Genomic DNA, 72,089 nt, shown 5'->3' with positions numbered 1-72,089 from the left:
CCCAGGAAGATGAAGAAAAAAGTCTTTATCCTTTCCTACAACCCCAGGCTGGGTTTTAAATCCTGCCCTGTCACTTACTGGAGAAATGATCTTGGGAGCTATTTAACTTCTTTAGGTCTTAGTTTCTTTAACTATGTAATGCAAATAATACCTCTGTCTTATAGAATGCAGTGAGACTGGCCAGTGCCGTGGTGTGTGCCTGTAATCTCCATGACTCGGGAGGCTGAAGCAGGAGGATCGCAAGCTGGAGGCCAGTCAGCCTCAGCAACTTTGTGAGAGACTCTGTCTCAAAATAAAAAACTGAGGATGTAGCACAGTGGTAGAGTGCCCTTGAGTTCAATTCCCAGTACTGCAAAGAGAGAGAGAGAGAGAGAGAGAGAGAGAGAGAGAGAGAGAGAGAAAGCAGTGAGACTGAAAGGCGCTCATGCTGTGTACCGTGCCTGGCACAGGGTGGTGGTGAGGCTAGAGGTTGGTGAGTGCCATGGAATGAAGGGAAGTCCGTCACAAGCAGGCACGATGATGCACCTTGAACTTCACACCCATAGACAAAGATAATTCCAAGCCCCTGGCTGGCATGTTGAAGCCGCTCATGTTCTTCCTAACTGATAAGGAATTTATCAAAGGGAAGAGAGTGGTGAGTCAAGCCCAAAGTGAGCCCCACAATTGACAGAACTTCCTGGAATCTGGAATCTGAGGAATTGCCCCAGTCATAAACCCCAGAGACTTCCTGTAGCCTCAATCATGTGCTTGTGTATCCTGAATAGTCTCAAGGAATGAAAGTGTTACGGGGGCAGAAGTCAGGCGATCCTGCCCCAGACTCAGACCAGGGTTGAGTGAGAACTGCGTCTCCGTGGTCAACAACGTTCCACTGTGGTCTATTAGGAAAGGAATGTCCATCGGGCTGTGAGCGGATTAAAAAGCTATGATCCATCCACACAATGGAATACTACTCAGAAATGAAAAGGAATGTGCTATTGATCCATGCGACCACACGGATGAGTTTTAATTTATTATATAGCATGAAAGACAAAAAAAAAATAGCCAATAGTATCTGATTATTTAAAATACTTGAAAATGAAAACTAATCTGTAATGACAGAAAGCAGCAGCTGCCTGGGAGTGGCAGTAGGGGAATGAGAGGGTGTGATTACCAAGGGTCAGGACATGGGTATGTTCATTACCTTGATTTTCTTTTTCTTTGATTGTTTCTGTCGGGACATGGAAATCAATACTGCCACGTGTGACCTGCTGAATTGGAAAGGCCAACTTCCCTCTGACCTTCCCCTGGCCCGGCTCCCCATCTCTTGATCTCCTTTCTCTCCCGCGGGCAGCAGACAGGGACTTTCTCTGAAGTTCACTTTATGCGACAGAGAAAGCCTCTTTCAAAAGAAATTCAATTGTCTTAAACCTCCCTCCCTAGCACTCTCGTTAAGCAGTCGGGAAAGATTAACCACTGGAGAAGAGACCCACTAATGTTCAGACAGACTTTTCTTTCTGTTCTTCTGAAGACAGTTCAGAGAGGTTCCCTGGGAGAGCATCTGCATAATAAGACAAGCTTTATTGGCAGTGCATGTGGCCCCCACCTGCTCATAGCTTGTCCACACCTATTGTTCATCTCCTGGGCCCACTCGACTTCCAAAAAGAATCCTTTGCAAACCATTGTCTGGTCCCTGGGCCCACTTACTCCTTCACTTCCCTCTCCCCTGGGAAGAAGAGCACAGAAGCACCCAGACCCACTGGGTCCTTGGGCAACACTGTCCTGTGATTGCCCCGTGCTCATTAAGTAGACTTAGTTGATCTTTGACCAGCGTTTCCACCCTGTATACACTACCCGCCCATGGGTCACTTGGTGGCTGCCTCAGGTATCAGACTGACTATCATGGTGTCTCAGTGCTTGTGTTCAAGGAACCCTTATTTTACTTCATTTCGATTTTTTTTTTCTCCTGTTAATCTGTTCATTGTCAGCTTCATGTTAGCAAAACTCTGGAGGACAAAGGAGAAGGTTTTCCTTCACCCTTACATTTCACAGATATAACCATTTTTTGAATTACCCAATTGTGTATATATATATTAAATATGTGCAGCTTATTGAAGGTCGATTTCACCTCACTAGACTGCTAAAAAATAACAAAAATCTGCTCTTCTTGCAATATTGCCTTTCATTTTCCCATATTCCCAGCAATCTTCTATCTTACATACCAGGGCCTTTTGCTGCTTTCCATCTTTAGAGACAGTTCAGCTTTACCCATAATCAAAGAAACGAAAACGAAAACAAAAATAATACCACCACCTCCACAGGCACGGAGAACTTTACAAACAAGAAATGCAAGTGTAGACGCGGAGAAATTGACTCCTACACTTTCATACATTTTTTACTGGGAGCGGTAATTGGTTTGACATTTCCAAAGGCAATTTGCCAATAAATATTAAAAGCCATCAAAATGTGCCTTACATTTCAGCCCGGTCCATTTTAGGAATTAGCTCTGGAGGATATTTCCTATCTTAAGACCTGAGAAAGGTAAGTTTCAAGGATAATTTTAGTACTATTTATGTTTGGGGGAAAAAAAAGCATATAACCTATACAGCAGTGCCCCCATATTTATAGTTTTGCTTTTCATGATTTCAGATACCTGAGATCAAAAAATATTAAATGAAAAATTCCAGAAATAAATAGTTCATAGATTTTAAACTGCATCCCATTCTGAATAATATGATGAGATCTAGTGCTATCCTGTTCCATACCACCGAGGGCAGGGTTGATCTTTGTCCAGCGTGTCCGGCAGGTATACACTACCTGCCCGTTAGTCACTTGGTGGCTGCCTCAGTTATCAGACTGACTATTATGGTATCACCTTATTTTACTTACTAGTGGCCCCCAAAGCATAGTAGTGCTGTTGGCAATTTGGGATGTGCCAAAGACCTATAGTGTTTCCTTTAAGTGAAAAGGTAGAAGTTCTTGACTTAATAAGGAAAGAAAAAAATCCATTTGCTGAGGTTGTTAAGGTCTATAGTACGTTGTTGTTAGCCTCACCCTGCCTCATTTAGAAGCGGAACTTTATCATAGGTATGTATAGGAGAATACACAGTGTATGTAGGTTCTGCACCATCTGTGGGTTTCAAGCGTTTGCTGGGAGTCTTAGAACATATGCCCCACTGGTAAAGGGGGACTAGTCGATGTTAAACCACTTGAGATTAGCTAAACAGTCAATCACACAGTCACACACACACAAAAGGACATTTTTGGATATCAGGTGTGGCTCCTCCTTCGTCTGTGCGAAGGGGCAGGACGAGCCAGGATTCATGGAGAGAACAGCCATGCTGACCCTGCAGAGCCTCAGTTGACCCAAGCAGGCTCAGGTTGCAGGCCCACATTTTCAGACCCACCCCTCACCCAGGCGCTGGCTGGGTGCAAGATTAGAGGTCACTGTCCCTCACAGCTGAGCCCTCCCTGAAGGAGCGGAGAGGAGGAGGATTTGGTGACCATATGCCCATCCTTTCTCCGGGGCATCTATCTGGACAACAGATACATCCTTGCCCGTAATCATTTTAAAAGTTCCCCTACCCCATTCCTCTTTTCCTTGGGCTTTCTCTCTTGCTTCTGTTGTCTCTACTGACTTTGAGAGTTAGTCTTTTTATGAAGTGTTTATTGTAGAAGTTATTTGTAGAGCTCTCTGGAGTGAAAACGCTATTGAAATTTAATTAATGGGAAAGACACTAAGTAAATAAAATGAGATTCTGGAGAGAATTCAGTGCATGGGAATTGTAACCAAGCTCACTGTAACCTGAATTTGATGGCCTGGAAATTGATGGACAGTAGAAAAGCAAAACCCAAGAAGGCCCTTCTTTCCAGGCACTCACAGGCTGAGCCATTCAAACGAAGAACAGAGTTTTCTCCCTGGGTTAGGAGCCGTCAAATCTGCTCTCCCTGCACTGTCCTCCTCCTGTCTGGATGTGGCTGGATGCCCAGGATATGGAAATATTTGTGTGTCTCTGTGTGGGGAGGAGGGTGTTTATTACCAGGACCAAGAACACAGGCTAGCCCTGGGGGGGGTGGAGCGGGACTCCAGGATCAGCTAGAAGATGGAACATAGATCCCATCTGGGAAGGAAGAACATTAGCATAAACAGCAACATCTGAATTCTGGGTCAGGAAGCAAAAGCTAGAACTATTACAGAAGAGAGTTGCTAATTATGGAAGGAACCATCGGGTAGGCGGCTGATTCTGCCCAGATCTCCATTAGAATTTCATTATCAGGCAAAGGGTCAAATACAGAGCAGAGGTTTGACTGCTACAAAAAGAAAATGTAAACAAACTTTATAAAAACTAGGTACTCTGACCATGCCAAATATTAGCAAGGATGTGGGTCATGGTGTCTTTTATTTGGCTGTCGAGAGTGTAAATTGCTAAAACAGTTTGGGAAGCCATTTGGCATTATCTTAGTAGAGTTGAACATTTGCCTTCCTTTTATTTCAACAGCTCCAAGAATATACCCTAGAGAAACTCTTGCACATGTGCCCAGGAAATAATGTGGTACGATGTTCACAATAACACTGTTAGTAAGAGCAGAAAGCTATAAACAAACAACCCAAGTGTCCATAAACTAATGAATAGATAAATAAAGTGTGGGAGATTATTTGGCAATAAAATGAAGAACTGACACATCCTACAACATGGAGGGACCTTGGAAATATTATGCTAAGTGAAGGGAGCCAGATAGAATTTGATTTCGTTTGTATGAAATGTCCAGCATAAGTGAATCTGTAGAGACAAAGTAGATTAGTGGTTGCCAGGGGCTGGAGGGGTTGGGGAGAAATAGGGACAGACTGCTAATGGGCAGATGAGGTTTCTTCTTGGGGTGATGTAAATGTTTTAAAGTCAACTGATGTGATGGTTACCGAAGTCTGTGAATATACTGAAAACCATTGAATGGTACATTTTAATAGGTGATTTGTCTGATGTAAATAAAACTATTTACAAAGCAGAAAATCTAAATGCCTGCAAATAGGAGAACACACACACACACACACACACACACACACACAGAGAGAGAGAGAGAGAGAGAGAGAGAGAGAGAGAGAGAAACATTATGTAATAATGAGAAATGAAAGAACAGCAGTTATATTCATCCACTTAGATGGATGTTGGTAACATTGGTATCATTAACTGAAAGAAGCAAGCACAAGAAAACTACAGAGACCGATACTCTTAAAAGTTCAAAAATGAAGACTAAGCAATACAGTGTGTGTGTGTGTGTGTGTGTGTGTGTGTGTGTGTGTTGCTAGGAATTGAACCCAGGGCCTTGCATATGCTTATCCTATGTTCTGCCACTGAACCAAACCCCATCCCACTAGGTAATATATTGTTTAGGTGAATAAACATGTAATAAAACAGCAACCATGGAAGTAGGAGAATGGATAAATATGGTAGGTCAAAATGGTAGCCTTGGGGTAGGGGTTCAAGGGGAGGAAAACAGGAAAAGGGCAAGGTGGGAGTGGATGGTAAATGACAAAGCCTGACTAATCAAACTCTCTGCCCCAAATTACTACTATTAACAATAATAATAATCAGGATAAAGATGGCTAATCACCATCTATGCCATACCTAGTTTAATTTTCACAAGAATCCCATGAGATGAGAACCATTGCTAGTCCCCCTTCAGAAATAAGAAACTGAGGTGAGAGGTCACAGCAGCATCAAGCGGAGGACCTCACACCTGATTCCATGCCTGTGAGGCCCCGGGGCGCTGGTGGTTTTTCCAACCTATGCTGATCATCTCCTGCAAGCCCTGTTCCTCCCCACAAGACAGGGGCCAAGACTGGGATTGGATCCTTCAGATTCCTCTACCAGCTGATGGAACTGTTGAAGTAGAAGGCAGGCGGACATTTAACTGTGCATTTATATGTGAGAACATTTATATTCCAGATATCCTCAGAGGGATGTGAGTTGGACAGAGAATTCTAAGGAATTTTCTGATAGGGTATTGCCTGGAATCAAAAAGAATAGCTGCCGTTTTAAACAATGGATCATTGGCTAATTGTCACCTTCTGGAAAACAGGAAATTAGGTGCCATGAGGGTAACACCTCTGCAGGCACTGAGCGTGTGTTGACCGCTGAGTGCTGCACAGCAGGGCACTCAAGGGTGTGTCCAAGTGGCCCCGTCCAAGGGTCACGGTCCTGGGAATCATGAATTGCTTTCTGCCAATAGTCTTGCCTTATGCTGTGAGAATCTGTCTTATTCTGTCCTGAATTCAGGGAAGAATTAATTCAGTGGTGAATTTTTTTGGAGCTGTTCTCTAAATTAAAGCTCACGTGGGCATCCTTTGTTTCTGGTCTTCCTTAAGCAAGATAGTGCTCAACCAGGGTGCAGTTCTTACCCACCGGGGACTGTCACTGGAGTTTCTCTGAGGAATTCCCAAAGAGGGGACTTCCTCCAAGGACAAGTTGGATCCTTGGCTTACATGACATGATAGAAAAGAACTTCAACACCTGCTGGTCTGAGACCCAGACAAAGGTTTATTTAGGAAAATAGAGACACATTCTAGAGAGAATTCAGGCCATCTCCAGAGGGAGAGGGAGCAACCCCTCGGTGTGGGGTGGGTTCTGGGGGCTGAGCTAGAGATGGAGCCGGGGTGCAGCCACACGCTTTCCATCATGTTTTCCCTGTGCGTTACACTGCCCTCAAGTTACTTTTTGCAGGCAGGGTTATGGGTCAAGTGCCTGGGTCAAGGGCGCTGGCCGGGTTACTCAGGAGTTGCAAATACTCATGGCCATTTTCTGTGCTTCCTGGGCACTTCTCTTGCGATTCAGTCTCTCTTTCCTTTTCTGTCTCCCCAAATTCCTATCTCCCCAGCACCTTTGAAGAAGCTTCCTGAGCTTTTGTAGTCTGAGACTTTGCATTACAAAACACTCAGAGCAGATTAGAATATCAATCTGGGTGAGTGGTGGTTGGGGGTAATTGGAGTGATTAGAGTTAAGTTGTCTGGCATTTCTAGTGCCACTCTTTGGATCAATTCAGTGTTTTATGCTGGTTCTCAACCCACACACCTCTTAATCTACTTTAATTTCTGTTTTGGAAGGAAAGCAGAAAAGCTTTTGTACAGCACTTGAAGACGTAGGCATTAACAGGCCCTGGGGGCACAGTCTCTGGGGTGGCCCTTATGCTATGTCCCACTGTGGCCAGAAAGCAGTGTGCACTCTTCTGAGAGAAGGGGAATGCTTTGGGACAGAAAAAAAGAGATGCCAAGTACTCAAAGGCACTGAGAAGCCATGTCATGATCTCAGAGGGGAGGAATTTGACTCAGGGCCCAAATGATATGTCACCAATTGTATCCATCATTTTCTAACATGAAAGAGTCCCTTATGAGAGAAATCAAAGATCCATTCCTTGGGCTGGGGGTACAGTTCAGTAGATGAGGTGCAGTTCAGTAGATGCTTAGCCTGCATGAGGTCTTAGGTTAGAGCCTCAGCACCAAAAATAAATAAATAAATAAATAAATAAAAATTAATTCAATCCTTACTCTGCAGAAACTTATATGACCCCTAATCCCTAGTGAAACGACACATGATAAGGAAAGGGTCATTTCCACGTGGCCAAGCAGGAACTGTGACAACAGCCCCTGTGTTAGCCAGCTTTTCATTGCTTTGACAAACTCCTGAGAAAAACAACTGAAAGGAGGACAGCTTTATTTTGGCTCACAGTTCCAGAGGTTTCCGTCCATTGTCGGCTGGCTCTGTTGTTTCCGGGCCTGTGGTGATGGAGAGCATCATGCGGAACAAAGCTGCTCACCTCACGGCGGCCAGGAAGCAGAGAGTCCGAGAGAGAAAGGAAAGGCGAGGGCAAGCTATACCCTCCCTAGGAATGGCCCCAGTGACTACTTCCTCCAGCTGGTCTCCACCTCCTACAATTCCTACCACTTCCCAACAGTCCCTTCAATTATGAATTCATTAGTGTATCAATCGATTGATGAAATGAGAAACCTCATGACCCAGAGCCCCACCTCTGAGCGCTGGGGCCAAGTCTTCCACGCATGAGCTTTGGGGAAACATTCCAGATCCCATCTACAACAGTCCTCGAACATACCCTGGGCCTTAGAGCTGAGGATATGTATCTAAGGGATACCTTGGTCCTTGATACCATCTCTGCAGTATTTGACTTCTGCTATTGTTTTTGTTTGTAGCATCTGAGTTCCAGAAAATGCAGGTCAGCTTGAGCTTGGGGTAGGTCTTCACAGTTTAGGCAAGGGCTCCACGCAATCAGATATGCAGTTAATTACTAGCATCATGGGTACCCCCTGCCAAGCTGTGGCCCTGCCAATGGTCTTGCTAATTGGGTTGTTTTTATGGGCAGGCACAGGCACTGCACAAAGGCCCTGCTTATCTGGGATCTGGAGGATGAACTGAGATTGTGGATTCTGAAGGCCAAATCCTGCCAACCAAAGCCAGACTGGGACTGGAGTGACTCACATATGCAAAGGCTTTGAAATGAAGAGGATTTGATCTTGGGGAGGTAAATGCTGCTTCTCTTGCCTAATTATCCATTTTGGGAAAGAATGTAGCATCCTCAGTGAAGCAAGAGTTTCTGAGCTGAAGGAACCGAGCCACTCCCCCTCTGTCCCCAGGCACCCACAAGTGCCACTCTGTGCTGCTGCAGCTGCAGCCGCGCAAGCCCAGCAGTCTACCTGGCATAATACAAGGAGGCTGACATGCTCTTAAGCCAGAAATTGATGTCACTCTCATAGGTCTCCATGGCAACCTTTCACACTCAAAGAAGGACATTTGTAAATATGCATTTTGTGAGTTCTCTTTTTTGATTCAAATAAAATCAGCCTTTTGAGAGCAACTAACTTTGTCAGCTAGGTATGGTTGCTAGAAGAGTTAAAAACATGGGGATTGCTCACTGGTCCCTTTCTGTTTCCTTGGGGCCCTTTACTTGTGGGTTCACCCAGCCATCAGCAAATGCACACTCAGCTGCCCTGGTGGCCCCAGCACCGTTGGAGGTGCTACAGGGGATAAAGAATGAACAAGACATGATTATTGCACTCAGACTGCTCCTGGCTCAGTTGATGAAAACAAGCCACCCTCAATACAATCAAGAGAGGCTGGCTGGGTGCTGTGTTCCAGAGGCAAGACCTGGGCTTCCTGGGTCTCTACTCAATTGCACATCTTTGCACAGGGCCGTCTCACCAGGGCAGCCAACTGTCTTGGCTGTTTCTCTTAGTGGGTCCCCACCACAGTGACTCTTAAAATCACCTGGAGGTCTTTAAAATGTCCCATTTCACTCTTGAAGATTTTGACTTGCTAGGTCTCTATTGGGTCCTGGGCATCTGTATTTATTTATTTATTCAGGTACCAGGATTGCCTCACCATTTTTGAGACGGGGTCTCCCTAAGTTACCTAGGGCCTCGTTCAGTTGCTGCAGCTGGCTTTGAACTCTTGATCCTCCTGCCTCAGCCTCCTGAGTTGCTGGGATTAGAAGGGTTCCCCATTGCACTTGGCTTGGGCCTCTGTACTTCTAAAAAGTTCTTCAGGTGACCGTGATGTTCACCCCTCCTTGAAAATAATTCGTTCAACATTCTCTAGAGATAGGCTTAGGTGCTTTGATAAGGAACACTAAAATCACAGAGGCTCAGGCAGGTGGGAATTTATTTTCTCTTTGAACACCCAAAGGTGGGTGGGCAGGCAATCTAGGACAGGCAGGGGACACTACTCCTCAGGGTGGTCCTGGGATGCAGGTTTTACCATCTAGAGGGAAGCTCAGGTCCTTGTGACTGAAACTGGAACCCCTCTCAAGGTCTACATCCTAGTCAGTGGAAAGTGGAGGGTAGACAAGACCTGAAATAAATCTCCTGTCACAACTTGCTGCAGGGGAGGGTAGGAAATCTCATCTCTTAAATCCCAGAGTCAGCTAAGGATGGGTTAAGGGCGGGTAGAAAGGAGAGATCCTTGCACACAATCACAGCTACCAGCAGAAGACTGCTTCCACACACGGTTCTCAAATTTTTCTGCACATTAAAATCATCTGGAGAACTTGAAAGATTGACATGCAGGATGTGTGTCAGGCCAACCAGACCAGAGTCCCTGGAGGTGGGACCCACGTATCAGTACTTTTAAAATCATGTTCACAAATAACATCTTTTGGACCTGGAGGAAATAGAGAAACATCTTTCCCAGGAGAGTAGAAGGAAGTTTCTGGGAAGGTAATACAGATTACTGGGTTCTGGAAGCCTAGGATGCCTTGAGTGGTCTACAGATACAAAAAAAAAAAAAAAAAAATGCTGATTCCCTGTGCTTGGTCAGCCAGACCAGTCATCTCTACTTGGGAAAGGTGAGCAGTGGCATCTGTCTACAGCTGTCAATGCTTGGCCCCACTCGGAAAAATTACTTGCTGGAGGCAGGCGGTGTTAGGCACGCTCTGCACATGCTCCTAGAGGAGATAATATTGATAACCCCACAGGCAACCAAACTCTTCAGGATTAGCCCGCCTAGAGGGATTGCAGCAAAACCTTCAGGCAGAAAACCCTGAGCTCAGAGGCTAGCTCCCCAGTCTCTTGGTTCATGTCTGTATGCCTGTTGTCCCATCAGCGAAACAGTAGACGGCATTTATATGGTACTTACTGTATAGTTGCTTTATGTATAAACTAACTTATGTATATATTAAATATATAAAGTAACTTAATCTTCACAACAATCTTACTCACAGGAATAACTGCTATTCCTGCTCTACAGATGAATACCTGAGAGGTTAAGTAAATCACTCAAGGTCACACAGCTAATAAGTATCCAAGGCAGGATCTGAACCCTGATCTGGCTCCGATGTCTGTGTGCTTATCCAATGTCAGGGCAAGTGAATTCATGGCTTTGTCAGAGGGCGTAAATTGGGAAATTAATGTGCCCAGTTAAGTTCAGTGGCTGGTCCCTACTGCATGTTCACAATAGTGGATTATTATTATTAAAATCAAAAGTTGACTCTTAGTTGTGGAAATGAGAATGCGTCATTGTCCCAGGATCTAGCAGAGTGCCTTGCACATGGTTGGCACACGGCAAAAATGAGTAAAATGCAGAATTAGTTTCAGAACCTCCACCTCTGGGTGCCTCTCTCTTTCCCTCCCTCCCCTCCCCGTTGCCACCTTGGGTGCCCTTGGTGTCTGCTCGCAGCTTGTTTCCTTTGTGCTGCTGGGTGGGGTAGGCTTGCTGACCCGCCGGGCTCCAGCTGGTCTGCACTTGTGAGCTGCTCCTGAGGCTTCCTGTGGAAGATTCTGAGACAAACCTCTTCTCTCTTCTGTCATGCCAACCCTTCTGAGCTGTTTGGATACAGATACAGTCTTTTTTCCCCCCTTCTGTCTGAAACTTCACAAATGACTTCCTTGGAGTCACCCAAAATACTATTTCTTGTCCTGAAATAGCATCTTCCAGTCTCACTAGCATTCTTTCTTTTTTTTTTTTTTTTAATTTTCCTGGGCTGAAAATTCGAAAGAGTCACAGAGCTTGGAGAGCTCTGGGAGACAGGAGAGGCCCCGCCTCTTTTCCTGAAGGCAGAGTGAGCGCCTTTCCCAGCAGCACAAGAAGGGTGCACGTGGGTGGCCCCGGGGAGCCCAGGTCTGAACCAACAGCCCGGCCACATTTCCCACCACTCACATTTAACACCAATCTCAGAGGATCATGAGGTGACCCCAAACTTCACCACCAGGTCACTGCTGCTGCTGCTCTGTGTCCCCCAGATTGGTCGACTCCATTCCATCCAACAAGTCCACTGTGGTCTGTGTCTCAACTCAACTCCAAAGAAAGAGAGGGCCAGGCAAATAGATGGAGCTCTTTTTCCAGTGATGCGGAAAGTCTTTTGCCAATGACGCGGCCCCCCACGTTCAGGGTGCACCCCCCAGCTCTGGGAGGGTCCACTAGGGCCCCTCTTCGATTTGGAGTTTCAGGAGTGTCTTTGAAGGCCCCAGGGAGCAGAGTAGGAAGGCGGTCACCCACACCACGCCGGCAAGAAAGGAGGCTGCCACTTTCCTCAAGCCGGTTTTATCATGAAGCTTTTTGGAGCCTGACATTGATCTTGGGGTCAGTCAGCTGGAGGGTGCAGCTCTGGGTCTTTGCTGGGCTTCGGCACCGCGGCTGCACCGAGCAAAGGCAGAGAGCGGCGGGAAAGCCCAAGTGCTGTCTCCAAGGCTTGTCTCACTGATCTTCACCCCCGGGCAGTTGCTCTGTGAGTTTGTCAGATTGAATCCAGAACACTAGGGATCCCAGAGCTTGTGTCCAAACCAAAGTCAGTTCCAACCCGCCTCCCCTGGCCTTCTATGGAGCCTCCTGGAAGGGACCCCATTGCTCATCCACCTAGTGGATGCAGTCAAGGCTGATTCCAGGGGCTGGGCAAGAGCATTTGTGAGAGTTTTGATGCAATGGGAACCAAGTTTAATTAAAACTCAGAGCTGAAGTTTTACCTAGAGCCTTTTGCTATTTTTCTAAAATGTCCCAAAAAGTACGCAGTGCAAATTAGCTTCTGACAGAAAGGAAATATGCTTGAACTAGAGCAGAGGGTAAAGGAAGAAGTTTTCTGCTACAGGGACGGAGAGGTATGCATGGCATGGGGTGTGTGCTCCTGTGCATCTAGGACTTGGGTGTGTGCTGCCCCAATACAGGCAAGAAACCAGCCTGGCCCAGAAAACTCCGGCCCTTTCCTGCAGGCACCCAAGGAAATCTGACATAGTGTCATTACCCAGAAGTAGCCCTGTCCCAATGGCCCCGCCCCTCTTTCCTCCTGTTTTAATCAGAGGGTTTCATGGCCATCGCTGTTTCAGGAATTGACCTCAGTTTAGTGAAGGAAACAAAACGAAACAAAAAAACAGAAACAAAAAAATCCAACCAGTGATGACAGACAGAGTCCCTTGCTACACAGCTCCTCCACGTTACCGCCCCCCAGCCCCTGGCAACTCACACAAAAGTTAATAAAAAGTTCCCTCCACTTTTTATTTTAACCATTTTTTTTCTGTTGTTGCTTTGCTTCTTGTTAGATTCACCTAGGGAGTTTTTAAAATTCTTCAAACCCTGGTCACTGGGAGTCAGCATTTTTTAAACACACCTGATGATTCCAAAGCACAACCTAGCTAAGAGCCAGTGATTTGTGTTTTGTTTTATTTTGAGGTGGTGGGGATTGAACCCAGAGCCTCGTACATGCTACATTACACTACCACTGAGCTACAGTCCCAATCTCCCGGCAACTTGTGAACTAAACCAGTTGTTTCTAAAACTAAAATGAGCTCCTGAGTGGCCTGGGCATCCTGGTAAAATGGGGATTTTAATTCAGGAGGTCTGGGGTCCCGTCTAGAATCTGCATTTCCAAAGAGCACACTGGTGAGACTGTTGCTGCTGGTCTTAGAGCCACTGACTTTGGACAGAAATGACCCGAGTGTATTGGTCACCAAGTGATTTGAAAGGGAATCCTAAAGAAACCATGTCTTTAGGCAAAAATTGTGCCTGGGAAAGCAAAAATGCTTCTTTGATTGTAGAACTTCCCCCAGGTTGTTGGCAAATGATTTCTAAGCTTCATACATAGTTGGGATTGACATCCACGGTGTAGGAGAGGAGCTGGGCTTCCAGAATCTAGACTACTGCAGACCAATGTAGCCTGGTAGATAGGTGATGGTACAATCCTGAATGATAATCAGAATCACCTAGAGGAAACTTTCAAAAATTCAGATTCCTGGGATCCCCCTGAACAGCCTCTCACTTGGATTTTGAGATGAGGTCTGAGGATCTGTGTTTTTATATCCCTGATTTAAGTTCACATGGGGCTTGGGGACCCACTGATCGGGTCTGCCCCCTGCTCCTCAAACATGCACATGTTATAGAAGGAGAAATGGCCACAGGCAGCTGTACTGTTATTTTCTGCTGAGGACTGAGAGAGTGAGAAAAAAAGAAAGCCAAGTGAGTGGCAGACAGAACTTCGTCCAGGTCATGGCCATTTGGGGAGATTCTGGCTAATAAATTCAGGCTATGTGTCTGTCTTTGCATTCCTTGACTGTCAGGCTAATTTTTATGAGACAGGAAAGACAACAGGCGGGTATACTGATAGCTGATTAAAAAAAAAAAAAAAAAAGGCAGTTTCTCTAAGCAAGAAGAGAAGATTTTATGCCATTGTGGCACATTGTGGGGTGGGGGGTGCTTTGAGGGGTGCCTCATCCCCTGCAGGCACCCTGGCTACTTCTCTTCCAGTGTGACTTGGTTGCACCTGCTCATGGTCCCCCCTTTTAACACCACTCTCTGGTATCCCGATGCCTCCTCAAATACCCAGGGCAGAGATTTTTGAAGCCACATGATGAATTGCAGTCACAATGCCAACCAATGGGTAGAAATATTTATGGCAGCCCCTGGGGGATCTCCCGCATCTCCAGTCCAGAGCCTCAGTGGGATACTGATGCTCCAAGTGCCTGTGCTGCCTCTGGCTCTGCTCACAATGAATGCCCAAGGAGAGAGGAGCCCCATCTATATTTGGTACCCTGTGATTTCTCCCTGCACTTGAATAGTCCCTGCCCACTATCCACTAAAAACACTGCCTAGAGATGTTTTCCACACTTATTCATGTGATTTATTTTAACCAATAGTCTTTCTCATGATTGACGCCTGATTTTGTTGTTGTTATTAAATTAAGCATAAATTTCCAATCTTCAATCTCAACCATATTTAGTCATGCACTCGTGTATGTATTTCCTGAGCAGGTACACTATATCATAAATACTATGCATTTAGATTTTTTTGATGCCTGCACTAAACATGCTCCCCATTTTAAATATGAAGAAGACAGACTATGAGCCACTCAGCTAAGATCATATGGGTAGAAAAGCCAGTTTTCTGAGTCTGAACTCAGATTTCTCACCTTCTCACCTTTTCCTCCCCCCAAGTTATACCATCCCCAATGACAATCTCTTTCATTTTAGAGATTGAAGAGACTGTTAATCATAATTTTTTATTAAATATTATTATGGCAGTGGCATAATAAACCTAAGACACGTCAGCTGAAGGTAGTTTCAACATGTAATCACTTCATATTCAAGCTTTATTAGCATATCCACAAATCAATAAGTTAAAATCCATGCCTTTTATTTTCTGAGCCGTCCTATCTGACCCCCTAATCGAATCTAAACAGAGCTCCCTGGCCTCACTGCCTGGCGCACTGTGTCTTTCCTCCTTTGAGTGCTTCTGCGTGTGTTTAGTAAATGCTTACTCTGGGCACACAGGCACTGAGCTACACCAAGGTAGGTGCCTGAACAATAGCAGGATGAGAGCTCTCTGCACTGCGTGTCTGTTGGAAGTATTTGTACTGCCAGATTGTGGCCTACTTCTTTAAAATAAACTTTTTTGGGAATACTTTTAGGTTTAAAGAGAAGATGTAAATGACACAAAGTTCTCACCAGTTTCCCCCATCGGTGAACATCTATGATACGCTGACTAATTATAATGTCAAGTGACTTTGAAGAGGCGATTATTTTTTCTTCTGCAGAATGTGGGTAACCACCGGGCCCATAGCCACAAGGCCTCAGTCCTGGGAGCTTTAACTTTTTTTTTTTTTTTTTTAACTCCAAGTCTCAGTTTTCTCAGGGCACGAGAAATAATAGGATGGCCCTGGCAGGTCCTTCTAGGAGGATTAGGAGATCCCCCTCCACCCCCAGAAGGGTGCCTGGCACATTTGTTGGATATAAACCTCAGTAATCTGCTTGAAGGAGAGGTTTCCACCAGGTGTTTACAACTTGCTCAGGGGCTCCTGCTTTGACTGTGTCCCCCTGCAGGGCCACACCTCCAGAGCCACACCTCAACTGTGTTACAGAGTATACTCTCTCTGCCTCCCTCCTCCTTCCCTCCCTTGTCCTGTCCCAATAAATCCTGTTTGAGGAATTCAGGCCAAGGGCAGCTGCTCTCCACGGAGATACTGTTTCCTCTTCCAGATTGCATCTCTCAAAGTCCTGGGCAGAGCCAGGGGGTCTCAGCCAAGCCGGAGCCCCCCGATGCCCAGCCCATGCACACGGAATTCATAAGCAGCCCAGAAACACGGAGCCTGCAGGAATGCTAAGAGGGAGGGAATGTTCCTAACTGTCACGTTAATGGTGCTACAGGGAAGGTCGGGTAGGAGAGGTGAGAGGGGACAGAAGCAGAGAAAATAGACATCACTGAGACATTTGGGCTCTGGTTGTTTTCCTCCACCTCCTGATTTATTTTATGTCCCCTGAGCAAGAATCCAAGCTGGCACGTGTGTTCTCAGAAATGAACGGGACACTTCAGGGTTTCAGAATGACACTCTTGAAGGGCACACTTGGTGCCAGAGCCTGCCGTGTTGCTCCCACGCAGATGCCCTCTGAAAGAGTCGCCTCGTGGGGGACATTGCTTGCCGCCTGAGTGCGCCACATCTTGGAAGGCAGCTGACACCGCGGAGGCTCATGGCTTGGGACTGTGCCTGTGGAATGAGCCTCCCCATTAATACATTCTTTCCCCACACCCGTCCCTCCTGGAGATTGCTCTCGAAATGTGTGGTTGCTAAGCCCATTCAAAACAACCATCCAATATTCCCTTATTAGCACAAGAAAACTTAACATATTTATACCCCATTATTTTTTCTTTCTTTTTCTTTTTCTTTTTCTTTTTCTTTCTTTCTTTCTTTTTTAAGCAGCACAACATTGTTCTTTAATGATCGCCCTTCTTGTGTGCCCAGTTTTTTAATTGGACCGCTCCCTGCACTTTGCGAGGCCTCGGGATCAGAAGTCCACGAGTCTGCTCCCCAGCCAGGCAAAGCAGCCAGCCAGGAGTGGCGTAGGAGAGAGATCTTTCTAGAGGGGAACACCTACGAACAGACAGACACTTCAGAGGAAGAAGAGGATACGGTGCAAAAGGTCACACACTGGAATTTGGAGGGAATTACGATTAATCTTAAAAATCATAAAGTATAGAAAGTTCTAGAAATATAGGTGTCTCCCCCCCACCCTCCGCAGCCACATTAAATACAACTTGGAAAAAGCTAACGCTCATCAAGGTCTTTTATGTGACCAAGATGTTTTTTACCTGCTGCTCTCTGTTTGAAAGAAGATTGACCTACATTACAAAATGAGATGCAGAATATATAGATGTTTCTTGGCACTTCTGACTACCAGTATGCAGGAAAGGATTTAGAGTTTTATCTGCAAATTCCAAAACAGAGATTTCAGTGACCATTTCTTGATTTTTGCCTGTTTCCTGATTACTCTGGGAAGATGTGAACTACTGTACATGGGATGTCCTCCTCTCTCTCTCTCTCTCTCTCTCTCTCTCTCTCTCTCCCTCTCTCCCTCTCTCCCTCTCTCCCTCTCTCCCTCTCTCTCTCTCTCTCTCTCTCCTTTCCCTTTTATCTTCCTATTTCTCTCCTGTAAGGTCCAGACTTCTGCCAGGAAAGCCAAAGAGGAACAAATGGTCAAGGGTAAAGGATCAAAGGAAGAATATGAAAGCAAAAAAGAGTTTAGTAAAAACAGCTCTGGCCTTGGAGTCCAGAAAATTGAGCTTTCATCTGGGCTCCAGCACCAAACAACAGTAATAATTTGAAGTAATAATAGCACTTTCCATTTATTGGGCATTTACTCTTGGCAGGCCTGATTTGAAGCACTTTATATTTAACCTGCCCAGTTCAATGAGGTGGGTATAGTTACAGTGCCTAGATTGCCGATGACCTCCTGAAGGTCACTTAGGTCCCAGAGGCCAGGCTGGAATTCAGACCTACCTGGAGGCATATGATCATGACACTGTACCATCTCCCTAGTGCAATAGGTCATGATTTATTTAGATTCCCTAGAATACTGTGAAACAAGAGTGGCTTAGTGGACCTCTTCCAGATCTTTCTTCAATCAAAATGAGTCCTAGCATGATCTTTCACTCACCTTTCTTCCAGACTTAACACAAAAATGTGGTATCTACAGCTACTTGATACTGCTGATGGACATTTCAAACCCCTCAGTCTGCTTTCTGTGTCTGTAACAAGTACCTGAGATAACTGACTTATTTTGGCTCATAGTTTTAGTGGTTACAGTCCATGGCCGGTCAGCTCCATTGATTTTGGAGTTTTGGAGAAAAATTCCCTCAGCTCAGCTGGGATTTGTCCCTGTGATCCCAGCTGTCCTGGCGTCACGAAAGCCTTCCACACACTTCCTGCTTGGAAGGAGCAAGGAGAATGCAACTTTCCTGGGGCTCTTGGTCTGCTGGTAAACTCACGGCTAGGGTAGCCCGCTCAACCTGAACTTGGGCTTTCCCTCCTGTGTCCTGTGCTCCTAAGAAACACGCAGACTCGCCCTCCTAAGGGTCTCATGAACCTCTGAACACCTTGGAGTGATTTTTTGGTTTTAAAAGTCCTCATTATCTTTCATTGTGTCTGCTAAACTTTTCTCAGTATGTTTACCCCATACCTCCCAAGGAACTCTCTCCCTTTCTCCAGATTCCAGCTTAAATGTGATTTCTCCATGGCAGCTCTGAGGACATCTCAAACTACTTTAACACTCCCAGAATGTTTGTTTGTTTGTTTTCCTGAGTGCTTTCTATCCTTTGTAATCCCCCCCGCCCCAGTACTGGAGATTAAACCCAGGAGGAGTGCTCTACCACTGAGCTACATCTCCAGTCCTTTTAATTTTTTAAAATTTTAAACAGGTTTTTCTTAAATTGTAGAGTGGCCTTGAACTTATGACCTCCCCCTGCTACAGCCCTCCTGTCTCAGCCTCCTGATTCTCTGGGACTGTACCACAGCAGCCAGCTATGTTTTGTAATTATACCAACTTCCGTAAATCATTTGATTAATGTATCATGCAATGTTTTCATTCAACAAATATTTTTAAGTGCCTCTGTGTGCCAGGAAGTGTTCTATTTGCTCGGATGCAGTGAGGAGCAAAACAGATTTGGCTCATCTCCTTGTGGAACGTGGAGTCCAGTGGGAAATAAACAAATCTAAATACATTTGAAATTTGCTGTGGGTGAAGTAAAGGAAGTGAAGCAGGTGCAATGACATAGATTGAAGGAAGGACCTCAGCAGAAAGAGTGATGGTTAAGGTCATCCTGAAGGTCAGAAGAGAGAAAGGAGCTGCCCACAGGAAGAGCCCAGAAAAGAGAGAGAGACATGAGGAAGGCAGACACTTGGGCTTCAGGGATCTGATGGCAGCTGCATGGAGGGAGGGCGGCGGAGGAGGGGAGTCAGACGCTAGATGAGGACAGACGGACAGGGCCAGAGCAAGGCCAGAGCATGCAGTGAATGGCGAGGAGCTGGGCCCATGCAGCTGAGGCAGCAGGAGAGGGAGAGTTGAGGGTTGCCGACGGGGATGTCAGAGGTGTCGTGGACACCACGTTCCAGCCGCAGTCAGATTGTCATGGGTGGGAAAGTAAGTGGAGGCTGAGGAATTAAAAGCTTGCATCTAAAAAAGGAAAAATAAAATCCGGCTTCCGTAAAGAGAAGTGTGGGCTGTGCAGAACAGAAACACCGAGTGGATGGAGAGAGAAAAGAAAGGCTAAGGAAGGAATCGAAGTTGGTTTTCCTGAATTAATTAATTGCTTGATCAATTGATTAAAATTCGGATGGAGAATGTAGACCATGTTTACAGGCTGTGGAGCTGACTCAGGGGGCAGAGATTTACAATGTTCAGAGAAGCAGCAAACAGAGAGTCAAATCCTTGAGAAGATAAGATGGATCCAAAACAGAGATGAAGAGAGAAGACTCTTATAGTCTGAAAAGTGCCTTGTTGATTTTTAACTCTTTAGTCTATAAAACTGCAAATATGCAAAAGTAGAGAAAAAAAATATAATGAAATTCCATGTATGCCGCAGTCTGGCTGGGCACAAATCACGAACCACTGAAGCAGGAACAAACTTTATTTCTGAACTCCACCAGCACACTCCACACACGCTCCTCGGGAACTCTCCTGAACGCCACCCACGTGGCTCCTCCAGGAACCACCAACTGGAAATCCCTCCTCTGGCACTTCCCCAACCAATGGGAACTCTCTGGGAATCCCTGCGAGAACGCCAAAGTAGCATGAGAACTCCAAAGTAGCAGGCCGAGGTGGACAGCAGGGATCTAATATACACAGCTTAACATAACCATTATCATCTCAATGGCTTGCTGGCGTCACCTCTCAACCACTCCGTTCTGGCAATGCCATGCATCATTCAGACTCGGCTATGGCTCTCAGCACATGTACTCATCACCCCAGCCAGCTTCAACTCATGATCAATCTCATTTGCTCTATAATCCTGCCCAATCCATCATCCCTAAATGATGATGGTGATGATGATGATGATGATGATGATGATGATGATGATGATTATTTCTGGTGCTGGGTATTGAACCCAGGGTCTTGTGCATGCAAACCACATGCTCTACCACTGAGTTGCACCCCCGGCTGCAGCCCTGAATTATTTGAAAACAATCCAACTTCCTATAAATTTTCTTTCACAAATAATTTAGGTAGTATTTCTTAGATAAGGACTTTAAAAAATATGCCAAAACTTTTATCAACTTAAAAATCACCAATTTATTGACATTGCCAAGCATCTAATTGGTGCACAGATTTCCCTGACTGTACCTTACTTGTGTGTTTGTTTTGTGTTTCAACAGCTGACTCGTTCAAAGTAAAACCAAAACCTGGTCTTCATGTTGAGTTTGGCTCTAAGGTATTTTTAAGGGAAATTCCTCTCTTCTTTTTGACATATGTGGAAGAAACCAGATCTTTTGTCCTATAGAATTTCTCACATTCTGGATTTTGCTGAGTGTACAAGTGAGGTGTCATTTAACACCTTTTTCTCTCACTGAGACTTTCCTAAACTGTTAGTTTATATCTTACAGCTAAGGGCTTGATCAGATTTAGCTCTGTTTTTTCCTTTGGAGCAGAAGGAGGTGAGATTACCTCCCGGGTGGTGCTATGTCTCAGGAGGTATATTATTGTCAGGCTGTCCTGTGTCTCGAGATGTTAATATCCATCATGAGATACAAGTTTTTAGTTTGGTAGAAAGAACAAGTTCAAGAGCTCTGTTGTACGACATGGTACCTATGGCTAACAAGGAGACAGACCTGTTTAATCTGACTGTCCAATGTATAGTATTCTTGAAAATGGCTAGAAGAATAGATTTTAAGTGTTCTCATCAAAATTATGTGTGAAGTAAAGCATATGCTAAATAGTTTGATTTAACCATTTCCCAATGCATACTTATTTTATAATGATGTGTGGCACATGATAAATAAAAACGATTTCATTTGTCAGTTAAAACAACACAAATTGTGGGTGGAATGACAGGGTGGGGAGAGAGAGATGGGCAGAGTTTGATTGATGGGTTCCAGCTGTAGTTAAGAGTAAGCAATTCTAGTGTGCAATTATTACGCAGTAAGGTGACAATAGTGTCACAAAAAGCTAGATGGAAGGATTTGGGAACTTATCACCATAAAGAAATGATAAATGTTTGAGGAGATTGATATGTTTAACCTGATTCCATAATGTACACATGTATTGAAACATCATGTGGTACCCCATTTATATATACAACTTTTGTGTTTTGATGTACCAGCTAAATAATTTAATTAAATAATTAGTAAATAAATTAAATGACGGATCAGGTTTGGTATTGTCATCCTGTTTCTGTCACTACAAAGTTCCTCCTCATCTTTTTACTAAATGGTTTGGTAGTATTGGCCACCTCCCAGATCCATTATTTCATTGGGAATCACAAAATGATACTATTATAATTCTAACATCCTGCAATGGGTTGGATTATGTCTCCTCAAAATTCATAGGTGGAGATTTCAGCCTCCAGTACGTCAGAATAGGACATTATTTGGAAATAGGCTTGCTGCCAGTGGAATTACTTAAGATGAGGTTCTACTTCTCCAGTGTGAATGGTGTCTTTTATGAAACAGGGAGATTTGGGCACAGGGACAGACACATTCCACAGGGAGAAAGCCGTGGGAAGAACTAGGCTGCATAAGCCATGGAAACTTCCAGAAATTAGGAGGGAAGCTTGGAGCAGATCCTTCCTTGCCTTGCACCTTCTGAGAAAGCACAGCAGTGCAGACTCCTCTGTCTCACACTCCCAGCCCAGAACCAAGCAAGAGGCGATTTCTGCCGAAGCCACTCAGTTTGTGGTACCTTGTTACAGCCGCCCTAGGAAACCAGCACACATCTCTGCTTCAGTTTGGGATGAGAATCCGAGACAGGAGAGATTTTCCTCACCAGCTCCTTGTTCTTCTGAGACGCATTTCAAACAGGAAACACAGGGAACAGACTTGGTTCCTCCCTGTATTTTCTAGTGTTGGGAATGTGGGATGGTACTCTGGCATCCTCTAAAGGTGACTGCAGAGGTTTTTGTAAATTTAATATTATTAAAATCATGCAGTAAGGTGACAATAGTGGGTTGGGGTTGTGGCTCAGTGGAAGAGTGCCTGCCTCACACACGTGAGGTACTGGGTTCGATCCTCAGCACCACATAAAAATAAAGAAGCAAAATAAAGATATTGGGTCGAAGTATAACTAAAAAAAAAAAAAATTAAATCATATGGCTTTTAAATGTTTGTTTTATCTCAATCCAGTGTGGTTATTCATCTTTTTGATGATGATGGCTTCATCCTTCCAGAAGCCTGACAGTTCAGTAGTTTGAGGACTGTTTTGCTTTTGGGAACAATAGTGAATCTCTGGTTCTTCTGGTTCCAGATATGTAAACTGCCATTGCTGCAAGACTTCCTGCTCTTCTCAGTGGGAGATGATCTTGGAGGACCACATTCTGGGGGTCAGGGATACTGTGAGATGCCAAGGTAGTTACTGTTTCTAGACCTTTCTAGCGGAGAGAGCTAGGAAAAAATATCTAAGAGAAATTACATTATGACTTTACTGTATGTCTTTTCTTTCATGTTGAAAATTTTTGTTTTTAGACATTAACTTTATCACAAAGTATTTGGTTTATCTTACTGTGTCTGTGCTATAATTGTATTATACATATAGTTAAAAGACAGAAGTTATATTATATATATGTAATATATTATGCATATATAAAAAGCTCCAAAATAAAAGCCCTGTGATAATAACAGTAATAATAATGTTTGTAATAACTAAAATTCTTATTACTAACAATAATATTTTTGTAAACAATTTAAGACTCTTTTAGTCCTTGGGGTACACAGTCTAATTACTAGGTTAGAAGGTCATCTGCCCTAATTCCTCTGAGTTTCCCTTAGTACTTTTTATAATGCAGGATTCTCTATTGTGCGGACCTGACTAATCCATAATTCTGCAACTAATGCCCTAGTGACAGATATCTGGGTTGTTTTTCTAGTTTTTGGCTGTCATAAATGGCACAATAATAAATATCCCTGTACACCTATCTTACTGTTTTTTTGCCTGCTCATCTTAGGGGAACCTTCCCAGGAGTGGGATTGCTAAATCAGAGTTAAATGCATATGGAATTTGGCTCAATATTGCCACATTCTCCTCCACAGGACAACGGGAGCTGGCCCGTTTGCATCCCTGCCCTCAGTGCTTGGAAGTGCCAAATGTCCCACACCCTCCCCAGAAGAGCAGGCTGTCAAACTCCTGGATGTTTGCCCATAGGACAGGTGAAATGGTGTTTTTATTTAATTCTAATTTGCATGTCCTTATTTGTTTCATTTGTTTTCAAGACACAAAGGAGGGAGAAGGCGGGTGGAAATGTGGATATGTTCGTAGATTTGGTGTTTGGGAAGTTACTGCCCCTCTCCACTGAGCTCCAGGAAGGCAGGACGGTCGCTATTTACATGGAGACTCATCAGTGTGCAATGAATGAAGGAATGAAAGACAGGAGAGGAACGCCCCTTCCCCCCATCTCCTAAGTCTGCTGGGCTCTATCCATCCCAGTTCTCTCCGACTCAGACCCTAGAAGCAGGGGAGCCATTTGGAAGCCTCACTTAGATGATGACTTAGAGGAAACACCCTCAGAGGAGCTTGCTTAATGCCGTGTCCCTGAGATGGCTGAGTTGTGCCGTGTGACTGAGGGTGGGGTCGGGCTGGGGTACAGCAAGACCATGTCCCCTCTGATGGACTGATGTGGGAAGGCTAGCTCCGCCAGGCCAGCATTAGAAACGTCACACAGGACCCCTGGGGGCCAGCTCCGTGTGAGTCCCCTCCCCCTCCCCCCGTCTCTTCCCAGACCCCAACTCCCAGGGTTGACAGCAGCTTCAGGCTCATCAAGGCCGAGTTCCCTGGCGTCTCCCCGACACTCTTCTCGCAGCTGAGTAGCCATCTGAGCCCCCCGGCACGCAGGCTGGTCCTGCTACGTGAGTACGACGAAGTCTAAGGCCTCTTGGACTCACAGCCCTTCTCAAATTCCTCTCTGCTCTCTACATTTTATCTTCTCCCCTCAAAAAAAAATTTCCTTTGCCCCTTTCTTCAATGAAATGGCCTCTCGCATGGAAGCTCACTGGGAAGCTTCTGCCCCTTCTTCTACTTCTAGGAAGCCTCCGTCCTTTGTGACCCGAGGCCAAGGTCACATTCCTTGATTACATCACAATTAAGAATTTCTATTTTGTGATGAAATCATGAATTCGTAATCAAAAGGCAAATAACCACTTTAAAAATAGATCGAAAATGTCAAAACCTGACGTGGTTAAAATATTTGGATGATGCAAGGAACTTTTGCAAATTAATTTTTAAAAGCAACACAAGAACCCTACGAGATAAATGGGCAAAGGCTCTGAGTGGGCAGTTCATGAGATGAGAAACTCAAAATAATAAACAGAGGAAGAAAGACTCGGACTCATTTAATTGGAGATCTAAAATAAGAACTATAATGAATCATGGGATAGTTTAGATCTCAAACCTCCCAAACACTCATATGTTAGTGGCTTGATCCCCAGCCTGAGGCACTACCAGGGGGAGGTGGGATCTTCAGGAAGAAGGGTCTCATGGAAGGAAGTGAGGTCATTGAAGACATGCCCTTGAACAGGGCTGTGGCCCCTTCCTCTCTCCCCTTTGCTTCCTGGTTGCCAGGGCAAGCAGTCATCCTGTACCATGTGCTCCTGCCGTGGTGTACTGTGACACCACAGGCCCAAAGCAATGGAACCAAGTGACCAGAATGACACTTGGAAACCACAAACCAAAACAAACCTTTCCTCTTTTTAAGCTGATTATTTCAGGTATTTTGTCACAGCAGTGGAAAGCTAACTAACACAAATGGTGAGTTACTACCTGTTGTGGTTTAGCTATTAGGTGTCCCCCCAAAGCTCATATGTGAGATGATACAAGAAGCTTAAGAGGAGAAATGACTGGGTTAAGAGAGCCTTAACCCAATCCATGAATTACTCCCCTGATGGGATTAACTGAGTGGTAAATGAAGGTGGGTAGGGTGTGGCTGGAGGAGGTGGGTCACTGGGGGTGTGGCTTTTGGGTATATATTTGGTATCTGGTAAGTGGAGTCTCTTTCTGCTTTCTGATCATCAGGTGAGCTGCTGTCCTCCACCACACTCTTCTGCCATGATGTTCACCCTCACCTTGAGCCCCAAGGAATGGAGCTACAGACTGAGACCTCTGTAACGGTGGGTGCCCAAATAAACTGTTCCTCCACTAATTGTTTTTGTCAGTTCTTTTAGTCACAGCAGCAAAAAAGCTGAGAAAAATACTACCTGACAGATTTGGTAAAGATTAGAAATTTGGGAAATTTCAGGTCACATAATAGGGCTCTTGTGTGATGCTGATGGGAGTGTAGATGGGCAGTCTTTCTTCAGAGCAATAAGGTGGTACTTAGTCAAATGCATTACCCCAGGATCAAGAGATCTCATTCCTGGGAATGCCATTGGAGAAATTCTCAGGCTGGTCTCTGAGGGAAGATACATGGAAATGCTTGAGGCAGTCTTGTTAACGGGAACTGAGAGTTGGAGGCACTCCGAGTGTTCATTGTTGGGGGAATAGATACATGAAGGAACTGTGGTATGGAGTACAATGCAGCACTGAAAAGCCATGAAACAGAGATAAAGTCAATTTTCATTATGTACAGTAGTTCTTTTAAGTCTCACGAATACTGAATCGCTGCTTCTAGGGGATATACAAGTAAGGTTTCTGTGATCCTCTGGTCACAGTGTTTTTGCCAACTGATTAATACATAACCTTGTTTCATGTGTGTTTCTGTTTAAAGACAACTTATCTAATCCATATTGCTGATTGACTGACATTGGATTTGTGGCCCACAGCACTATAACTCTGACCAGAGCTTGTCTAGTGCATGGATATTCCCTTCAATCACATCACAGCCTTCCAACACTTTGGGACATTCGTCAGCTTCGGCACTATGCTTGGGGGCCATTTTAAGCAGTGACATTTCTAAGAAAAAAAAGCACTAAAATGGGAAACATGGCACTAGATGGATTCAAAAAGGACACTGGTTTCTACCTCTGCTGAACCCTGGCGTAGCAGGTGACTCAAGGTTTTCCCTGCTCGGTGTGTGTCTGCAAGTGACCATGGAAAGTGCCACAACTGTTGATCTGGGGGCTACTAATAAGTTTTAGTGAGTAGGTCAAATCACAAATACAGAATCTGTGAATGATGAGGATGGGCCGGACACTCATAAACCTGGCTGGTTCTTCAAACACAGAAATGAATAGGGAAAAAACTGAAAGCAAGAAAGAATCAGATACCTAGCACAAGGCCATTGATGTCAAAATGTACCCAACGCCACCACACACACTTTCAACAACCCATCCAAATGGAAGGATGCTATCAAGCCCCTTAAGACGGCTGCCTCCCGGGTGTGGGTTGATAACGAAAAGGAATAAATGACGGACAGACGCCAGTGGGTTCTGCGTGGGGGAACTGAGCTCCTGCCTCCACCCGCACAGGTCTGGACTGAGCACCCTGGCCCCTGGTCCCACCTGCCCTGGGTCTTCTCTCTCTGTGCTCTTGTTCCCAACTCTCTGCTGTCTCCCAGCTCTGTGGACTCTCCCTTCTCCAGGCTGAGATTCTTGAGGGCCGGAGCTCTGGTTCACCTCTGTGCTAGAGTTTGGATCTTGAATGTCCCCCAAGCTCCTGTGTTAGATTTCGTTCCCAGCCCCTGTGGCTCTGAGGAGGTGGCGGAACCGTCAGGAGCTGGGGTCTACTGGGAGGAAGGAGGATCTGGAGGCGTCCCTTGACTGGGGTATGAGGACTCGGGCCTCCTCCTGGCTTTCTTCTTTTGCTCCCCAGCACCATGAGGAGAGCAGCTTCTTCCACACACCCCCATGGTGTGCTCCCTCCCCACGGCCCAGAAGCAATGGGCCAATCATCTGTGGACCAAACCCTTCAAAACCAGGAGCCAAACACAGCTGTCCTCCTTTTAAGTCTGTCTCAGGTATTTTGTGCAGTCATGCAAAGCTGATTAGCAGACTCTGAACACCACAGCTTGAGCAGGGTTCCTGGCATATTTAATGATTTCCTTGTCTTTTATTTACTTATACCCTCTCTGACTTCAAAAAGGCTTGGAGATCATTACCAAGCAGGGCTCTGCTGAATCCATTTGCTCAAGGAATAAAGGGTTAGACAGGCAAATGAGCAAGTGAACAGGTGATTCCACACCTCTCCCACCACACCCTGATCTCCCCAGGATGACTCCTAACAATAGAAGGGTGCATCCTGCTGGGTCACTGTGGTGCACGCCTATAATCCCAGCAGCTTGGGAGGCTGAAGCAGGAGGATCACAAGTGCAAAGCCAGCCCCAGCAACTTAGCAAGGCTCTAAGTAACTTAGAGAGACCTTGTCTTTAAATAAAATTTTAAAAAGGGCCCGGGATGTGGCTCAGTAGTTAAGTGTCCCTGGGTTCAATCCCAAGTACAAAAAAAAAATGTCGGGGGGCTTGTCCAGAGCAGAGCACAAGAAGCTCTTGTCTCCCTTGAACTTGGCCCTGAAGAACTGATGATACAAACTTTGAACAACTGCTGATGACTCACATTCTGATTATCATAAACCAAACTACCCACTGCTCCAAATCATTGACTCAGAATGTCTTGAATGGGTTCGAATCTAGTTTCTATCCAATGTAGTGTACTGCCCATTTCTCTCAGTTCTGTGTCACCTGTCAGCTAAGAATGCTTCCAATTACCTGAAATTGTTGATGAAGCTCAGGGTAACAGAACAAGCCCCATGACGATGGGCCATCTCTCGCCCCTAAGGATGCGCCTGTGAATTCTTGGAGGCAAGTTGCACCCATCTCCTGGCATTTAGATTGTTTTGCTCTTTCTCTTTCTCTGTTTTTCATTTCTCCTCAAAAATCCCTGACTACTTCCCAAAGAGAATCTCGTAAAATATCTGCCTCCAGGGTTCAGGATGTGACAAAGGGGTAGAGCATTTACCTGGCCCGGGATTAGATCCAAGCACTTAAAACAAAAAACGAAAAATCCAAAAAGGAAAACAAAAACACTCCCTGAGATCCAGATCTGCTTTGTCCATGCCAGTGCCCAGATCTCAGCCTGACGTTGGGTCACTGAGCCGCAGAGGTGGGAGCACGTGTGAGATGTCGCTGTAACCTTGGTATTTCACAGAGGAGGAAAAGGATGTGGAGAGTACAGTCGTCCCTCAGTAGCTACAGGATGTCAGTTCCAGGACCCCTGTGGATACTAAGGCTCAAGGATGCTCAAGACCCTTGTATAAAACGGTGGAATATTTGTATACACCCTACCCACATCCTCCCACACACTTCAAATCATCTCTGGATTACTTATAATATCAGTACAATGTAAATGATCTGCAAATAGTTACCATGTGATATTGTCTAGGGAATAATGACAAGAAACAAGGTGTACCTGTGCAGTAGTACAGATGCAATTTTGGTGTCAACATACCTTATATATAAACAGAGATATGATAAATTGTGGTATAAAGGTGTATTAAGAATTGTAATGCAAAAAAAATAAAAATAAAAGAGCTCATGTATAATGGCATAATTTGGCGTGAACATACTTTATATACAGAGTTACGATAAATTGTGCTGTGAATGGATAATTATGAATGTAATGCATTCCACTATTGTCATGTGTGTAAGAAATAAAAAATAAATAAAAAAAAAATTCTCTTTAAAATCTGAGGTTGGTTGAATGCACAGATACAGAGCCGACAGATCAGGAGAACCCCCTGCACTCTAAATGATTCCTCACCCAAATGCTCACCTGCACAATCACACTTCCAGGCCAGGCGTGTGACCAGTGACCCTGTGTCAACTTGAACCTGGGCTCCTGACCCCACACACAAGGGTCTTTACAAAGTGTCCTTCCACTTCAAGAGAGACCATGCTGACTCCTAGTGACTGCCTCTCGTTTTGCTCACCGTCTGTTAAATAAATCTGCTCGAGAACGTTATTGGGGCTTCATGTAACTTGGAGAAAATTGAAACCCGGAGAGCATCCAGGGCTTTAAAATAAGCCAAGCCTCTGGGGTAGACATATTCCATTCCAGAACCCAGAAACAACCTGTGTACCACCCCGGAAATACTGTGGGCAAGCTTTTTGTTTTGCTTTGCTTTTAGAGTTTTATTTTATTTTGTGTTTTTTCCCCACATTTTTATTGGTGCGTTAGAGTTATACATACTGTGGAATTTGGTGTTACACTTCCACACCTGCACAAGTCTAACAATATAATTTGGCCCATATCATTGCACAGTATTTTTCCTCTTCTTCTCCTCTTTCCCCTCCTGGTCTCCCTTCAATTTTTATGAGAGACCCCAACGCCTTTCTTTTCCTTGTTCCTCTCTAGCTTCCACGTATGTGAGAAAACAAAACCCTTGACCTGCTGAGTTTGGCTTATTTCATTTAACACAATGTTCTCAAACGACATGATTTCATTTTCTTTATGGCTGTGGGCAGGCTTTTTGGAATGTCTGCAAAGGATCCTGGAGAAAAATGGAACTGAGTAGACTTCTTTGAGGAATGGAAAAAGCTTTTGATAGAAAGAAATTGTCTTAAAATTGAGGAAATTGGAGCTGCGGTCCAGAGTTGGGAACGCAGGCAGGATAGTCTGGATAAGGCTTTTTCCATTACCAGTAACAAAGGAATGATTTTAGCTCACCTAAGTGTCCAGGCTGGGGTTCATCAGGACAGCTGGGTCTGGAGGAGACATTACAGGGACATATTTTTTTTTTTTCCATCTCTCAACTCAACCCATCAGGCAGACCCTCCCTTCTCAGGAAGGCATCCCAGAGGTGGATAAGAGCATCTCCCACAGTCCTACTGGGGAAAGAGTGCTTTTCCCCAATAATTCCAAAAATGTCCCAGAGAACACTCTCATGGATTCCCCTGAAGAGCAGATTTAGTGATTTAGCAAATCAAAACTCAGGATGTCCTGTTACATTGAATTTCACATAAACAACACATAATTTCTTAGTTCTAAGTGTGTCTCATGCAATATTTGGGACGTATAAGACACTAGTTAGCTAAATTCTGAATTTAAATTTGGTATAGATCAGCTTCCTATATTTTATCTGGCAATGCATCCCCACACCACTTATGTGGCTAGGCAGATGGGGAGCTTAACTGGAGCCCGGAGTGAGGTCAGCCCTCCCCAATCCATCTCATGGACAGGGAATAAGAAGTGAGTGGGTCACCAATCCAGTATGGTCGTGCATGGCTTAATGATGGAGAAAATGCCTTACTAGGTGAGTTCTTCATTGTGCAAGCTTGATAGGGGGTGCTTATACAAAAGAAGACGGACTACCTTAGTCACTCCATGTGGTCTCTATGTGCAATCCAGAGACTCAGTAAACACAAGATGCATGAAGCTGCTGCTGGCAGATCACATCACACTGTTTTACCTATGAAAATGATATCCTTAGGCTGTGGGAATTTTTCAGCTCCATTCTTTGGTGGTCCCAAATCTTATGGGACCACCATAGTATAGTGGTCAGTCATTGATGGAGACATCTGTGTATGTATGACCTATCTGCATGTGTACAGAGAAACTCAGTGTTGTATACAGATAAAACAGATACCCACTTCCACTTATTCCATGGGCAGCAAGGTAAAAGTGATTCATTCTTCCCTGTTACCCCACACCCAGTAGTACTGAGACTCTCCCAGCTGCTTTATCTGGGTCTCAAGTCACATGGCCACTAGTCTGCAGACTCTTAGAGAAATGACATGTGTTTTTTGTTAATCACGGCAATCCTGCCCATAGTAGAAACTCAATTAAAAATTGTTGACTGACTGAATGAAACACTATATGTACTTTATATTTCCTTCCTGGGCCAATTTAATTATTCCTACTAGATGAGATTCCTCAAAAGAGACCTTCAAAATGTTTTTAACACGAACAATGTTGATAACAATAGCAAGGCTAACGTGCTGAGCTTCTCTGGCACAGCTTACCTCTGGCTCTCTTGAAATGTTCTTTGAGAAGCTCATAAATTCCAACTGATAATATCTTGGAAAGAAAATGAGTGTTATTCTCCCGATTTACATATACACCAGAGGTTGAACCATTCCATCAAGACCATGAGTAGAGTAGATGGGATCTGGCAGCTTGGGAACCCACTTTGGGCTGGTCCACCAGCTGAGATCTCTTGTGTTTTGTTCTCTGAATGCCACATTTTAGCTGAGAGAGAGGTGAATAATTCCTGTGGAAAGTTGAAATACGTGGACTTCTTTTGTTTCAGGCAAAATGCTAAGCTGAGTGTTCTACTGAAAGAAATCTTTTCTGAAGACGGGTTTCAGAATGAAGAAAGAGGAGCTGAAGGAGAAGTCAGCAGACTTTGGGTTCAGTCCTGGCCCTACCTGTCATCCCAGGTCCCCTCAGGAGACAGACAGAGTAAAGGCTGTTCACCTGCTGACAGCAGAGAGCCCACGGTTTCTCTGAAACTACACAAAGAGCCCTGTCTGAGGGACACCTGTCACACTATGTTCGCTTGCAGGGTTGAACCTTGGTTACAATGATTCTTTGACAAAAGGAAATAAAATGTCTGGAGGGAAAGTCTTCTTGTTCTGATTCATCCCAAAACTTCATATGTGCCCCAAAGCCTTCTCTGTCCTAATAAGAAAGGTGTTATTAACTCCATTTTTCCAGAGGGAATTTTGACTCAGTAATTACCTACCCAAAGTGAAACAGAGTAACTTTTAGAGTTGGGATTTGAAGCCTGAGGATCGGACTCCAAAACCCCTGAGCTCTTGCTGTGACACCAGCCTGCTTCTCCAGGGGACCTGAGGAGGGAGTGAGATGGTGGTGTTAACATGGCAGGTACCCCCTAGGGAATTGTTAAGTTTCACCTTTACATAGGAAAACTGATCTGAACAATGAGCTTTTCTGGTGGAAGACAAGTTGGTATGCTAACATGGCCTTTGGAAAGTACCCCACGCTGGAAGGTAGCCATGACAGGAGATCACGCAATGAGCATGAGGAGGACAGGGAGAACAGGCGCCATAACTGAATCAGATAATGCTGATGGGGAGAGGATTCATGGCCATGGCTGAGAGGATACATGAGGACCACATCTGAGGCAGTTGTGGGACCAAGGAGGTCCCATTTCTTTGGAGACAATAAAGGACTTAGGTGAAAATTGTATAGGTTTTGAGCTGCCCATGGTGGTCTCTCCTCCAGGCGGCTTTTGTTCCTGATCCAGGGTTCTGGACCCCACACCTACTGTATCTGCCTCTCACACACCCTGCCCAGCATAGGGGTGCTACCCCTCTGCTATTCCCTAAGTGATTCCAGCCCAAGTTGATCCTCAGCGTCCAAGTTGAAGAGGTTATGGCATGGGCCACCACACCCAGCACAAATTGTTCTTTCTAGGTGTGTCTATCAGGGTGTTTCCAGAAGAGATTAGCTTTGGAATTGGTAGACTGATGGGGGAAAAAAAATCCAGCATCACCAAAGTGGGGTGGCCTCATCCAGCCTGTTGATGACACCTAATAGCCCAAATTTGCCCAAGTGGTGGAGAAGGGCAAATTCCCTCCTTTCCTGGAGCTGAGACATCCATCTTCTCCTGCCTTTGGGCATCTAAGCTCCTGGATCTTAGGTATTCCAACTCTGGGATGTATACTCAGCACTCCTACCCCAGGTTCTCAGGCCTCCAACTTCAGACTGGTTTGGCTACACAGCCTTCAGATTCAGACGAACGATACCATCAACATCATTGCAGAGAATGGATTGCAGATGTCTTGGCCACCATAATTGCATTAGCTAACTCCCATAATAAATATCCTTCGTGTGTCTTCACGTATCCTATGGACTCTGTTTCTCTAGAGAACCCTGATTGATAGAGGCCACATCAACCTTCTAGGCTGCCCTAACAAAGGACCACAGACTGTGGTTAAAGACAGAGGTTCATTTCCTCAGAGTTCTGGAGGCTACAGGTCCAAGATCAGGTGCCGGTAACATTGGTTTCTCCTGAGGCCCCTCCCCTGGTGTGGTGGCCCTGTGTGGTCCTGTCTCTGTACCTATCTGTGTCCTAATCTCATTTTATTACCAGGGTGATACTGGGTTAGGATCTACCCTGATGATCTCCTTTAAACTTAATTGCCTCTTTAAAGGCCTTATCTTTGAATATAGTCACAATGACGTACTGGAGGTGAGGACTTCAACTTATGAACTGGGGAGGAGACACATAGCCCATAGCAAGGGCAAAAGCCATCTCTCCCCAGTAGAGGGTGACCCAAGAACTGGCCTCCCAAATACACTGGGTGACCCAAGAACTGGCCTCCCAAATACACAATCCAAGTAGAAGCTGAGTGTTTGCTACATACTGAGGACTCCTGTCCCTGCTGGCCCTTCCTGGCATACCACTGCCCCCCCTTTCTAAGTTAGAAGTTATGGAGTGGCATCATGTAATCAGCGCCAAACACCCTCCTTCCCAACACCCCTCAACAGCCTGAAGGCCAGGTGCAGTCTTCCATGCTTTCTGTGCTAATCCCAGGCAAGCTTCCCCAATTCCCAGTCCCAAAAGCCATAGACATGACACCTAAGCCCAGAAAATGACTAAAATGACTGGCTACCTCTGATTTTGTCCAGCAGTCACACACCTTAGCAGGCTGACCATTGCCTAAAAGAGACCACCAGGTGCTATGGTCTGAAGTGTCTCTCAGGTTCATGTGTTGGGAACTTAATCCCCAAATGCATACATTCATGGCACTGGGAGGGTTCGATGGAGTCCCGAGGGTGGGACCCCCATGATAGGATTAGTGGCTTCACTAGCAAAGAAAAAGACCTGAACAAGCATACTTGCTCTGCTCATCATGTGAGGCCTTTGCCATGTTAAGATGCAGTAGAAAGGTCTCGTCAGGCACCAGCCCATCGATAATGGACTTCCCAGTCTCCAGATCTGCAAAAAAATAAATTTCTTTGCTTTATAAATTATCCAGTCTGTGGTATTCTGTTATCACAACAGGAAACAGACTTAGGCACCAGGACAAGAGGCAGAGCTATGAGCAGATCTGAGAATCACGCATCGTTTGAGAGTAAAGCCCCAAGCTCAGCTGAGAGCAGACAGGATGAATGGCCAGCTCCCATGGACCAGGATCTTGTCAAGCCAGTGCCTGGCATAGAGTGGGCAGGTGATAAATGTCCGTGGAGTAAAAAGCAGAGCTTTTTTCAAAGGAAATTAAGAAAACAGTTCTCATCTAAGATGCTCAATTTGTACAACAACAAAAGGGACCTACTTTGAATTTTAAGGGCCATTTTCAGGAAGCAGTTGAAGTTGGGGACAACAAGCCATACTGTCACAAATATATTCGGTGGCCTTAACCGCTCACTTGGTGTCCTTCTGGGTAACTTATAGGAGCTGGAACATGTCAAGCCCTGCATGGCCTACATTGATTTTTTTTTCAAAGTCATTATATATATATAAATATGTATGTATGTGTATGTATATATGTATATATATCACATACTATCTGTGTATATCTATTCTATGTGTGTATATATAGTATGTATACACACATATGTGCATGTGTATATACAGTGTGTGTGTTTGTGTGTGTGTATGTGTGTGTGTGTGTGTGTGTGTGTGTGTGTGATGTGTGTTTCTTGGAAAAGAAAGCCAATTAGTCCCCTTTAGCCAACTCTTGGGAAAAGTACCAAAATAAAAATTGCGTGGCCAAATGATTTCATCTAAGCACACAACTATGGAGATGTGGAGATACAGTGGCCAGGTAAACAGAGCCATGAGCAAAGAATCCAGATATCTAAATTCCACATCTCTTAGACCAACCAACTGAGTTACGGGGCAAGTAACGTAGCCTGTCTAAGTCTCATTTTCCTGGTCTATAAAATTACAAGGGTCGGAAGACACGAGCTGTGTGGTGAGCCTCTATTGGTTTTACCCACAAGAAGGACTCCCTACAACTGGTTTTCACACATGCCTTCCCTCCCCCTTCCCAGCCTCTTCCCCCAAGGTCAAGAATGACAAGCAGCCAGTGACTGAGCACCTAGGCTGCACAGGAGCATGCCACATGCTCAGAGGGACTTGCCAAGGACCCAAGGGTAGGGACAGAAGGGAGATTCCTCACCAAAACCAGGAACATTATATTATTTATTTATTTTTAATAGGATTTTTATAGTTGTCAAGGGACCTTTATTTTATCATTAATCTATATGCAGTGCTGAGAATCAAACCCAGAGCCTCACACCTGCTAGTCAAGTGCTCTCCCACTGAGCCACAACCCCAGCCCCTTAATTTTTCTTTTATCGGTTGTATTTCCTTTCACCTAACTAAGACATAGTCTCTGCCCCCGTAGAGATCAGAAAAATGTCAGGAAAGAGACCTGCTGCAGGGTCCACCGTGGAAGAGGTACAGACCTGCCTGGCACTCGTAATGTGTCCTTTCCCAACGTCACGGAGCAGGGAAGCTGCTTCCAGAACAAGCCCCTTGAAGTCTGTTCTTCTGTTTGGAGCTAAAATACAACAGTCATTAATATGGTATTATGTAAAAATGTGGATGTGTAACCGATGTGATTCTGCAACTTGTATTTGGGGTAAAAATGGGAGCTGATAACCCACTTGAATCAAATGTATGGAAGATGATATGCCATGAGCTTTGTCATGTTTTGAACAACCAATAAAAAAAAATATTTAATAAAAAAATAAATAAATAAAATTCTTTAAACAATGGGGCAGGGGCTGGGGCTCAGTGGTAGAGCGCTCACTTAGCACGTGCGAGGCCCTGGGTTCGAGCCTCAGCACCACATAAAAATAAATAAAGACAATAAAGGTCCAACTACAACTAAAAAATAAATTTTTAAAAAAATTCTCTCAACAATTTCTGTGTTCAAGTAAAGAAGACCAATGCTGCTGAGAGGAAAATGGACAGAAACCTGCAATGGGGAGTGAGTGGGACACTTTAATGACAAGGTGTGGAACTCTTAGGTGACAATGAGGCAAATATAAGGGACCAAAGGGGAGAAGAGCAAAAAGAGGCCGTGAGGGACATTTTGAGAAACAGGTACCAACGCCAGGCAGGCTGAGCCCTGGCAGTGTCTCTGCCGCCAGTGAAATTTCCTGAGCAAATGAACAGTCCGTGAATTGTTAAAGGAGTAAGTGGGAACCTGGGCTCACTCCCCAACACTGTCGCCAGGGGAACTCCAGAGCAGGGGAGACGCCTGGAGGGTGGGGGTGAAGAGGGAACTCCAGCCTGCAGGCTAGGGCTGGGCCCTCCAGGTGCCACGGCGGGAACAACCTCCTTTGTCATCAGCTCTGATGGGGCATGATTATTTTTTTTAAGTCTTGAAAGCACTATTTTTACCCTGAGCACATTTTTTTTTCCTTCCAAAGGAACAAAAGGATCACAACCCACATGCTCCTCAAACTGGCAGCCCTGGGAACAGGCAGGGCTCAGACTCACATATGGAGGGAGCTACCCCGCATTCCCGCCCCCTCCTTCGTCCCACAGAGAGAAGGCTACAGGAGTGTCAGGGCGTGGTGTTGTCACCCCTCCAGCAACAGGAGCAGAGACGGGGTGCGAGATGATGAATGACAGGGACATCCTGTCGGTTCTGGCCATTGACAAGTGGCATCTTAAGAATGAAGGGCTCCTCCTTCTTGGTGATCTCTCTCTCTCTCTCTCTCTCTCTCTCTCTCTCTCTCTCTGTCACACACACACACACACACACACACAGAGAGAGAGACAGAGACAGAGACAGGGACAGAACAGAGAGAGCCTGGTAGCCTCATCTATTCTTCCTTAAAGAAGTTGGGTCTTGCTGCTTCAGAGTTCATATCTCTATGTCCCTTACAACTTCCAAGGCAGCTGATTAAGTATGATTGGGTCCTTCAGCAGTTTAGGAAAAGCTAAAACTTCCACTCTCTTTTCTTTCTTTTCCTCCAAATAACAAGTACTTAGGGATCACGCTCAGAGACACCAATAAGATGTTTTCCGTGCCCTCCCATGTGATGCCCTTAACGCTTGAGAGTGGAAGTGCTTATCTGTGATGTATCTGGGAGAGAGAAGAGAGAGAGGGAGAGAGAGAGAGGGAGAGAGAGAAAGAGAGATTTATTTTATCCCCATTTTTTTAAAGAAAGAAAAATCTGGTAAAAACCACACAACAGCTCCACAGTCTGCCTTAACTTTCTGAGTTTCTCTTAAAATGGAAAATATTAAGAGTATTACTCATACACTTATTTTAAAAATGGAAGGCAAAGGGAGAGCAGTGATTCATCCCCAGCTCCTGAGACAAAGAGCAGACCAGTGTTAGAGTGACTTCTCGTGGGTCTTTGGAGTTGGACTGAAGTTTGAGGGCTTGGTGTGCCCTGGGAGAGGCTGTGGGCTGCACATGGTGCATCCCCCAGGCCCACTCTGACCTTATCTCCTTTTCAGAACCCAGGCCTCACTCCTCCCCCATCCTGACCCTCTCTCCATCTGGGCCCTTGGACTGAGCCCAGCCGAGAACTTGCAGCTTCATGCTCCTGGGTGCCTGCTGCAGGCCACTCTGGAAGGTCGTCCCAAAGGTCACAGGAGCCCTGGAGCCAGGAGCGCTGAAGCTACCCCCCTCCGGCTCTGAAGGCCATGGTCACCATCGCTGCCTGGGGTCTTCCTGACACCAGCCCTGTTGCCCAGGAAATGATTTTTGCCCTTCAGTGGCATTTGGACTTGTGAACAGGGCCTGTGACGGAGTCCTGAGGCTTCCTGGTCCCCAAATCCACACAACACTTAAGAAACAGAAACCAAAATGGCACTGAAAATGCATGGGCTGGGGGAGGGCCAGATATGGCTTAAAGAAAACTATTATCGGATATTTGCCAGAGAGGAACTAATAAATCAAGGTAATGATCCTGCGAGCATTGCACCTGGCAACATTTTCCGTAAAGATAAGTCAGTTTCACCTTATAGAAGGATATTAAACAGATCTGTCAACCCCAGGCAAAGCAGGCTGGCTAAATAGACTGACAATTAATAGACAGCCCAGAAGATAAACAGCATTCTGAGAAGTCACTTAAAGGCTGGCATTTTTTTTTTTTTTTTTTTTTTTTTTACTGGGGGTGTTTAGAGAAGAGCAGAGTTGAAGAATTAAGTACCAGATAAGAAGGAGGACTCCTGGGCTCCAGTCCCAGGCACCCATTCTGAATCAATGCCCCACCTCTTAGGGCTGAGATCAAATTTATGAATCCCTTTACCAGAAAATTACAACTTCCTCTTAAATGCCCAGTTTTTAAAGGGTTAATCCGCTCTTTGGTATTTTTATTTTGTTTAAGTTGGGAGAAATTTCCAGACATCCCATAGAAAGATTACATAGGAGGATTGAGTAACGTGATTTAAAACAGTCTCCTAGGAGCACACCGAGGCCGTACATGCGAACCGCTTTCTTATTTGACATTTGTTCATAGCCCAAGGTTGAAGATGCAGTCTAGGTTCAACCTCAAACTTGTCAGCACATTTGTTAACGGAGGTTTGGGTTTGGGAATGCTAATTAATTAAAGAGGAACTTCTTTGTGATCATTTCAATTAGAAACTACTGATATCTGCACGAGTTTCCTTTCTCGGTCCTGCAAGTGTTCTCCCCGAAGCAGGGGTGCCATTCCCCGCCGGCCTGCTGTCCCCATGTTTCCATTGTTTAGCTGGATCCTCCTCTGCACCACAGCTCTGCCTTACTGTTCCTTGGAGTGCTCTTGACCTGAGATTACTCGTTGTCACCACAGTGGTTAGAACGGTCTCCATGCCAACTCTGCAGGCTCTGTGGTCTCTGGGAGGGCCACCGAACACTGCGAAGGCCACAGCTGTGTCTTCATGCCTCCGGGCCTTCTCCACCCCTTCCCCAGCAGATGCCTGGCTGGCTTCCTTTGCTCTCTAGCACCCTTCTTTTAGGCAGGCTTAGTTGTGAGTTGAGACAGGTTCCATCTGTCCCCACGTCCCCAGTCCCTGCCTTCTCCAGGAGGCACACATTAGGCCTGAGTCTGGTCCAGAGGAGAGGGTTCCCTTTTCCCTCCATTTATAAACTACCTAAAATGGAGGACAGACACCTGAGGTGTTGCAGGCACATCGCATACTCTCCCACCCTCTGCTCTCACTCTGGGATTGGCTCCTTGTCCTGGGTTAGTACCCTAATTTCCCTGCAGCCATATTGCTCTGCCCTGTGTCCTGACCAAAAGGCTGGGGCCAATCGTTCTCTGGATTTGTTGCTAATCCAGCCTCCATGTTTTAGCCAGCTTTCTTCTGCTGTGACTTAAGGACCCAACCAGCACAACTGTAGAGGAGGAAAGTTTATTCGAGGGTTCCCAGTTTCAGAGGTCTTAGTCCAGAGAAGGCCAGCTCCATTCCTCAGCGCTTGAGGTGAGGCTGACGATCCTGGTGGGAGAGTGTGGTGGAGGGAAGCAGCTCACATCATGGTGATCAAGAAGCAGAGAGAACGGCAGCCATTATGAAGTCAAACAGCAATAAGTGCTGGCAAGGATGCGGGGAAAGAGGTACACTCATACATTGCTGGTGGGACTGCAAATTGGTGCAGCCAATTTGGAAAGCAGTATGGAGATTCCTTGGAAACCTGGGAATGGAACCACCATTTGACCCAGCTATTCCCCTTCTCGGACCATACTCAAAAGACCTAAAAAGAGCATATTATAGGGACACGGCCACATCAATGTTTATAGCAGCACAATTCACAATAGCTAGAATGTGGAACCAACCTAGATGCCCTTCGATAGATGAATGGATTAAAAAAATGTGGCATTTATACACAATGGAATATTACTCAGCATTAAAAAATAACAAAATCATGGCATTTGCAGGCAAATGGATGGCATTAGAGTAGATTATGCTAAGTGAAATTAGCCAATCCCTAAAAAACAAATGCCAAATGTCTTCTGTGATATAAGGGGGGTGACTCAAAATGGGATAGGGAGGAAGAGCATGAGAAGAAGACTACCACTAAATAGGGAAGAGAGGTGGGAGGGAAAAAGAGGGAGAAGGGGAGTTGCACGGAAGATGGAAGGAGAACCTCATTGTTATACAGAATACATGTATGATGTTGTGATGAGAAAAAGAAAAAAAAAGTATGTCACATTAGATTGGATGGAGAGAAAGGATGGGAGAGGAAGGGAGGAGTAGGGGGATAGGAAGGGCAGCAGAATAGAATAGACAATATGATTGCTATATGTACATTCCATGTATGTGTTATAGGTCAAAATATATTGTGCTGTCATGTATGACTAAAAAAAATAAAAATAAATCAAATGGTTAAAATAAATAAATAAATAAATAATAAAAAGAAAAAAAAAAAAGAAGAAGAAGAAGAAGCAGAGAGAGAGAGGCTTCATTTGCCAGATACAAATCTATACCCCCAAAGCCATGCCCCAACTACCATCGCCTCCAGCCACGCCCTACAGTTCAGTTCATCCCATCGGGGATTAATTCACTGATTAGGCTAAAGCTATAACCCAACCATTTCTCCTCCAAACCTTCTTGCAATGTCTCACCCGTGAGCTTTTGGGGGACACTCCTGAGTGCGAAGTCTGTCTCCTGTCAGCACTTTGCACACTGTCCCAGGACAGCTCCAGTCTGCCTACATCCAGGGACCTCTGTTTGGGGCCCTGTCGCTGTGCTCTCCCCGTTGAGGGGCTCCTTTTCATTATCTTGGAGTTCTACGGCTGCCTGTCAGAACTCCTCAAGGAATGCCTTCTCCCTCTGCCCTGCTGGATGTCGGGGATTGGCCAGCTGGGGCAGTGAGAACCTTTGACCATCCGAATGGATATCACGTGTAAGAGCACATCCATGTCACCAGAGACTGAGTGGAAAGGGTCCAGACATCTGGCTGTTCGAAAGGCCTGGCTCCTGACACCATGAGACTGCTTCCAAATTTGTGCAATAGCAATAGACTGGGATGTTCCTGGACCAGGGAACAGAGGGCTGAAGGTGTGGTCAACTGGCTAGCCCAGGCCATTGGCCATGCTGGTATAAATGCGCTTCTTTCTTCTGCGGTTGGCATTCAGATTTGTGATGCAGTATGTCCTGATGCCATTGAGCCCCTTCATTTCCACTCTTCATTAGAACATGTCTCCTTTCTCTCTATTGTGAGAGAGATAATATAGCAGTGCTCTCAATAAGAGTGGGACAGGCACTGTCGTCCATGGCAACAAAGCTGCACCGGAATGCACCGCTTAGTAAACAGAGTGAGTGTGAATGGCGAGGATGTGGGCAGAAAATGGAGAACTCTTTGCACCTGGGCGGCTGGGTGGGCATGAGACCCCTGCAGAGTGTTCAGCAGGTCCCCTCTCCCTGGGGACCTGGATGTCAAAAGCCTGACTTGCATTCATAAAGAACCTAGGACAGACACCACATCTGCAGTCATGATAGAGAAGAAAGAGAACAAGGAGTTGTTCAGTGTAGACAGACGTAGAATTTCTTGATTCTACAATGGTGTGAAACTGATATGTATTCAGTGGGAACAATGACTTGAATTTTGGATTTAGATCTTTTCCTGGGCTAGTGATATGCAGTCTGATCTTCCTGTGATGCTGGGCAGAGGGGAACAACTAACGATCACAAAGGGAGACAACCAACGCCCACCGCATGCTGTGCTGCGGAGTTGGGTATTTGGTAGGTTAGGTGCATGACATGCATTTTTTATTTTCAATTTACAGTGGGTTTATTGGGATTTGAACTCATCTTTAAGTTGAGGACCATCTGTATTCACTAGGTGCCAACTCAAGTTCTACACCTGGGTCCTTTCGTATAATCACTTGACACTCTCAGAATGAGCTAAGAACCAATTTTACAGATGAGAAATCCAAGGCTCAAGGAGAAGTCAAGCAACTGGTCTGAGAATTGGAATTCTGACTGTGCATTTCTAACCGTGTGACTTGGGGCAGCCCAGAGAGTAGTACAACTGGGACAGGGACCAGGTCCATCCAACTCCGATGTCCGTGACACCCTGCTATGTTGTCAGCCAAGGTGTTTTATGGGTATGACACATCACATCTTTTGTCCTTACCTCTCCCAAACTTCTAAGCAGTGTAGGGGTTTCCAAAGAACCAGGCTTCAAAGCTAGTTCTCACTAAGAATGGAAGATATGTAGCCCAACTGACACTGTAACCTACATGCAGTGGAGCTTGGGGTAGCAGACAGTGTAACAGCAAAGCCTTTGTGAAAGTAGAATTTTATTATAGAGACTTCCAACACTAGGTGTGGTCAAAAGATAAGAGTTTGACACAGCCCGGGGGAGCTGGGAGAACCTGGGGATAGGGTTCCGCACAACAGGGGCCAGAGCACTGTTCCAGATCTCCCTCCCCTAGCATTCAGCAGATGGCTTCCCTGAGGGTATTTGCAGGAGCTACACAGGAGAATGTTCTCCTACAGTGCCTGGGCACCTTGGTTCAATGCAAAAGCAATTAGAAACGTCAAGATCAAGAGCAGTAGAAAGGCAATGGATTCCTGCTACCTTAAGGTCTCAACTTCACTCATTTTCAGGCACAGCCATGAAAAGTTGACTTTTATACCTGGAAGGCCCAGGCTGGGTGAGTCTGAGTGGACAGAGATGCTGACGACACAAGTTAGCTGCAGAGCCCAGAGGTCTGGGGTAAGAAGAGACTCAACACTGGGGTTTCTCAGACGACTCCAAGACAGTGAGAGAATGGGAGCTAACTGCAGACTCACACAGGGGTTGTGATCATATTGGGGGACATCCACAGTTCCTTCCATACCGAGGCTTCAGTTCTTAACTAGTCCATTACAGGATACAGTAGTGAAGTGCACACAAACTTTAAAAGTCAACAGGCTTGCTAGATGGGTGCAAGTGGCACACACCTGGAATCCCAGCAGCTCAGGAGGCTGAGGCAGGAGGATCGCAAATTCAAAGTCAGCCACAGCAACTTAGTGAGGCCCTAAGCAACATAGTGAGACCCTGTCTCAAAATTAAAATAAATATTAAAAAGGGCCAGAGATGTGGCTCAGTAGTTAAGCATCTCTGGGTTCAATCCAGTACCAATATAATAATAATAATAATAATAATAATAATAATGAGGAGGAGGAGGAGGAGGTCATTAGACTTGACCTGGGCAAAGTGGCACATGTCTATAGTCCCAGCTACTTAGGAGGCTGAGGCAGGAGGGTCACTTGAGCCTAGGAGTCCCAGGTCAGCCTGGATAATCTAATGACTCCCTTCTTAAAAAAAAAAAAAAAGTCAACCAATTTTAATTTCCTCAGGTGTAAATAAAGGGGGTAGCAATAATCATATCAGGGTATTAGCAAGAAAAGGGTGTCATGATGCCAGAGTGGAATTGAGGATTCAATCATACTTTTTTTTTTTTTTTTTTTTTTGATACCAGGAATTGAACTCAGGGGCATGTTACCACTGAGCCACATCCCCAGCCCTTTTTAAATATTTTGTTTAGAGACAGGATCTTGTTGAGTTGCTTAGGGTCTCGCTAAGTTGCTGAGGCTGTCTTTGAACTCGTGATCCTCCTGCCTCGGCCTCCCAAGCTGCTGGGATTACAGGTGTGCATCACCACGCTCAGCCTCGATCAGACTCTTTACTAAGAGTTTGTAGGTGGGCACCAGCACAGAAGACTGTTTGTTGGAGCCTGGGGAGAGATGTGGAGAGAGGAGAGAGGCAGGAGCAGCCCACAGGAGCTAGGCTGGAGGTGGCAGAGCACACCCACTGCTGCTGCAGACCAGGACAGTCCCCTCTGCAAAATCAGTCCGCAGCCAGCGCCTAAGGGGCCTGAGTGAAGCAGTTCATTAGAACCAGCCTCCAGGGCATGAGGCAGGGCAGAGAAGGCAGGAGGATGGACCTGAAAGATCTAATGGAAATCACTGGGACCCTTAACAAATAATTTATTGAGTGCCAAGAAAGACCTTTGGGAGACCAGACTCTACCATCCCAAAATACGAAAGCGAGGTGAGCTGAAGGCAATTAAGAAGAAACAGATGCAGCAAGGTTTTCTGCTCTCCCTCCACTTTCACGAAAGTCAGACATGCAATCACAAGAACAAAAGTGCCCGACTCTGCCTTCTACCAGGGAGAAAAAGGTTAACCACTGAAGACCCCACTAAGCCCTGCAGATATAGCAGATCTGGGCCAACAGGCTGCACCAACCGAGCTTTATCTCACAGTTATTTGCCTTCCCCTAAGTTGCTACCCCTGGAGACTCCAAGTCTTTTTCCTTTGTCTTATCACTTCCCCGAAAAATTCCCTCCTCTTTGTTGAGGATGCTGTACAATCTGGAGAGCAGCCCGGCTGAGAAGTGTTCGGGGCTGGGTGTCTCCTAGGTGTATATAAGATATCCACGTTAATAAACTGCTGTTGGGTTTTCTCCTGTCAATCTGTCTTTCATGATGGGGTGTGTGCCAATCAAAAAATCTGTGGAGGTTCTTCTTCCCCTACAGCACCAAACCCTGCAGTAAGTCTGCAGATACAGATGAAGCCCTCAGTGTAGTCGCTACAGTTCTCACTGTGTAGTTGGGGAGCCACTGGTCAAAAAAGAAAGAAAAAGAGAGAGAAAATAATTATCTCATTGCAAATTATAATAGGTAATATGTTAAGAAAAAGTCTAATGGGTCATGCAAATTACACAGTAGGCCCAGACAAGGATGGGAAGGAGATGTGGAGGTGTTTTAGGTGAAGGAAGAGAATGTCCTGAGCAAGTGTCCTTAGAGTAGTGGGAATGCTCCAGAATAAAAAATGGTGGTGTGACAGAGCACAGGCTGTAAAGATGAGTGGATATGGACCATGCTCCATGTGATGGCATAGATGTGAGGTGTGTCTCGAAAGCTCCTGTGTCAATGCAGGAAGGCTGGGAGGTGACCTGATTGGATTATGAGAGCTGTAACCATCAGTCCATCTCAGGTTGATGCACTACCTGGGCAGTAACTGTGGGCAGGTGGGGTGTGGCTGGAGGAGGTGGGTCCCTGGGGGCATTTCCCCAAAAGAGTGCATCTTCCCTGTGGCCCCTCCCCTTTCTCTCTCCACTTCCTGGCTGCCTAAGCAGAACAGAGCAGCATCACCCGCCATGATGTTCTCCTCGCCTTGGGCCCACCATGGACCAAGCCTCTGAAACCACGAGACACAGTAACCACTTTCTCCTCTACGTTGTTCTTTTTTTTTTATTATTGGTTATTCAAAACATTACAAAGATTGCAGAATCACATCGGTTACACATCCACATTTTTACATAATGTCATAATAGTAACTGTTGTATTCTGCTACCTTTCCTATCCTCTACTATCCTCCTCCCCTCCCCTCCCATCTTCTCTCTCTACCCCATCTACTGTAATTCATTTCTCTCCTTATTTTTTTCCCATTCCTCTCACAACCTCTTATATGTAATTTTGTATAACAATGAGGGTCTCCTTCCATTTCCATGCAATTTCCCTTTTCTCTCCCTTTCCCTCCGACCTCATGACTCTGTTTAATGTTAATCTTTTCCTCCTGTTCTTCCTCCCTGCTCTGTTCTTAGTTGCTCTCATTATATCAAAGAAGACATTTGGCATTTGTTTTTTAGGGATTGGCTAGCTTCACTTAGCATAATCTGCTCTAAGGCCATCCATTTCCCTGCAAATTCCATGATTTTGTCATTTCTTAGTGCTGCATAGTACTCCGTTGTGTGTAAATGCCACATTTTTTTTATCCATTCTTCTATTGAGGGGCATCGGGGTTGGTTCCACAGTCTAGCTATTGTGAATTGTGCTGCTATGAACATTGATGTGGCAGTATCCCTGTAGTACGCTCTTTTAAGGTCTTCAGGGAATAGTCCGAGAAGGGCAATAGCTGGGTCAAATGGTGGTTCCATTCCCAGCTTTCCCAGGAATCTCCATACTGCTTTCCAAATTGGCCGCACCAATTTGCAGTCCCACCAGCAATGTACAAGAGTACCCTTTTCCCCACATCCTCGCCAGCACTTGTTGTTGTTTGACTTCATAATGGCTGCCAATCTTACTGGAGTGAGATGGTATCTTAGGGTGGTTTTGATTTGCATTTCTCTGACTGCTACAGATGGTGAGCATTTTTTCATGTACTTGTTGATTGATTGTATGTCCTCCTCTGAGAAGTGTCTGTTCAGGTCTTTGGCCCATTTGTTGATTGGGTTATTTGTTTTCTTATTGTTTAATTTTTTGAGTTCTTTGTATACTCTGGATATTAGGGCTCTATCTGAAGTGTGAGAAGTAAAAATTTGTTCCCATGATGTAGGCTCCCTGTTTACCTCTCTTATTGTTTCTCTTGCTAAGAAAAAACTTTTTAGTTCAAGTAAGTCCCATTTATTGATTCTAGTTATTAACTCTTGTGCTATGGGTGTCCTATTAAGGAATTTGGAGCCCGACCCCACAATATGTAGATCAGAGCCAACTTTTTCTTCTATCAGACGCAGAGTCTCTGATTTGATATCAAGGTCCTTGATCCATTTTGAGTTAACTTTTGTGCATGGCGAGAGGAGGGGATTCAGTTTCATTTTGTTGCATATGGATTTCCAGTTTTCTCAGCACCATTTGTTGAAGATGCTATCCTTCCTCCATTGCATGCTTTTAGCCCCTTTATCGAATATAAGATAATTGTAATTTTGTGGATTGGTTTCTGTGTCCTCTATTCTATACCATTGGTCCACCCGCCTGTTTTGGTACCAGTACCATGCTGTTTTTGTTACTATTGCTTTGTAGTACAGTTTGAAATCTGGTATTGCTACACCTCCTGATTCACACTTCCTGCTTAGAATTGCTTTTGCTATTCTGGGTCTTTTATTTTTCCATATGAATTTCATGATTGCTTTATCTATTTCCACAAGAAATGCCATTGGGATTTTGATTGGCATTGCATTGAACCTATAGAGAACTTTTGGTAATATCGCCATTTTGATGATGTTAGTTCTGCCTATCCATGAACAGGGTATATTTTTCCATCTTCTAAGATCTTCTTCTATTTCTCTACGTTGTTCTTGAGGGATATTTTGGTCACAGTGATGGATACCTGACTGACACACTTGACTTTGTAGGCTGTTAAGGCCGATGGGCTAAATCATGAGCCCCGGGAAGCCACTAAGAGTCACAGTGAGTTATGGATGCCTTTTATAAAGAATCAAACTGGCTTTGGAGTGGAGAAGTTATTGGAGGGGTCAAAAATAGACGTTGGGAGACCAGTCAAGGGATCATTGCGGTGAGAGATGACAGTGGCTTGGACTGAAGCCGTGGTGATCATTCATTCACTCATTCTTCATGCAGTTCTGCTCTGGGTTCCAGGCACTGTTCTGTGGCCTGTTGGTTGCAAGGTGCAAGACAGACCTGGTTTCTGTTCTCAGGAAGTTTATATTCTGGTGGAGAAAGATACAAGAATGGCGAGGGACAGCAGGCATGGATGGACACACATGTGGACAGTAAAACCAACGGACAGTGGACATGGGGCTGAGGAAGTAGCAGGTTTCTGGCTTCCACCACCAGAAGCACAATGGTGCCATTCACCAAACCGAGGGATGGTGACAGAGAACTAGACTCTGGGGGGAAACCATGACTTCTGTTTCCAACATTGCCTTAGTTTGTTTTCTGCTGCTATAAAAGAATACCTAAGACCAGATAATTTATAAACAATAGGACTTTATTTAGCTCCTGCTTCTGGAAGCAAAGGTCAGAGTGTGGCACCAGCACCTGGTGAGTGTCCAAATGTCTTCCCAAGAAGGGAAAAGTAAAAAAGAGCATGTTCTGGTTTGGATGTGAGGTGTCCCCCAAAAGCTCACATGTGAGACAATGCAAGAAGGTTCAGAGGAGAAATGATTGGGTTGTGAGAGCCTTGACTCAGTCAGTGAATTAATCTCCTGATAGGGATTGACTGAGTGGTAGAGGTGGCTGGAGGTGGACATCGGGTCATGGTATACATTTTGATTCTGGCAAGTGGAGTGGCTCTCTCTCTCTCTCTCCTTTCTGATCATCATGTGAGCTGCTTCCCTCGGCCACATCCTTCTGCCATGAGATTCTGTGTCACCTGGAGCCCTGAGGAATGGAGCTAGCTGTCTCCGGACTGAGACCTCTGAGACCATGAGCCCCCAGATAAACTTTTTCTCCTCTGCAATTATTCTGGTCAGGTCTTTTAGTCACAGGAGCAAAGAAGCTCACTAAGATACGACAGGCCAACTCTCTTGTATGTGCAATCCACCCTCAAATAACTAACCGGCATGGCCTGATTACCCCTGCTTAAGCTCCACTGCCTAATACTGTTTTATTGAAGATTGAGTTTTCAACAAATAAAATTGGGGGGCCCATCAGAACCATAGCAGACATGCTGAATTCTAGGACCCCTCCTGGAATTTGGGCTTTGACACAAACGTACCCTGCAAAGTAGCTGTGGCATTTAAATGACAGAGTCTCTCAAAAAGCACTGTCCCAATAGGGTATGAAGTACTAAGTGCTCCACAAATGTTAGCCAGTCACACTGTGAAGGGGGGGGGACTTCTTAGAGGATTAGTAAATGAAGGTGTCTGAAGGTCTGTACTGAATGAGTGACTTCTGTTCCTCTTGGGTGGACTGAAGAAGCACTTCACAGAGTGTCATCTGAGAGGCTGGAGAAGAACTTGACCCTGAGCAGGAGGTCAATGCTGTTCCATCCCAGCCCCTGGTGCCTGGCTTGGGTCAGTTTTTAGAATCTTTTTCAATTTTTTTTTAATATTTGTTGTAATTAGTTATACATGACAGTAGAATGCATTTAGGCACTTTAATATATCATACATAAATGGGGTATAATCTCTCATTTTTCTGATTGTGCGTGTTGTGGGATCACATCGGTCACGCAGTCACGTGTGTCCATAAAGTAATAATGTCTGTTTCATTCTACTATCCTTCCTATCCCCACGTCCCCCCTCCCTTCACTCCCCTCTACCTAATCTAAAGTAACTCTATCTTCCCTAGTACCCCCCCGCCCCACTGATTGTGAGTCAGCATGTGCATGCATAGAATCTCGAATACTCCCAGTGTCTTCGACACCCCCCCCACTACCTGGCTGGGAGGAATCCCTGGGTTTGGCTCATCCTGGAGTTTCTTCCAGCAGGCAGTTTGAGGAGGCCGTTCAAGTCTGTGCTTAGGAGTCAGGGCCAGTCGGAAGCCTTAGCCATTTCCCAGCTCTGACCTGAAATCGGGGACTTCCTGGGTGGAGGGGTGAGGGTGGCTGCAGAGCCCCCACAAAGCACCCAGGATAACTCACTTCCCAGCTCAGTGCTCTAAACCAGAGTCTGCTTAATACAAAATTAAAGAGAATCGTTCAGCCGGAAAGAGGGGAGGGGTCCTCAGAGAAGGGCAACACTTGTGGTAAGTGATAGATCCGGAGCCTGGGAAGGCTGGCCCACTGTTTCACCCTTACGTTGGGTAAGGACTTTCTTGGTCTCTTTCTTTCTTTGCACCATTTACAGAGCCAGTTCCTGTCCACAGGCTGCCAATCCAAGCATCTGGTTAAAATAGGACTGGCTCCTAGCGCGTGTGAAGCCTGGTGAGTCACACCATAAAGACCTCTGGGGATGTCTTGGGATCAAGCGAGCTTGGCTGGCACGTCTGTTCTTGACGCGATATCAAACTCCTCGAGTCCTCCAGGGTTCGTTTGGTATTTATTGAGCAATTACTATGTGCCAGAAAATGTGCTACCACCACAGGATCCCACGGGTGATTCCTTTTCAGAAGTGAGAAAAGTTGGGGACGGGGACTATTATTTTACCCAGTGTCTTCTCGGGTCTGTTGATCGACCCCCAAACAAGAAGAGGAGAACACACCTGAGGCAGTAATAGCCCATAGCAATATCAGTATTATTGTCAGTTTTATTTTCAAAAACACACAAATAGAACCACAGATGCTTGTAACCTGGACATTCCCGTTTGAGACGTCAGAGACCATAGCATCTGGGGAGTGTTTGATAACCAGAAAGCTATAGTGGAGATTCAGTGCTAAAAATGGGTCCTGCCTGTAGCACAGGAAGGCTGACCAGGAGGATAGATCGGCCGTGGAAGGAAGCATCCACCCGATCCCCACCCCACCTCCAGTCATTCTCAAAGAGTGATTTTCTAAAATTCGACTTCAGATTTGGACAGAAAAAGCATCTCATCCAAAGTTGTCAATTTGAAAAATACACCCGGTCACTTCCCAGGGAGATTTGTAATTGGGTCCACTACTCACTTTATGCCTAGAAGCACAGTGAAGGCTTTGTTGCTAAGGGGATTAATTAGTTAATATTTATAAAGGGCTTTAAAGATGGAAAATATTCTGTAAATGTAAAGTGCTATTACTACCACCAGTCGTTCTATTGCTTTCATATTATGTAGGAAGAGTTGTTTTTTAGCCTGGTTAGAGATTCGTACGGTGCGAATGGAAAGGAACAAGAGAACAGCGAGCCTTCTCAAAAGAATGTGACCTACTGGTTTTTGTTTATTTAAAAGGAATTTCTATAACTGAAGAAAGCTTTCTTGACATCGCATCCAAAAAAAGAATACACAGCTTACAATGCCTTTCATTTTATATGCTGGCATCGCCTTCTCGCGCCCCCTACCGTCCTGCTTTCTCCGGACCAGCGGGAGGAGAGAGCTTTTGTGAAAGTTGAGTCTTGCAGAAAGAGAGGTGGCCACGGTCACCTACTGATGGCCAGTCTGTCCATACAGGACCTAGAAATTGTCCAGGAGAGGGGACAAGTGTCTTCTAGGAGTTCCAGTGGGATCTTGGCGGGTGGCCTTGAGGGTGATGTCCCTCACTGTCACGCGTAATCATTGTGGGGTTTGGTGCCAGCATAGCTAGCGTGACCCAGATCATGCCAAGGCATTGGAACGGGATTTATTTACTAACACAGTAGCTAAGGAAGGTCAACTGGAGGGAGCAGCCTGCGTGAGCAGCCTCTGGTGACATCAAATACCAGTTTAAAGACTGAATTATCAAGTCAGACTTGACAGGGATTTGATTGTGCTCAAGATGGGACCTAAGATGGCACTCACGGAAAGGCGCCAGACCAGTCAAATGGTGGCTGCTGTTATTGGTGACTCCTTTGTCCCAACCCTGGTCAAGCACCTCTTTATCAAACATATATTATGTGCCTTTCTGTGTGTTAATCTCCAATCTGCATCCTTCGTGAGTCTTGGCAGGGATGGAGGAGGACAGCAAGATCCTAAATAAGTTTAGAAAGTGAGCCAAGGGGGGCGGGGCAATGGGAGCAGAGCATCACCCCAGAGAATGGGTTTGGGTCTAGTATGAAACTAGCCTCTTTCAAGTTTCCAAATGAGATGTCAGCTCATAATAAACCTGTGCATAAAATCCACTGACCAGGTATGGAGAGTCAGCTTTTGCAGGGGGACTCAATTCTTAGAATCAACTTTCTATGGATCAGCTCAAGAACGCCCATGACCAAGAGTCAGCAATCACTTTTTGGTGCTTGGGAAATTGTGCTGCATTTCTCATGCATCCTGAGCTTCTGGGTTTTACATGGGCTCAATGAAATATGCTATTTTTGGCAAAGTGGTGGGGCCTCAGGCATGTTCATGAATAAAACCATTTTTCAAAATATGTTCCGACAGTCTGACCTCGGCAGAGCAGTCACACTAATAATGACTTTTCTGGGGATAGTAGAACTTTCCAGCTGTCTTTTGAAGACAGTTGAGAGGAGAACCAGGGTGTGACCTTCACGGGTGTTGAAGTGGCTCTAGGGAATGTTTTTCCTCATTGTTCTCCCAGGCTTCCCCATTCGCCTACTAGTTAGAAAGACCCCACGGTAATAACTTGCCGTCCTTCTCGCCCGCCCCTTAGGGCTTTTAGTCATCACATGCCACCTGACATGTAGTAACTGTCATTTAGCCCTGGCATGTTTGACCGATTCTGGAACAGTGAGGACTCAGGGTACTAAGGGGCTGAAGTCAATGTCATGAGGAGGATATGGAAGTACATCCAAAGGCAAACATGTCCCAAGAGGGATGTACCCTCCATCCATCCCATCAAGATGGTCCTTAGGAAGTCAGGGAGGTTGGAGGCTAAAATTGGTTGTGTTTTTCTCTGGCATAAGCCTTGCTTAGAATGAATGCCCACGATGGAGCTAGACTTGAGTCATCCATGTCCTGTACTACAGTTTGAATATGTCCCCTTTATAGCTCATGTGGAGGCTGAATCCCTAATTCAGCAGCGTTGACAGGCGGGGCCTGATGGGAGATGCTTAGGTTGGGAGAGGTCCACCCTCATGAAGAGTTTAATGTTGCTATAAAAAAGGACTTTGAGGAGTGAGTTCTCTCTCTTCTCCTCTTCTGCCCCGTGAGTGCTCCTCCCCTCTGGAGAATGCAGCTTTCTGGGCGCCATCTTGGAAGTAGAGGCCAGATCATCATCAGACACCAAACCCGCTTGCACCCTGGTGGGCATCCCAGCCTCCCAAACTGTAAGACACAAATTTTTGTTTTTTATAAATTACAGTCTCCGGTATTCTATTATAGCACCACAAAACAGGCTCCCGAATTCCCATGGCGTCCAGCTGAAAAATCACCAACCATCCAGCAAAGGCAGATGAGTGTTTGTTTTCTTTGAGGATAACCTCAAGAGGGCCATAAGCATTGTAAAAGGCACCTGAGTGGGCACCAATAACAATGCCTTTTATCATCTCTTCACCTCTCTGTATTTTCATTTCAGCAGAGACTGAATATGGGTATGATGGCACATGGGTACATATGTGTACATGAAATCTGCATGTCTTGTGCATCACAGGTGCTTGTGTGTGCATGTGTGTCTCTGTGTATGCACACCAAGAGTAGCACATAGCGCAGAAAGCTGTGAGGTCACTGACTGCTGATGGCCACCCAGCCTGCCAGCTACACAGAGGAATGGGCTGCATTTACCACTGGAAACTCCTTTGCTGCTGGGTCTCACTTTTCACTGTTTTATTTTTGCTGTCTTTGCTATTATTGTTTCTCATTTTTTTTTTTCTGTATAGGTTTGCTCTCCCAAGTGAGATTATACATTGCTCAAGGACAAAGACTGCATCATATTTTGTTTGATTATGAGACAGCTCCAGGGCAGCTCCTCTGATTGATCTTTGTGCAGACTCTCCCTGACCCCCAGGTAAATATATCACTATGGCTTCACTTTACCTCCTCGAATCAGTCTTTTCATATCTGCAGAGCAAGGGGAAGGGTGCAGAGCCCAGTGGCCAGCTGTGAGTGCAAGAATGTCAACAGTGACACACAGTGGAAGGGACCCACTGAGCCCTCCCCTTTCTATGCTCTGGTTACACATTTGAAGCGTCATTGGCCATGGCTAGAAATACAACATGAGCACATGAAATCCTCACGCCACCCAGACGACACAGGGGCTCTCCTGGTTTCTTCAGGTCCACCCTCCCCCTTTCTCTGTCCCCTTTGGTCCCCAGAAGTTAACTGAAGTCTGCATCACAAGGGCTCTCCTATCCCTCTACCAGTGTGGTCCACCATTGAGAGATGTCCACCAGCTCCCACTTGCTCCCTGCCAGATGCGTTTCTGACAAAGGCCGATTTCCCTTCTGGCTACAGCTTCTACAGTTTCTGACAGGCAGGTCTTCCTAAGAGAATCTTCTTCCAGAATCTTCCTCTGGGCTCCTCCGCGCTCACTGGTTCAGATAACGCTCTTTGCTCTCTAATCCCTTCCAGCTGAAGCAGCAATGGTTCCTCCTGTTCCTACCCTGGGGGTCTGAACATCCCTCCAGGTTGTCTTAACCCTGCCCACCCTGCAGGAAGCCACTCCTTAAACTTTCCTGAGAGGAAGGCTTTGAATGTGCATCTCCTTCCCCCACCCCTACTGATGTGAGGGGCTCCAGGGAGGGGCTCTGCCCGACTCCCTGACTCCCTGTTGTATCCCCTATGCTTAGCACCAGTAGGTAGTCAAGAGAGGTTTGTTAAAGGAAAGGTTTGTTAAAGAAGGCAGATGAAAAGTCTGTGTGAATAGACGGTTTGATAACTATAATGGTAAGTCTGCAATGTCTCATAGCTCCACGAACAGAATCCCAGCCCCCTCCTACACCTCCCCCATTTCCAGAGGTGTCAAAAGGACCTTCAATAGGAAGGAAAGTGACATGCTTGGTAAGACAGCTATGGCTTGTCACACAGAAGTGACACCATCCCTCTGGCGCTGGAGCTCCTCATTCAGGCCTCAGGAATGGCAGCACAGTTAAAAAAGTCACTACAGTCCTAGACCTAGGCCTGGCTCCGGGGGTCCCAATAAACTAGGTCCAGCCACTTGTCCCAGAAACCAAACTGATAAGGTAGTGGTGAAAAACAGGAAAGGAAACCTTAATCCACATGGCCATACTGGGAAGGCGAAGCGACACCCAGCATCTCAACTCTGAGATGGGGACGGGGTGTGCATGATAAAGTGTCTTGGTCAAATTGTGGTCTGGCTGATCATTTTCTCAATTCTGGTTCTGCGAGGTGGCTCTGAACACTCCTTAAATGATTAAAATGGCTACATGGAAAGGTGGACATGAACCTGACCCAAAGTGCTACACATCTGGGGCATCACTGGCCCTGGCTGGAAATACCAGAAGACATACAAAATGAAGGCAGAGATGCCAAGCCTCATCCTGCTTCTCCGTTCCCCATTGAGATGGGGATGCAGGCGGAGGCAGCTTCTCTAAGTCCCTGTCACAGAAACGTCTTTAAACTTCTTGGAAAACCTTGACAGCCTGTGAGTTAGCCAGACAAGGTCTCCCCCGAATGTAGCCATGTGATGAAAGGCACCTGGAGAAGGTATCATTTCTGTCATTTCTTCCTACAGCTGGAAGGAGAGAGAAGAAGAGGGAGAGACATCCATGCACTCTGAAGTCAGAGAAGGAAGGTGCCTGCTCCGGGAAGAGAGCAGACTTTAAGAACGAAGGCAGCATTCGGGACACATTCTGGAAATTTCTTAGGAGTGTCCTCCCTACTTCTGCCTCAGGGCAGAGAGATGTTTGAACAAGGATCGACTTCTGGCAAATTCTTTTTTCATGAATTTCTAGAAATGTGTCTCGTGTGCTAAGGCTACTTACTGTTAGACGTATTCCATCACTGGAGTCTTCCAGGGCAGGGGGGAGTAGGGGGCACAACGTGGCACTGGCCCCAGGAAGAGGGTTCCAAGCTGTTCTCTAGATTAAAGGGAGGTGGACTTCAGATTAAGTTGGGTCTGTGTGGGTTTTAATTCCTACAGGGCCCATTTGCTCAGCCCTCGCAGACATTTATGGCTACACTGCAGCCTTGCCCCCTGTCCATTTCATCAGATTCCGGGGTTCATGCCCCATGAGGACGGTTATGTTGTGTGTTAAGATCACCACATGAATAATAACGATGATGAGTGACCTCCGGTGGACTTGATTTTGTCAAGATGATCTATTTTGTCTTGATATTTAAAAGCTCTATGCCAGTCACAGACCCAAGATTCTGGGGGCACTTGGGTTTGCAGTCATGGTGCCGTATTGTCATATGTATACCCACTCACTTACAGTTCAGGGACACTCTTTTTGAGGCCTGTGTGCTGTCTTCTGATATTATCTCCTCAAGAAGAATCTCATCTATATTGAGAAGAATCAATCCTATTGTAGATATATCAAGGGAGATGATTTCCTTACCTCTAAATAACATACATCATATTAAAGGTCTTTCTTTGTTATAGCATCTATGTAGCTCTTAACCTAACTGTCAGTAGATTGATTGATTTGCCCAGCACTATCCTAAATGTCTGTGTGTCAGTCATCTTAAAACTTCACACATGGGCCCTATGCATCCCTGTCACATAAACCACAGGGCTGATTAGGAGATTTGGATGTAGTTTGGTTTGTTTAGTTTCCATTATCGCAACTTTTGAAAACTGAGAAAGAGTATTGTCTATCGATTTCACAATATGAATACACAGTAACATGTATTTACAGTAAAACTACAAATGACTTGAGTATACCTAAATAGGATCTTCAAATCACCATGTTTATAAAGCCACTTTCTAAGACCTAAGATGAAAATCTCTCTCTCTCACACACACACACACCTACATACACACACTCCAGGTATTCGTGCAAAAAACCACTTCCAGGGTTGCATTCTGGGGTATGCATAAATCTAGTCACATCATATGGGATAAACATTTGTGGGAAATGAGAGGTGGAAGGAGCCTGTGCAGAAGAGGGAAACATGGGTTCTGGCTTTGACTACATCTGATGAAAGCCACTTTGCCTCCCTTGAACTATTTTCTCTTTGACAAAGGAGGAGATTATGAGATTATCTCTCTTGCTGCTTCTCAGTCTGACTTTCCATAATTCTGTGAGTGCATGATCGTGTTCAATATGTCCATATTGCCCTAGACAAAGCAAGAGCTAAGGAACAGAGAAATAGTAAAATCGCTTCTAAGTTCTTTTACTCACTGAGGCAAGAAAGTGGAAAAAATAAACAATTTAGAGGGATTTTCAACAAGCATTGAAATAAAAAGGTCTACCCCTTTAATACTTGAGTCTCCTCCAAATAAAGCTTATACCCCCTGAACATTTTAAATTGCACTTCATTCTAAATATTTTTAAATAGCTTTCAACCAGTTCCCAATACTTTTCTTTGGAGCATACGTATATTCCATGCAGCTTAAACAAATGAAGAAAAATACAAGCAAACTGTTAATGAGTTTACTTAGATATTGCTCACCTGGGCTCTCTTTGGGTGAAGGTAATAATAAACTCTCTCCTCTATTATAAATATCCTGTGCTTGAGGCTTCTTCTTTTTGTCTTTTCCTTGTAGTAGCTGCAGGAATGGAAATCTTCTATAGGCAATACGATTTGTAAACAATTTCCTTGGCATGTAGGGAATTGTATTGATCGAATTGAATTTAAAACGAACCGAAGTGAAATAAATTGGGTTAGAATGAATCCATCTAGAAAGTTTATTTCATTTGAATTACAGACTCATTATGAAGTCAGAACATGGCCTGTTTGATCTGTTGCTGCTTCAGACCCGACTGACTTGTGGTCCCAGAGGCACCGAGTCCCACCCCCTTTGGAAACCTCCTCCCTCTCTCCTCGTGGTCTTCTTGTCCTTGGTGATTGATATTGACAATTGCTCCTACGGTTCTCTTCAGCCCGCATCTAGTGAGTGCCAGGCGCTGGGCTTGGTGGTTCCGGTGTGTGTTGGCGTATTTACCATATCATGAAGTGAGAGATGTGTCCTATATAGATCCTGGAGTTACCCAACCCTTTAGGCTATATTGATTGTCTATTAACATTAATAATGTAATTTACAGAGCTTCTCTTCTCAGGTCACTGTTCCAACAGACTGGTCTGCCCAGGTCTAGTACCCTAACCTTATTCTGTAGGGAGGAAGGGAAATGGAGAGCTTAAGGAAACAGCTGGGTTCAACCAGCTGCTGTTTCAACCACACAGTCCAAGGCAAGGCACACCTGCCTCCTCCCAGCCTCCCCTCCCCGTGCCCCTGGCAGCCTGCGCTCTGGCCAACTTGGATTTCTTTCGGGTCCTCAGACACACCCTGTCCCTTTTCTCTTATCATTAGGCTTGGGTTTGGGTTCTGGCCACCCAGAACTGTCCCTCCTGTGCCTCATGTCTGATGGCTGGACCCCTGGACCCCCATGGCTCGTGCCACTCCTATGCCCCCATAACCCACATAATAACTTGTTGAAATACAACTTCTTTGAGGGAAAGAAGCATGCCTGCTCCTCTTCAGAGGATCTAATGCAGCACCCCACACTGGAAACATCTGGTAAGTATTTGTTGAATGAGTTTATGAAGCGGTGACTTGGTGAGAGGTGAGTTGAGAGGGTCATTGTGACTGTCCACCCAATCCTCCACACACCCACTACACCAATACACTCTCCAGAGATGGCGAGAGGGACGCTTCTGTCTTCATTACCAACCACCTCAGAGCCAGTGGCCAACGTGAGCTCAGACACAATATACTCAGCTGATCATCAGCCGATGATCATAGAGTGTCATTTGTGTCTATTGACCAAGGCGTAGAGTACAAGGCAGCATTGAAGGTTAATAATAAAATTGTCACCAGGGGAATTCTCAGAGAGGGGGACCTCAACTCAGGACAAGTGGGTTCCTTGGCACATGTGACAGGAAAGAATTTCAGCATGCCCCGTCAGAGACACAGAGGTTTCTCGAGGAAAGCAGATACACATTCAAGAGAGAAGGCGGCTGTTTCAAAAATGAGGCGTCTTTTGGGGTAAAAAAATATACATTCAAGAGGGAATGGTGGCCAACTCAAAGGAGAGAGCAACCCATTTTTGCGGGATGTTAATATTTATAAAGGTTCAGGAGCCAGGGAATGAACTAGAGGTGGAGCCAGGGAGGAGTCACACAATGTTACTTGCATATCGCCTGATTCCTGTTACTCTTGCAGGTCAAGGATGGGGGCCAAGGATGTGCGTTGGGTTGCTCAGGAGTTGCTTGTTTGCATTTCAAAGGTTCACAGGTACTTCTCTTTAGAGAGATGTATCTTTCTTTTTCCCATCTCTAAATGAAATCAAGAGAAATGAACTGGGCTCTACCAGCCCTTGCCAATAGGATTCGAGCTGCATGGAAACTGACGAGACAAAACCCTTGCCCTTGGGAATGATGGAGAAATACTAATGCCTGGTCAGTACCCTACACATCCCCCCGTATCACTCCAGAAACGGACTCTTCTTTCTGCTCTGCCACGAGCAGCTTCAGCCACCCTGTAACCACTCCTGTGTCCACCACAGCATTGGTCTTGGTGCTACTGACTCCTCACTTAGATGCTGGCCTCTGGGCCTGGCTCCTGAGCATTTTTGCCCCGAATGAAGCTTTGTAATTAACGCTTTTCTGAGCCTGTGGCAACCAAACCCAATACAGGATGCACAGTTAAAGTCCAGTTACAGATAAATAAATCATTTTTTAGTGTAGTCATCCCTTGGTATCCACTGGTTCCAGGAACCCTGGAGGATACCAAAAATCCATGCATGCTCAAGTTCTTCATTAAATGGTATAATACATATATATTTTAAGTAAACTCTAGATTATTTATAATATCAATACAATGTAGATGTTGTGGAAATAGCTATCACACTATAACAAGGATTTTGATTCTTCATTTTTGCCTGGAAATATATGAAATGTGTCTAAAAGCAGGATTAAAGACTTGGCATATGTGCCTCCATTTTGCTTACATCTCCTCAGATTCCAAGATCAAGGTCTGATCTAAAAAACATCTTGAGAAAAGTGGAAGCTACCCTCGCTCCTCAGGCAGTAGCAACTTTCTTATCCACCTCCTATAGTTTCCAACACCTCCCAATAGACCATTCTGATTACGAATCCATCAATGGATTAATCCACACATGAGGCTAGAGCCCTCCTGATCCACTCATTTCCGAAAGCTCGAACTCTGAACGTTGTTACGTTGAGGACCAGGCCTTCAACACGTGAGCCTCTGGCGAAATTCTGGATCCAAACCATAACACCATGGATGGACCTTCTTAAGGTTTAACTCATTCCCCCCTTTCAAATCTTCATCATCATCCACAGGGTAAGACCAGACTCTTGAATGTGACTTCAAGACTGCCTGTGTTTGGGCCTTTCCTCCTCTCCTCTCCAGGCCCCATGTTCCTTCCACATATCTCTGGGCTTTACTAATGTCACCAGGAAGAGCCTGAACAACCCATGTTCCCACACCTCTGTGTCCTTGCTGATGCTGTTTCCTTAGCCTGGTGTCCCTTCCCCTTCTCAGCCAGCAAGGTCTCATTCCAATGGGCCAGGTGTGGTGGTACATGCCTGTGACCCTTGCCACTTCTGAGGCTAAGGAAGGAGGGTCACAATTTCAAGGCCAGCCTCAGCAACTTAGTGAGACCATGTGTCAAAATTAAAAAACAAAAAGACGGGAGATGTAGCTCAGTGGTAGAGCGCCCCTGGATTCGATCCCCAGTACCACAAAAAATGTTTAAAAAGTCATCCAATGGTTAGCTTCTAAGCAGGAACTTTTAGAGGGAATCATATGCTCGCAGGGCTGGGGTTGTGGGAGTTGCTGCCCTGGAAATGAATGTTAACATTCCTTCAAGCTAACTTGTTCTTTTGTTCCAGGTAGATTTCCAGAGAAAAAGTGCGAGGAACCAGCCAAAATTGCCGAGTCACTTTCACTCACTCTCTTAGGTAACCTAGAGTTAGCTTTGCTCATTATAATCTCATTGAATGTTAAATTCTCCACCCAGGGGCTTTCCCATCATCCATTTTTTAACATGTGATGTATGGAAGAAGCAGGAGCACAAATTGAACACCCTCAGGAACATGCCTACCTCTCCACATGACAAGTCTTTCCAATATGAATATGCATGAGTTTCCCAAAGTAAAGCGCCCTGTTTTCATTGCTCAGAGGGACACACGGATTTGGGACTCATCCCCAGTGCTTTCCTTACTTGCTGCAAGTCACAAACCGCTTCACTCTTACCTCCTAGTTGTGCTCATTGACTCTGCACCACCAAGGAGCAAACTGGGTATTCAGCTACAGGATTGCCACCTCCTTTGGCAGACTGACCCGTCCCTGAGACAACATGATGTCTTCCTCCAAACTGCGCACTTGACTGCGCCATCTACCACATTACCTGTCTCATCCACCCTCAGGTTCCCAGGATCACCCGGTCCCATTAGATGTGTGCTCTTTGGGCATCAGGTCATTATCCCACTCTTCCCCTTCCCAGAACTTCCTCGGGCTTTGCCAACGGTGGCTGGGTAAGGAGTGTTTGTTGGATGAGTTGAATTTTCACAGCCTGGAACGGAACGTCAGTTCCCTCTGGGATAGGTCATCAGGGATATTTTCAGACTGCCAGGATAGAAAAGGATGTGGAGAGGTCACTTCATCTATCTCTGCCTCCAGGCAAGCTCAGCAAAGCCGGACAAGAAGGATGAGTGTGCTTCTGCTGGCTGAGGAAGGAGAAGGAGCGGAGGTGGATCCCTGGCGCTCCTTGGCTGGAAATCCTCCTCACTATCCATCTTCAAGCCCCATGCGCTGGTCATTATTGTTACAGCAGCACTTTAGCTGGTTTTTATTATTATAGGATTAACTGAGATTGCTGTGCATGCCCCCAGAGGCTTTTTAAAGCAACCGTTTTAAAAATTGAAAGCACCATCAGATAGTAGAGCTAATAAAATGTGCTTGGTGGGTGCATCCTATTTAGCAAAGTTTCACACCTCTAGCCCCCAGGATTGGTAAAAATTAAAGATTTTCCCATACTTCAGCATTAAAAGAAAAGCCAACTATGATTTTTATATAGCATGTTTATTTGGAAGCGCTCTGTCATTGTGAAGGTGGGAGGGAAAGAACACCGCACTCTCCTTTCTTTCCCATTTTCTTTTTCATGGGACCAAATTTCTTATAAAATGGCTTATCTTCAGCGCTGATTCCTGGACAATGGATCTTTCACTGAAATGTCTGAGTGCTGATGGCGGGATTTATTTAGAGAATCTCTATATCGTTAATTCAAATGATTGCCAAGCTTAATATGCTACATACATAATGGCAGGGGGCAGGGGACCACTCCAGAGGGAAAATGGAAGGGTGACCTAGCTCTGTTCTCCTGAGAAGCCTGGGCACATGCCATTCTTCTCCTGTCCCCAGTCCCCACCACACACATTCCCCTGCCAAATAAGCCCATTTTACTGGCTGGGGGATTCCATGTAGACCTACTATTAGGGAGTCCACTACTCCTCGTGGACACACGGTCAACACTATCAGACTCACTCCTGGGTGGGCTTTCCCACCATCCAAGGTGGACATTTGGAGGAAGACCAAGGTTATGGGAAAGAACAAGAACATTGGACCTAGATAATTTGGGGGGTGAATATTAGTGGAGCTATAGTATGACTTTGAGCCTTATTGTCCTCACCCATCAAATGAGTTGTTGTGAGTTGCTGCAAAGACTCCGTGGAATAATGGAGATCTGTTGCTGAACACAAAATTACCCCAAAATTTAGTAACTTAAAACACCAGCCTGGATTATGAGTTTATGTGGCTCAGGATGCTGGTGTGATGAAGCTGTGTCTTCTAATGCAGGTTCTTATTAGATGACAATCAAAGTGTCGGTCAGGTTGCAGTCATCTCAAGGGTCCAGGGGCAAAGGATCTGCTTCCACGTTCACTACTGTGGCTGTTGGCAGGACTCAGTGTCTCAAGGGCTGTTGGGCTGAGGCCTCAGGACTAGTTGACTAAGGGTCTCCTTTGTCATGGTGGCCTCTCCAGAAGGGCAGCCTACAATAAGGAAGCTTGCTTCATGACAGCCAATCAAAGCAAGTGATTGGCTGATTTAACCATTCATCATCTCTAATGAATAACTAACAAAGTTCTGAACAGTTATTCTGTGTGCAGCAACACATCCAGTTTATATGCCATGTCATTTGAGGTGAGTCCTAGCAAACACATACATAAATGGCAAAGAATTACAAATTTTTAGGTAAAAGTGCAGATAAAATATACTGCAAATTTTTATACTTGCAGTGAAAAATATAAAGAAGTTTCCTGGAATGGACTACTAAGCAAAGAATGTTGAGACTAGAGGATGGAGAAAGGAGGGGATGCCCAGCCCTCTGCTGTCACTTGGCACACTTTTCAAAACATGGACCAATTGCTTCTGACATCCTACCAATTGTATTTGGAGAATAACTCCAGATTCTCCTGCACAGCATTTTATTAAAGATGTCACACTGAGCTCATGAGACATAAGTATACATTTTTTCCTACATTAATGTAGACTGAGGAAAATATTGCTTTGAGAGATGTATGTAGTCTTTGAAATTCGGGTACTTAAAACCACGGGGATCCTACCCTTAGGATATTAACTTAGAGGGGAGGTCTTGAGGAGGTGGTGGTGAGATATGCTAAGAAGAAGAATAAGCAAGGAAGCCACCTCATGGTGGCTGGAATACAGAAAGCAAGGGAAGATGCACCTTCCAGGGGTGCACCTCCTCCAGCCACAGCCCACCTGTCCACAGTTCCCACCCAGTTAGTCTCTTTAAACTGGGATGACTGATTAGGTTACAGCCCTCATAATTCATTTTGTCTCTGAAGATTCTTGCATCAACACAGGAGATTTGGGGGACGCCCCACATCCAAACCACAACATCACCCTGGTAGGAGGCCTGTGGTGGCTCAGAGCTGTGCAAGTCCCTTTGGACTTGGAGCACTTCCCCACTTATCTCCTGAGTCTGGAGTAATAGGAATCCTGGTCACTATGCTGTGTGTGTTGCATGGGGTGAGGCTGCTAACCTGGTCACAATAACACTTTGGTTGGGGACAGCCAGCCCAAGAATGCTACCATAAGGTACAATCCAGAAACTAATTCAGAATTTTAAATCTAGAATGTAGGGAAAGAGGAACAAGATGAGAAAAGGAGAAGGGGGCCTTAATACTTCGACAAGTATTAAGTCAAGAGGACCTGTACAAGGATGGGGTTGGGGTGCTCCAGGTTCCAGTAAACCCCAGAAAGACCTGCCATGTTTCTGCCCCTCAGGTTCCAACAACTCCAGGGAATAAACCTTCAGTAGTAGAGCCAACCACTATTGGCCAACCCCAGAGAGGACACACCACCCACAGACCCCTTCCTCTTCCCAGGGGCTCTAAGTGTAATGATGCCTACCCACTCCAGAACCGGCAACTGGGCTTCAAATTCACACTTCAAATCAATTGCATCAAAGGGTATATAATAATAACAGCTGATGCTTAACGAGCATTTACTGCGTCCAAGGCAAATAATTGCCCTAATCATCGCATTTAATCCTCAAAATTGAGCTAAAACTAGTTCTACCTGCAGCATACAGATGAGGAAACAGAGACTAGAAAGCTAAGTCAATCTCCCCAGTTCACAGTGCGTGAAGAGAGAGAGCTGAGATGAATCCAGGTTTGGCTAATGTCAAAGATCTTCTGCTGGTCACTATCCTGTCTCTCCGGTGAAAGAGACTGACCTAAGCTGATTTCCTAATTTAATAGGGAATAGGCCTTGAAGTAATATGGACACTTGTATTCTTCAAAGCCAGAAGGAGTAGAAAAGGAAGGCTCAAATGGTAAAGATAAAGGATAAAGTCTCCAGCTTTATAATTTTTATTTACTATTTTATGCACACACACACACACATACACACACACTCACACACACACATTTCCAGCTGTGCATGTCCTGGCAGAGGAAGTACCTGAAGGTGGTTTATGCCAGGGGTTGCCAGATGCTTGTTGAATACACCATGGTCAACACCTGAGCAAAAAACTACACACAAGGCCAAAAAGAAACTACTAGTCTCCTCCCACCTGGACAAGCTGCAACCAGCAAGGTAACATCACAAAGGATGTAGGGAAACTGTCATGCAAGTCTAGAAAAGCCAGGTCCAGGATTCCCAAGCCCCCAAAATTTGTGGCCTTTCTAATTTTCTTTTAAAAAGTTATCAGATAAATAAGTAACCATTTAATTTAAAGTTTGAGAGCTTTGTGAGAGTCAGCCATCCAAACATGCCAAACATATCCTCTTAATCTTCTCAGCCCTCCCAAGCACAACCATTAATTAAAGACCATTGAAAACTCACGTGCTGATTTGTACTGACAGCTTGGACACAGTCCACCGGTGACCTTCAGGAACCACCAAGTTCAAACACCAAGCAATCTTCGACGTAATCACAGGCTGCATTTCCAAACATTCATTTTCAAAGAGGGTGCTTGGGATATGGGAGGCATTTTTCCAAACAAACAGTGCTGGTTAGGCAGCAGACCAGCCCATGGAAGCCCATTAGCACCCACCTTAGCTCAAGTACACATATATAAAATCCATGCGAAAGATTCTGTAGGGCTTGACACAGCTATAGCATTTGGACTTTGCTCAGGATTTATTGGGGAGCTGTAAATACATTTTCTTCTTGAGCGTTACCCAATGAATGTCAGACTTTGTGACAGTTAATCTGGATGTGTTCTGCAGTGTGGGTTGAAGCAGAGAGACCAATAAAGGTGACATGGAAAAAAATGTAGTTTGAGTTGATAAAGGTTTTAAATGAAGCAATTGCAACTGAAATATCTAAAAATTTATTTACATTCATTAATCTAACCAACTTTTTTCTTTTGGGTTCTGGGGATTGAAACCAGGGGAGCTTTACCATTGAACAATACCTTCAGTCCTGTATGGGTTTTTTTATTTTGAGACAGGGTCTCACTAAGTGGCTGAGGCTAGCCTTGAACTTGTGATTGTCTTGCCTCAGCCCAGGGAATTCTTATTAAGTGCTGACTAGGTGCTCTGGAGATTCATTCATTCTTTCATTAGATAAATATTTATTGAGCATCTACCATATGGGGAGGACCATCAGGCTCTGGAGACACAGTGGTCTCCATCCTTGTGCAATTTGGCAATCTAGAAAGGATTATGGATATGGAAACTAATAAGTACAGGTGTGAGGTGTGTGAAGCTGAGGTGGCAGGGGACATTGGAACAACGTCAGGGGAGACTAAGTGGTACCGGTGAGCAGGAAAGGCTTCCCCAACAGAGTGGAACCCAGTTTATCAACTGAGATCAGAGCACTGGTTGAGGGCAGATCAATGAAGCAGGGAGAAAGGAACACTCCAGGCAGGGGAACCTGATATACAAAGGTGCGGAGGTGAGAGGGGGTGAGCGAGTTTGAGGAACTGCAGGAAATGTTCATATGGTGGGAACCAGGCACACTGGAAAAGCTGGCAGCAGGTGGGGAGGGGCGGTGTAAGCCTCAGAGTGGAGCTTTGTCTTACACTTGGGGCCACCGCAGTTTTAAACAGGGTAGTTACATGCTCAGATACAGGTTTGCTTTCTGTTTTTAATCACTCTTGTTACAACCTGGAGGAGTAATGGCAGAGGAGGGAGACCGGAGGCAAGGAGCCCAGCTTGGAGGCCGCTTACTATTGGAGCCCAAGAGAGCACACAGTTCCCTCAACAAGTCAGTGGTAAAGAAATGTCCAAGGACCCTCAGGATGTTCAGGAGGATGACTGGTCCTGAGCACATCGTGGCTGGTGGGAAGGATGGCTCCTGGGCTTTGAGAGGGTGAGCAAGGAGGGAGATCATGGAGACATTTACTGAGGTAGGACCCATTACGGGAGAGACAGGTTGGAAGGGGGAGATGGTGGGATGGATTTGGGCAGGTTGAGCTCAGTACCTCCACTGCTGACCAGCAGGGATGTGGGAGGGGTTGGAGAGCTAAGTCTGGACCTTAGGCCACTTGAGCCCGTTATAAGGATCTGGAGATTATCCACCTGAAGGGGAAAATGGAACTCACAAGTAGGACAGGGTCACAAGGGAGTATGGGGGAGTGTGCTGAGAGGGCATTGAGAGGGAGAAAATGTTGTAGAGATGGGTCAAAGAAGGCTGGGAAGCAACAGGTGTCTGGCTTGCTGCAGGGGACAGGCGGGAGGCAGAAGCCACTAAATTTGGGTGACTTTGAGAACGTCAGTGTCATTGGCAGAAAGAGGAACAGGAGATTTAATGGTAGGCTTTCCAAACCTGAGCTGTCTATCAAGGGGCCAATCCCAAAAGCCAGATGGTTGATTTGTCAATCAACAACTAATTCCTGTCCATATTTAGTGAACGCCTCCAGATGTTGCCCACTTTCCCCCAGCTCTGGAGATACACAAACAGGACACAGTTTCTCCCCCAAGGAAACCCAATCCAGAGGGGAGACAGACATGAAACAGAGAGTGATGCATGTGTTGTGACTTGGTCAATAATGGACATATATGCTGGGAACTTCTGTATGGTCACGGAGGAAAGAGGCCCCTCCACTTCCTACGAGGGGCTCAACTCTGATACCTGTTTGTTTGCTGGGGCTGCCGCAACAAGGTACCACAAACTGGGTAGCTTCAAACAACAGAGAATTTTTCTTTCACCCTTGCGGAAACGAGAAGTCCTAAATCAAGGCATTGGAAGGGCCATGTTCTCTCTGAAGGCCCCAGGGAAGGATCTTTCCTTGCTTCTTTCCTTGGCTTGTGTCAACATAACCAATCTCAGCCTGTGTCTTCATGTGGACTGCATCCCTTTGTGACTCTGTGTCTAAATCTCCTTTTCTATTTTCTTATAGAGACACCAGATCCTGCATTTAAGAACCACATTAATCCAGTATGGTTTTATCTGTAAAGACCATATTTCCAAATAAAATCCCATTCACAGGTACCAGGGATTAGGGCTTGAACATATCTTTTGGAGGACACAGTTCAACTCAGTATCTTTTCAGCACCAGGCTTGGTATCTAAGACCCAATAGGTGCCTAAAATAAGTTGGTTTAATTATGTCAGTAGCCTATTGTCTTAGTCAGTGATAAGCACCTGGAAAAAAAAAACAATTTAAAGGAGGAAAGACTTATTTGACTCTCAGTTGTAGAGGTTTCAGTCCATGGTTAGTCGGCTCCATTACTATGGATCAGTGATGAGGTAAAGCATCATGGCGGAGAGGGCATGGTAGAGCAGAGCTGCTCATATCATGGCAGTCAGAAAGCAGAGAAAAAGAAAGAAAATGGGGGGTGGGAGCACTGGGAACAAGAAATATCCTTGCAGGGGATGCCCCCAGTGACCAGTTTCCTTCAGCCATGACATACAGCCTCCGGCACCCCTCAGTAGTCATTCAGCTATCAATGGATTAATCCACTGATGAGGTAGCATCCTCACGATCCAGTCACTTCCCAAAAACTCCACATTGCTTTGAACATTGCTGCTTTGGGGACCATACCCTCAATACATGAATTTTGGGGGACATTTCCTATCCAAACCATACCACAATATGACAGAAAAGGAGGGATTCAGGTCTTTGCTAAAGGAACTATAATTCCTATCTGATAAAGGAGCTATGATTTGTATCTGAATGTGCCTTAAGGCCCGTTCTGAGGACGGAGTTCTTATTGGTATTCCTTTGATACATCCCTCTCAATTAGTAAGTGAATCTTAGTGTCTTGTGCTGTTATACAGCCTATTGAAGCCTTTCTACTTCTAAAGAAGAAAAGAAAATGATTTCACCAAGAGAAATTCTAAAACAGAGTTAAGCTTTTGATCATATATGTCCGGAAGGCTTCATTTGGAGGATTCCTGCCCTGCACACCCACATTAAGGAGTCTCCGAGATGGTACGACCTGTACCGAGAAAAATCCAGCAATGCCAATCAAAGTGAAAAATGCAGGTACCCTTTGACCCAGTAGTTCAAAGTTATAGGAATTTAACTTATGGATAATGTTCTCATATGTGGAAAAAAATAGAATAGGGTACGTTATTTTTTAGTTGTTTGTTTTTTTAATCCCAGCGTTTTTCAACTCTAAAAGGCTAGTAACATAAATAACGATATTGGCAGACAAAGAAAGATAATCACATTTAGAATTGATTCTACTGCATGTAACAGAAGCTTGACTGTTCTGACTTTATCAAATTAAAAAAAAAAAGAAAATGAGTTTAATAAGAATTCCAGAGGTCAGTGGCCCAGAGCAGGTAGGAGGGTTCTACCTAGTTTTACTGTTCTTGGCCATCTTGAGCATAATATAACCTTTCTTTTTCTCTTCTTCTTCTTTTGTGTGTGTGTGTGTGTGAGTGTGTGTGTGTGTGTGTGTGTGTGTGAGTGTGTGTGTGTGTGGTGTGTTACTGGGGATGAACTCTGGGGCTCTTACCCCTAAGCTACATCCCCAACCCTTTTTATTTTTTATTTTGAGACAGGGTCTCACTAAGTTTCCTAGGGCCTCAATCAATTGTGAAGTCTGGCCTGGAACTTGTGATCCTCCTGCCTCAGCCTCCTGAGTCACTTTGTGTGTATTGTTAAGGATCCATCACCAACATATACTGTTCACAAACAAACAAATGGGGTGCAGAGCAGCGTGCGTGGTATGCCACCACAGGGGCTCTCCTATGTGTGTGTGTGCATGTGCCCGGGTATGTTCCTGCAGTGCACAGAGTATCTTCAGAAAGAGGTGCAAATTACGATCACAGTGCTTGCCTGCAGAAAGAAGCTCTAAGCGGCTGCAGACGAAGGAGAGATGGAAGCTTCCTTTTTGTTCTTTGCTCTTTTATGATTTTGAATGCTTGAGTGTTCACATGTACTATCTATTAATTTTAAGTCATTTTTAAAAGAAGAACCCCTCAGGAGTAACAGAGCTGATTCCCTTGCCTTTAGTGTGACGTTAATGCTGTGAATCATGGGGTTCTGGACACTCTACCCCCAAATATGGCAACTTGACATTTGAGAAAATAAAAGAAGTAGGAAGGCCACCCTCACCTCCCCCTTCCCTTCTCCCTGAAGCAGATCATAAAACCTAGGAAGATCATGCTCTTAATTTCTTCCACCCTTTTCCTCTGAAGCAGGTCATAAGATCCTCCTTCAAGAGGCGACTTCCTTTCTCTGTACCTGGAGGAAAGCAACGTGCTTTTCCTCTGGAGACACAGGGTCACAGAGAAGAACCTGGCTTTGCTAAATTCCCCGACTTTACTACCATTAGATCATAGTTTTATCCAATCATGCTTCTCTGCATCTACTCATTTTTTAATTAAATCTAGCATAAAAAAAATACAGGTCTACCTATTTCTTGAGGTGTTCCTTCTTTATAAAGGCTCCTGTGTCGTGTACAAATTAGAATAAATAGATTTGTATGCTTTCCTCTTGTCCATCTGTCTTTTGCTAGAGATTGGTGAGAAGATCTTTTCCTCTCCTACTTAACCACAAAGTCAAAGCATTCAATTGCATGTTTTTTAAAATAACTATAAGAGTCATGAACCTGCCAGAGAGGAGAATGGGAAAAGAATTCAGCAAGTGGCACGTGCCTGTAATCCCAGATACGGAGGCAGGAGTATCACAAGTTCAAGGTCAACATGGGCAATTTAGCAAAAAACCTTGACTCAAGATAAAACAACAGAAGAGGTTGAAGATGTAGGTCTGCGGTAGAGAGCTTGCCCTGCATCTGGGAGGCCCTGGGTTCAATTCCCAATCTGGCATGAGCATCAGGTGGTGGAGAAAGTAGTTTTTGTTTGTTTGTTTTGTTTTGCCAAGTCAGGAAATGAAATTAAAAGGTTACCAGAGACTCATAAAGATTTGACAGAGAGTCCAATGTCTTATCTTAAAGGGTCTTTAAAATCAGGAATATTATCTAAGAAAGCCAAAGGAATTTTTTCAAAGAAATGTAAAATCACCCATCAGCAGAGGACTTTGCCCACATCCATGGAGGAGGTAGGTGGAAAATCCTCATCAGAAGAAGAATAAGCTGAGCATGTTTTGGTGTGACTCAGAGTCTCAGTTACACTTCATGGTATCACACTAGGGGCTTGGGCATAAGTCAAGTCCTGTCCCCTGGCCAAAAGACTGAGGAGTACGTAACCTTGGCCTCCTGAGACGGAAACTCCAGCTTCATCAGACACGACTGTCTGGTTATAGGTCAGTGTCATTCACTCTGTGGCTAGAATCAAGTATCAAAATGATGAAAGAAATCAAACTCAATCCTTTTTATATGAGTGTAGGAATAATCTATGTGTACCTGGTATTTATCCGATTAGTCATGTCTAAGAGAAGTTGGTATGTTAGTCTTGTTATTCCCATTTGGTGCGTAATTGAGTGATGGATTTAGACTTAAGATTTTAAGATGAAAAGAGCAATAGAATAAAGCTGGTAAACAATATTGAAATACCTAAGAGAATTTATGAGTCATCATATTTACAAGTTTGACTTATTTTATAAAAATGACTTACATTTGGGGGAAGGCTTTGTTAACCTTCTAGGGGTGCTAAAAAAAGAAAATAAAATAGAATTATTTATAAATGTTTAAGGGAGTAGAGGAGGAAAAATGTAATTTCCTCCTACCCATCTTAGGTGCATTAGCTGAGAACCACAGGGGAGTGAAAAACGGCTTCCTCCAGCCCTCTAGCCTCTTTGGCTGGGCTATGAGTTAAGTTGATATAATACAGATGAACAGGAAAAAATATGTTTAATTACATACATAGACATAAGAGTCCCACAAAACATCAAGACTCAAGAAGGGCCAAATGTCATTGCTTCTATAGGAAAAAAATCTTATTTTGGCTTGTGGTCTCAGAGGTTCTGTCCATGGTCAGCTGATCCCATTGCAGTAGCCCAAGGTGAGGCAGATCAGGACACTGTTCAACTCGGTACAGCTGAGAATTAGAGAGAGGAAGGGGAAGGGACTGCAGGGAGGATGCTCCCATCCAGGGCATGTCCCCAGTGACCCACCTCCTCCAGTTACACAGCCTAGGGTCACCATCCAGTTAGTCCATTCAAACTGCTATGGACGGATTAGGTCACAGCTCTCATAATGCAACCAATATACCTCTCAATACTCCAACATTAACACAGAAGCTTTGGGGGGACACCTCCTATCCAAACCCTAGCTATGAACAAAAGTGGTCTCACGCAGACAAAGTCTCTCAGATGATAAAAGTTGTCTGGAGCCGCCTCTTTCTGAAACAGCTACTTTTACTAATGTAGATTTCTTTTATTGATATAAGTTTGTGGCTGAGGTGTAGCTCAGTGGTAGAGGACTTGCCCAACATGGAGAAATCCCTGGGTTCCCAGTACCTAGAGAAAACCCAGTACCTAGAGAAAACAAAATTAGATGTGAATTTCTTTTACAAGGGACAGCTTTTCAGAGCTTACTCCTAGGTCTGTAGCTTCTCAGAATAACCAGCTCAAAATATACCAAAGTCTATTTGGGGTGGCAAATTCTGGCTCCTACAGTCACATTTTAGAGTAGCATGGTTCGAAGCCCCTGTAACAAGAAACAGGTTAACCCAAGAAAGCAAAGATATATTTCTCCTCATCCCCAACTAGGTTCA

This window comes from Callospermophilus lateralis, chromosome 12 (assembly GCF_048772815.1).
Source record: "Callospermophilus lateralis isolate mCalLat2 chromosome 12, mCalLat2.hap1, whole genome shotgun sequence".
NCBI classification, from domain to species: Eukaryota; Metazoa; Chordata; class Mammalia; order Rodentia; family Sciuridae; genus Callospermophilus; species Callospermophilus lateralis.
This window is presented reverse-complemented; position numbering follows the sequence as displayed.